Genomic DNA, 72089 nt, shown 5'->3' on the forward strand with positions numbered 1-72089 from the left:
CAGACAGACAGACAATGAGGTTTCTAGGTAAGAGTAAGAAATGAATCCACGTGTCGTGGAGAGACGAGAGAGCCAAGAGGTCACCTCGGGAGACGGGGCGGCACGTCAACCTTAGTCACGTGACGGAAGGAGTGTGGGCGTGCCGTGCGTGTGTGTCGTGTACTGTGTGTGTGTACTGTGCGTGTGTACTGTGTGTGTGTGGTGTGCGTGTGTGTACCGTGCGTGTGTGTGTACTATGCGTGTGTACTGTGTGTGTGTGTGTACTGCGTGTGTGTGTACCGTGCGTGTCGTGTGTGTGTACCGTGTATGTGTACTGTGTGTGTGTGTACTGTGTGTGTGTGTACCGTGTGTGTGTGTACCGTGTGTGTGTACTGTGCGTGTGTGTGTACTGTGCGTGTGTGTGTGTGTGTACCGTGCGTGTGTGTGTGTACCGTGCGTGCGTGTGTACTGTGAGTGTGTGTGTGCGTGTGTGTGTACTGTGCGTGTGTGTGTACTGTGCATGTGTGTGTACTGTGCGTGTGTGTGTGTACCATGCGTGTGTGTGTGTGTCGTGCGTGTGTGTACTGTGCATGTGTGTGTACTGTGCGTGTGTGTGTGCGTGCCGTGCGTGTGTACTGTGCGTGTGTGTGTGTACTGTGCGTGTGTGTCGTGCGTGTGCATCGTGTGTGTGTACTGTGTGTGTGTACTGTGTGTGTGCTGTGTGTGTGTGTGTACTGTGTGTACTGTGTGTGTACTGTGTGTGTGTACTGTGTGTGTGTGTAACGTGTGTGGCGGTAGTCTAGCAGTTAGTACGCTGCTCTACGAACATAACGACCCGAGTTTGATTCCCGCTCACAGCCAACACCCAGTGACGATTATTTGAACCGGTTCTGGGCCTCCCCTAGGTCGACTGAGCCTCAAGTGAGTACCTGCTGCGGTGTGTAAACATCGCTACTGGGGAGACAAAGGCGGTCGGGCACGGTGCTGGCCACCCACCCCCTCGTGTACCGTTCCGGCCTTCATAGGTGGCGCTGCTACTTGCTAACAGCACTTGCCCCAACAGTCTGTTAAGGCTACACGGGGGATCTTTGTCTTTGTATCACCACCCAGGAGTCACGGAGCTTTTGAGGCTCCGAGCCACGTGGGGATCCACAACAGCGTGAGGCGGTGCCACTCACAGGTGAGACTCGGGGATATGTGATTTCTAATCGATAGCCATCCGTCACGCGACTTCCTCCTTCCAGCGAGCCTTTGACGCTTCACGTGGCCTCAAAGTGTACACAGTGTGTACGTATACACAATAATGTCCACGTTGTTGTTGCTGAGTTCACGCACTCAAGGGAGGGGGCAATGGAAAATGAATCTAAATCAACTTAAACTCCATCCCCCATGACCTCATCGGCATGAAGTGCCAGCGGGAGGTGTACCTCGATAGTGACGTCATGTCACCAAGGTATTCACACTCCCCCAATCCCGTCCACGGCGCTCTTGAACGTGACGTCACCTCCGCTTGGGTCACTGCCGATATCAATCCAGTGGCAATCCTTATTTGGGCAAAGCTACGCCCAGTGACTGGCGGTTCATTAACAATGTATTTGTTGAAGCCGTCGAGAGTTTATTGCGACGGGTTCAGCAGCCACGCCCCTTCCCTCGACATATGGGCTGGGCTCATTAACATAATTTATTCAGTTACAGAGCCGCTCATTGTGGGAGGGGCGTGTCTCTTACCCCGGAAGTGACGTCATGTTACCTGCTGCCGCGTGACGTCGCTAGGTAACAGGAGGCTGCCGATCCGCGCTTGCACTGAAATCCGAGGTGAGAAATTCTCATGGTGGTGGTTGTTGTGATTGTTTACCAAGGTAGAGCCTCTCTCTCTCGTAGGGATGTCAGTTGAGTAGCAGCGAGCATGGGAATCGATGTCCAGGTTGGAACTTTACAACGCGGGGCCTAGCCACGCGGGGCCTTGCCTCCTGCCCTCGCCTGATTGCATTCACTTTAATTATCTCGCTTAAGTTTAATTTGTCTTCACCCGGCTCGCCACTTTGTAACTTTGTTTTATTGTAAATATTCACGCAGTTTTATTTTTTTCACCAGGCCAAGCCCGCTTGAGCTGCTATACCGCTCTTGTTATCAGAAGCGACCTGCCCACAACAACACAAGGTGAGGCTTTGTGAACGTGTGTGAATGTTTTGACTTAAAACTTTGGTGACTGCAGGAATTAATATTCTTGGTTCTTTCGGTAAAGTCACGTAGATAGAAAATAAAATAAAAATAAAATTTTAAATTAAATAAAAAATAAAAAATTAAAAATAAAGCAAAAAACCCACGACGTTTCGACCGCAACGCAAGTAGTCTTTATCTTATTGAATTTAATGTTATTTTTATTTTCTATCTAAGTGACTTTACCGAAAGAACCAACAATACGTGTGTCAATGTCTATCGGTCAAAGACGCTAAGCGCGTGCCGCTGTTGACTCTGAATGTGTGGAGGGGAACACCTTCACCACGGGGAGAGAGAGACAGAGACACGGATAGCCTCGGCTATGTTGATGATCCTCGATTCATTACTTGGTGGAGTGAGGAAGAATTAATGTTGAGCAGATGAAGGTGGCCAGGCATGGTTCTGGTCACACCACCACCTGTTTACTCATGGCAGTGTGTGACAGTGTCAAGTTTGTGTTTGCAGTAAAGTCTATTAACTCTATTGCACACGGAGGTTATATCAAAACAATAGTTTATTTTTGTTTTCCTCTGGAATGCTTTGTAAGAATGGAAACAGGAGGTGAACACAGCACACACATGCAGCTGAAGTCAGAACTCTTCATCCCAGCATTCAAGGACATCTGAGCCTGGATTCACACCTCTAAGTTGTGATTGAACATTAATTTATGCATAACACAAATAGTATTGCTATGTCAGCTGAATTTAGCTCTCATAAATATTCCTTTTGTAGTCAGACAGCCGAAATTGTGTGCTTAGAGTTTTGGGTTAACATTCATCTTGAAGATATGAAGGCTTCCAGGCATATTAATGACATTTGCCCTCTCACTGTGTGCCATCACAGCCCGTGGAGAGAAACCCTTCAGGTGCACTCTGTGCGTGAAGGCATTTGCACGTTCATCAAATCTGATGAATTTGAGAAACTTTTCATTACATCATGAATATATTAATAAATATAGACGTGTAAGTCACGTGTGCATTCCTCTGTGCCTGACGTGTAGATGGTGTGGATATTATTTTTTTCTGTCTGCAGCTGACGCTTCCTCTGCAGAATTGGTCTGATGGAGCAAAGGCAGTCAGCACAGCAGCTCGGTACGACAAGTCAACAATGCGACCAGCGTGCATACAGCACGGACCGGACTGGAAATTTGACACGGCACCAGAGAAGTCACACAGGAGAGAAACCCTTCAAATGTACTGTGTGTGGGAAGGCATTTTCATGGTCATCTGCTCTTAAAAAACACCAGAGAACACACACGGGAAAGAAACCCTTCAGGTGCACGATGTGCGGGATGGCGTTTACACAGTCATATCATCTCGTAATACACCAGAGAACACACACGGGAGAGAAACCCTTCAAGTGCAGTGTGTGTGGGAAGGCATTTTCAGATTTATCTACTCTTAAAAAACACCAGAGAACACACACAGGAGAGAAACCCTTCAAGTGCAGTGTGTGCGTGAAGGCATTTGCACAGTCATCTGATCTTGTAAAACACCAGAGAACACACACGGGAGAGAAACCCTTCAGGTGCACGATGTGCGGAATGGCGTTTACACAATCATGTAGTCTTGTAACACACCAGAGAACACACACGGGAGAGAAACCCTTCAGGTGCACGATGTGCGGGATGGCGTTTACACAGTCATGTAGTCTTGTAACACACCAGAGAACACACACGGGAGAGAAACCCTTCAAGTGCAGTGTGTGTGGGAAGGCATTTTCAGTTTTATCTACTCTTAAAAAACACCAGAGAACACACACAGGAGAGAAACCCTTCAAGTGCAGTGTGTGCGTGAAGGCATTTGCACAGTCATCTGATCTTGTAAAACACCAGAGAACACACACGGGAGAGAAACCCTTCAGGTGCACGATGTGCAGGATGGCGTTTACACAGTCATGTAATCTTCTAACACACCAGAGAACACACACGGGAGAGAAACCCTTCAAGTGCAGTGTGTGTGGGAAGGCATTTTCAGATGTATCTACTCTTAAAAAACACCAGAGAACACACACAGGAGAGAAACCCTTCAAGTGCAGTGTGTGTGGGAAGGCGTTTGCACGTTCATCTGCTCTTAAAAAACACCAGAGAACACACACGGGAGAGAAACCCTTCAGGTGCACGATGTGCGGGATGGCGTTTACACAGTCATGTAGTCTTGTAACACACCAGAGAACACACACGGGAGAGAAACCCTTCAAGTGCAGTGTGTGTGGGAAGGCATTTTCAGTTTTATCTACTCTTAAAAAACACCAGAGAACACACACAGGAGAGAAACCCTTCAAGTGCAGTGTGTGCGTGAAGGCATTTGCACAGTCATCTGATCTTGTAAAACACCAGAGAACACACACGGGAGAGAAACCCTTCAGGTGCACGATGTGCAGGATGGCGTTTACACAGTCATGTAATCTTCTAACACACCAGAGAACACACACGGGAGAGAAACCCTTCAAGTGCAGTGTGTGTGGGAAGGCATTTTCAGATTTATCTACTCTTAAAAAACACCAGAGAACACACACAGGAGAGAAACCCTTCAAGTGCAGTGTGTGTGGGAAGGCGTTTGCACGTTCATCTGCTCTTAAAAAACACCAGAGAACACACACGGGAGAGAAACCCTTCAAGTGCAGTGTGTGTGGGAAGGGATTTCCAAATTTATCTAATCTTCAAAGACACCAGAGTACACACACGGGAGAGAAACCCTTCAAGTGCAGTGTGTGTGGGAAGGGATTTCCAAATGTATCTAATCTTCAAAGACACCAGAGAACACACACGGGAGAGAAACCTTTCAAGTGCAGTGTGTGTGGGAAGGCATTTTCAGATTCATATAATCTTCAAGGACACCAGAAAACACACACGGGAGAGAAACCCTTCAAGTGCATCGTGTGTGGGAAGGCATTTTCACAGTCATCTGCTCTTAAAACACACCAGAGAACACGCACGGGAGAGAAACCCTGCAGGTGCACTGTGTGTGGGAAGACATTTTCAGATTCATCTGCTCTTAAAACACACCAGAGTACACACACGGGAGAGAAACCCTTTAAGTGCAGTGTGTGCGGGAAGGCATTTGCACATTCATCAAATCTTCAAGTACACCAGAGAACACAGAAGCATCAGAAGATCCACAAGGAGTGCAGTCTGAAATCAGCTTGTGAAAGTCAAAGTTCCGCAATGAGCCCATCCCTCATGAAACATGAACCAGAAGAAAATCCCAGCTTGGACACTTTTAAAGGTATCGAGGTGAAATGTGAAGAGGTGATGGTGAAATGTGAAGAAGTGATGGTGAAGAGGGAAGAAGTGATGGTGAAGAGCGAAGAAGTGAAGGTAAAATGTGAAGATGAAGATTCAAATCCAAAATCGGACCTTCACATCGATGGAGGCAACGTAAAGCAGGAGGAGAATTCTGACTGTGAGGCAGAGCGAGGCAACTCCCAGCAGTTTGTGGAAGTGGAGGTGTGGGTGGACTTCCTCCCAGACAATACAAAGTCAAGTGGAGACCCGGTAGATGTGTAAGCTTGAGATGATGTCGCTCCAATAGATGCACCTTTGTCACAGGCCTTTAATGACAAGAACGTGAAGTTGGACACTCAGTTGCTAGGTTCAACCTGCAGAGTAAGAGCGCCCAGTCTTTGTAGACCTGTGGGTTGGGTAGATCTTTAACCAGGAGCGAGAGACAATAAGCCCCCAAGCATTCACTATGTTATCATATTTGCATTTACACGGTGCTTGCTAAATCGCCTCAGCAACTCGGAGTTTTGTGTTGTACCTCGTCTGAAACACTCGAAGAGCATCCCCAAGTAGCAGCTGCCCCTGTGTGGCACAAGGTGGTGGCCCTGCACCAGCCTGCATGTGGACAAGAGCCTGTCAGTAGGGGGCAACGATTGATGCGTCATCTCAGTTGTGTAGTTTGTAGGCAATCTTGATTTGAAGCTTTCGTGACTGCAGGAATCCACACTCTTGGGTTATTTCGGTAAAGTCACCACGTGGGTAGAAACATAACAGATCACGGCGTTTAAATCACAACACAAGCAATCGTCATCAGGTGGGACAACCACAGCAAGAGAAACTGCTGAAGTAGTAGGCGCCTTCTCCAGCAGTTTCTTATTGCTGCTGTGCTTGTCCCACATGATGACGATTGCTTGTGTTGCCATCGAAACGCCCTCATCTATTATTTGTAGCGTAATGTTTAGAATTTGCTACATTTTGACCCAGACGCCAGCATTCAACGGCCTACTCGTTTTGAATGATGCAACAATAGTACGTTGTACATACACTGTTAAGCAGACGGTGCGTGTTTGTAAAATAACTTCTTGTTAATACGATGTAACGTGATGCAGTCAATTTCGCTGCAGTAATTCGATGTTAATATGCCCGTCAATGATTTAGAATGAATACTTGTCTGACTGTGCTTGTACATGTATCATTTTGTCTGAGGGGCAAACATTGAATAAGTGATGTTAGGACAAAGTGTGTGTGTGTTTTGAAAGCAACCTGTACAGAGAACTCAGGTGAGACCCGTTGTTCTTGTGATACAGGTCAAAGGGTACTTTTGTGTTTCAGGAAGCATCTGGAACAACTCAATTGTCTTTGAAATAGGGAGCACGCTCGGATCATTCATCAGTTACAAGGCATACCACTTGAAAGTTACACGTATAGGAGGTGGTACATTCTCTACAACACGAATTGTAGTTTTGTCTTACGTGTTGACGTAGATTTTGTCTAACTGGGACTAGAAATGCACCTTGCTGATTCACGTCTGGATGTTCGTACCTATCGGTTGAAGCAAACCCCACTGCTGTTGTTGAGACGCTGTGCACCAATAAGGGTCCAACACATTGACGGCCTTCAGGCCAGGAAAGTCACAACATTTACGGCACACGAAGGACGCATTCACGCAAGTACCCCATGCTCCGTTTTGTTGTTTTAAAATGAAACATCTTTGAATTGTGTTGTGTTTTGACTTAGATTATTTTATTTCTTCATTAAAAGCTTGTATCAATTTACATCTGGAAGACTTCATTGAAAAGGACATTTCGTGTGAATTTTCTCTCGTCATTAAGTAGATGGCCTTGCCGAGGGTTCGGTTCAATGCGGACACAAACAGTGTACACACACACAGTGTACACACTATGTACACACACACAGTGTATACACAGTGTACACACACTGAACACATACAGTGTACACACACAATGTACACACCGTGTACACAGACAGTGTACACAGAGTGTACACACACAGTGTACACACACTGTATACACATAGTGTACACACACAGTGTATACACAGTGTACACACAGTATACACAGGGTACAAATAGAGTGTATACACACACTACACACACAGTGTACACACACTGTACACACAGTGTACACACGTACAGTGTACACACATAGTGTACACACACGGTACACAGTGTACACACACAGTGTACACACACACAGTGACACAGTGACACACACAGTGTACACACACACAGTGACACAGTGACACACACACAGTGACACAGTGACATAACAACAATCGCCATTCGCCACTAAGTGGCGGTGACGTCACCACGACGCTTATGCCAGGCACAGTGACACACACACAGTGACACACACAGCGACACACAGTGACACAGTGTACACACGCAGTGTACACACAGTGACACACACACACAGTGACACAGTGGCACACACACAGTGACACACAGTGACACACACAGTGTATACACATAGTGTACACACACACAGTGTACACACACAGTGTACACACACAGTGTATACACAGTGTACACACACAGTGTACACACACACACAGGGTATACACAGTGTACACACACACAGTGACACAGTGACACACACACAGTGACACACAGTGACACACACAGTGTATACACATAGTGTACACACACACAGTGTACACACACAGTGTACACACACAGTGTACACACACAGTGTATACACAGTGTACACACACAGTGTCTGTACACAGTGTACACACACACAGTGTACACACACACACAGTGTATACACAGTGTACACACAGTGTACACACACAGGGTACACACACAGTGTACACACACACAGTGTATACACATAGTGTACACACACACAGTGTACACACACACAGTGACACACACAGTGTGCATACACGCAGTGTACACACACAGTGTACACACACACAGTGACACACAGTGACACACACAGTGTATACACATAGTGTACACACACAAAGTGTACACATACATACAGTGTATACACAGTGTATACACACAGTGTACACACACAGTATACACGCACACAGTGTACACACACACATTGTACACACACACAATAATGTCCACGTTGTTGCTGAGCTCACATACTCAAGGGAGGGAGCAATGGAAAATGAATCTAAATCAACTTAAACTCCAACTCTGTGACGTCACCACTCTTAATTACCTCATCGGCGTGAAACGCCAGGGTGAGGTGTACCTCGCTAGTGACGTCATGTCACCAAGGTATTCACCCCTCCCCTGTCCACCGCGCTCTTGAGCGTGACGTCCCCTCCGCATGGGTCACTGCCGATATCGTTCCAGTGGCAATCCTTATTTGGGCAAAGCTACGCCCAGTGACTGGCGGCTCATTAACATAATGTGTCCGTTAAAGCCGTCGCGGGTTTATTGCGATGGGTTCAGCACCTACTATATATCGCATGTCACATTAACATAATTTAATCATACTCTAATTTTTTTATTTACGGAGCAGCTCATTGTGGGAGGAGCGTGTCTCGTACCCCGGATGTGACGTCATGTCACCTGCTGCCGCGTGACGTCACGAGGTAACAGGAAGCTATCGCTTCCTGCACTGAAATCCGAGGTGAGAAATTCTCATTGCGATTGTGGTTGTTGTGGTGGTGGTTGTGGTTGTTGTTGTTTACCAACGTAGAGCCTCCCTCTCTCTCTCAGGGATGTCAGTTGAGTAGCAGCGAGCATGGGAATCGATGTCCAGGTTGGAACTTTACAACGCGGGGCCTAGCCACGTGGGGCCTTGCCTCCCCTCACCTGATTGCATTCACTTTAATTATCTCGCTTAAGTTTAATTTGTCTTCACCCGGCTAGCCACTTTGTAACTTTGTTTTATTGTAAATATTCGCGCAGTTTTAATTTTCTTTTGTTACCAGGCCAAGCCCGCTTGAGCTGCTATACCGCTCTAGTTTTCAGAAACGACCTGCCCACAACAACAACACAAGGTGAGGCTTTCGATTTAAAGCTTTCGTGACTGCAGGGATTCATCTTCATGGTTCTTTCGGTAAAGTCACCACGTAGAATGGAAACAAAGTAATGCAAATAAAAATGAAACGTAATAAAATAAATTCTCATGACGTTTCGGCCACAACACAAGTAGCCTTCGTCAGGTGAAGGAACAGAACTGTTGGGACGACAGCGCTTCAATGAACGCTGCTAAGATTCATAGCGTCTTTTAAGCTAGGTGGGAGAAGTGAAGCGCCTTGACAAAGGAGTTTGCATATCAAACAGGGTAATTTAGCATTGAAATAGCTGAGGGATTAGCTTGTGACTGGTCACAGAAATAGCTATGTTAAAGTCAAAGTTTGCATATCAACAGAGGCATTTAGTATATGGACGCTAAAGGGCTGCAACTACCCAACTATCATAATAAATGTACTCAATATATTCTTTAATAAGCTGAGCTATTAACACAAAGCAACTGGGTATACACTACACTATATAATGAATACCATATAGTAAACCAATAAAAAACTAAAATATAAACTATCTCAATGTTATCAATAAACTCTATATACTCTCCAATCAGCTCAGCCACCAACAATAAGTTGTTATATATCACAATGCCATATGGCGAAAAAATGGGTGGAATCTTACCCTCAACTTTAGCACCACGGATAGCTACGAGCCCCGTTCAGACGGACGAGTCCATCCATGCTCTGAACGGAGGAGGGGGGAGAGAAACAGCCACGATGCGCTGTTATACTCCATGTTATAAACCAAACCATTAACCGTGGTGTGCCAGCGAAAGAGCTGTGGTCTGAAGGTCACCGTAAAATACAATTAAGAACCGAAATGGTTTAAAACATCTTTCCAATGGTTACTAAGCCAGAATCCATCTTCTCTGTTGAAATTATCTCTGTGCTTGTGTATGTGGATGGCCTCATGAACGAATCTCTCATGGTAGCTGGTTGGCTTGCAAAGAACCTCCGTCTTGGAGAAGTCAATGTCATGTGAGCCCACTGAATTATTACAGTGATCTGCCACGGCAGAGGAGTTCGTCCTACCGTGTTTCAAGTCTGCTTTATGTTCGCGGATGCGGTCCGAGATATGTCGTTTGGTTTCTCCAATGTAGCTGCTACCACAGAGGCACTTTAGTTTGTAAACACCCGGGTACTGTATGTCTGGAACAGCATCTTTTACAGATGGAACCAGATCACGGATTTTATGTACTGTGTTGAATCGAACCTGGATCTTGTGTTTATTCAGGATTTTGGAGATCTTTTTAGTAATCTCCTGCAATGTAGGGTAAGGTGATGGTTTTGAGTGGCTCCTCAAGAGGATCCTTCTTCATGACTGGAGTGATGGCTTTGCGGATTGTGTAGTTGGAGTAACCATTAGCCCTGAGAGCCTGGTGTACGTGCTTGAGTTTACTGGCAATGTGCTCCTGGTTGGAAATGCATTGGGCTCTATGGTATAGAGTCTTGATGAGGGAGTTCTTCTGGGATGGATGGTGGTGGGAATCCGGTTTCAAGTAAGCATCTGTATGGGTAGCTTTCCTGTAGACAGAGTGGCTCATTGAACCATCAGGTCTCCTTTTAATTAAGACATCCAAAATGGTAGCTTGCCATCTTTTTCGACCTCCATGGTAAATCTGATGGCTGGGTGTATGGAATTGATGTGGTCGCGGAATTGGTCTAGAGCAGGCTGGCCATGTGGCCAGATGACAAAAGTGTCATCCACGTACCTCTTCCATAAGGTCGGGCGTAAAGTGGCAGTCTGGATGGCGCCAGCTTCACATTTTTCCATGAATACGTTGGCTACAACCGGAGACAGGGGGGAGCCCATTGGGGTGCCCTCAGTCTGTTTGTAGAAAGTTCCATTCCAGGTGAAGTATGTGTTGGTTAAGCAATGTCTCACCAGGGGGGTACATCAGTATGCAGTCCTTGATGAACCAAGTCTTCAATGATTGCGATGGTGTCAGGTACCGGAACTTTGGTGAACAAGGACACCACATCAAAACTGACAAGCAGGTCGTCTGGGGACAGGGAAATGCCTTTGATTGTCGATACCAGGTGAGTAGAATTTAGTACCGCAGAGGTGGTTTTTCCATTGAAAGGTCGCAGTATATCAGCAAGAAAACGTGCCAGTTTATAGGTGGGGGAGTTGATAGTAGAGACGATGGGACGAAGGGTGTATCTACTTTGTGTATCTTTGGAAGGCCATATAATCTTGGTGGTCTGGCAGCAGAGGGTTTCAACGAGAACTGTTTGGTCTGATCAATTAATGCTGTTGAATCAGAGATGATTTTGTTCGTTTTGGTAACCAGGCTGTTGGTGGGATCTCTTTTTATTTTTGTATAGCTGCCATCGTTGAGTAGTTCTTGAATTTTGTTGTTATATTCTGTTTTGTCCATGATGACAGTGACATTGCCCTTGTCGGCTGAGAGGATGACAATATCATCTCTCTTTTTTAATTGAGATTATTCAAAGCGTTCATCTTTGCTGATGTTGCTTGGTGGCATCTTAGCGTTTTTGAGGGTTGCAGCGATTTCAGATCTTGCTACGTCTGCAGAGATGTGACTCAAGCCCTTGAGTGCAACGTCGACATGGGCAATGATATCATTAACTGGGATGTGTCTCGGTGTGACAGCAAAGTTTAGACCTTTAGCTAAAACGGATTTCAGGCCATCAGAAATGGAACTGTTACTGCGATTAATATGACTTTGTTAACGTCTATCTTTTCGGTGTGTGGATCCGATTTTTTGTTGGAGAGGTGATTGAATTTGGAAATCAAATTTTCCCTATATTTTGTCGACAGTGGCAGCTGAAGAGGCAGTCATATTGTCTACATGTTCCCAATCCGATGTAGACATTGTTGCTGTCAATGTTAAGTGTGATTTGTTGAGTGTCTTGTCTAACTGATCAAGTTCGGTGCGTGTAAGTCTGATTTTTTCTGAGATAAGAGCGAAGCTAGTTCTAGCTGGAATTCGTTTTGCATTGACAGAAGTTGCAGCAGCAGAGGTTAGTGTAAATGCGGTTGGTATTACCTTAGAGTCGCGGCATCTCTTCAGAAAGGTGAGAGACTCGATTAGTTGAGCTTTGTTGTCCCGGAGTTTGTTGAATAATCTTAAGGTTGTGTGGAATCCCTCCCCGTAGAGGCGGTTAAATTTCGATTTAAAGCTTTCGTGACTGCAAGGATTTATCTTCTTTGGTTCTTTCGGTAAAGTCACGTAGAATGAGAATAAAAGAATAAAATAAAATAAGACAATAAAATTCTCACGACATTTCGGCCACAATACAAGTAGCCTTCTTCAGGTGAAGGAACAAAACTGTCGGGACGACAGAGCTTCATTGAACGCTGCTAAGATTCGTAGCGTCTTTTTAAGCTGGTTGAGATAAGTGAGGCACCTTGACCAAGGGGTTTACATATCAAACAGGAGAATTTATCATTGAAACAGCTGAGGGATTAGCTTGTGACTGGTCAAAGAAATAGCTATGTTAAAGTCAAAGCCTACACATCCACAGAGGCACCTAGTACAAATCAAACAGGAGAATTTAGCATTGAAAAAGCTGAGGGATTAGCTTGTGACTGGTCACAGAAATAGCTATGTTAAAGTCTACGCAACAAAAGGATTAACTCCGTTTATATTGCACACACACAGTGACCCATCTCCCTCTCCCTACACACAACAAATGACGGACTTTTGTCATCTGGCCACATGACCAGCCTGCTCTAGACCAATTCCTCGACCACATCAATTCCATACACCCAGCCATCAGATTTACCATGGAGGTCGAAAAAGATGGCAAGCTACCCTTTTTGGATGTCTTAATTAAAAGGAGACCTGATGGTTCAATGAGCCACTCTGTCTACAGGAAAGCTACCCATACAGATGCTTACTTGAAACCGGATTCCCACCACCACCCATCCCAGAAGAACTCCCTCATCAAGACTCTAAACCATAGAGCCCAATGCATTTCCTACCAGAAACACATTGCCAGTGAACTCAAGCACGTACACCAGGCTCTCAGGGCTAATGGTTACTCCGACTACACAATCAGCAAAGCCGTCACTCCAGTCATGAAGAAGGATCCTCTTGAGGAGCCACTCAAAACCTTCACCTTACCCTACATTGCAGGGGTCACTAAAAATATCTCCAAAATCCTGAATAAACACAAGATCCAGGTCTGATTCAACACAGTACATAAAATCCGTGATCTGGTTCCATCTGTAAAAGATGCTGTTCCAGACATACAGTACCCGGGTGTTTACAAACTGAAGTGCCTCTGTGGTAGCAGCTACATTGGAGAAACCAAACGACATATCTCGGACCGCATCCGCGAACATAAAGCAGACTTGAAACACGGTAGGACGAACTCCTCTGCCCTGGCAAATCACTGTTATAATTCAGTGGGCTCAGATGACATTGACTTCTCCAAGACGGAGGTTCTTTGCAAGCCAACCGGCTACCATGAGAGACTCGTTCATGAGGCCATCCACATATACAAGCAAAGAGACAATTTCAACCGAGAAGATGGATTCTGGCTTAGTAACCATTGGAAAGATGTTTTAAACCATTTCGGCTCTTAATTAATTGTATTTTACGGTGACCTTCAGACCGCAGCTCTTTCGCTGGCACACCACGGTTAATGGTATGGTTTATAACATGGAGTATAACAGCGCATCGTGGCTGTTTCTCTCCCCCCTCCTCCGTTCCGAGCATGGATGGACTCGTCCGTCTAAACGGGGCTCGTCGCTGTCCGTGGTGCTGACGTTGAGGGGAAGAAACCGCCACCCAATTTTTCGCCATATGGCATTGTGATATATAACGACTTATTGTTGGTGGCTCAGCTGATTGGAGAGTATATAGAGTTTATTGATAACATTGAGGTAGTTTATATTTTAGTTTTTTATTGGTTTACTATATAGTATTCATTATATAGTGTAGTGTATACCCAGTTGATTTGTGTTAATAGCTCAGCTTATTGAAGAATATATTGAGTACATTTATTATATTGATGTAATTTAGACTTAGTTTTTTTTCATATTGGTTTCCTGTATGATAGTTGGGTAGTTGCAGCCCTTTAGCATCCATATACTTCATGCCTCTGTTGATATGTAAACTTTGACTTTAACATAGCTGTTTCTGTGACCAGTCACAAGCTAATCCCTCAGCTATTTCAAGGCGCTTCACTTCTCTCACCTAGCTTAAAAGACGCACCGAATCTTAGCAGCGTTCATTGAAGCGCTGTTGTCCCGACAGTTCTGTTCCTTCACGTGAAGAAGGCTACTTGTGTTGTGGCCGAAACCTCATGAGAATTTTATTTTATTTTATTATGTTTTATTTTTATTACTTTGTTTCCATTATATGTGACTTTACCGAAAGAACCAAGAAGAAGGTGAGGCTTGTCAACAGCGTGGTGGTGTTCACTCTAGACGCGTGGCGGTGTTCACTCTAGACGCGTGGCGGTGTTCACTCTAGACGCGTGGCGGTGTTCACTCTAGACGCGTGGCAGTGTTCACTCTAGACACGTGGCGGTGTTCACTCTAGACGCATGGCGGTGTTCACTCGACGTGTGGCGGTGTTCACTCTAGACATGTGGCGGTGTTCACTCTAGACGTGTGGCGGTGTTCACTCTAGACATGTGGCGGTGTTCATTCTCTACATGTAGAGGGGAAACCGGGGGATCGGGAAGGAAATCCACACGAGGAGAGAGAGAGACATGCAGCCTCGACTGTGTTGATTGATCCTCAATTAACTACTTGGTGGAGTGAGTAAGCATTAATACTGAGCAGGTGAAGGTGGCCAGGCGTGGGTGTGGACACACCACCACCTGTGAACCATGCCAGTGTGTGACAGTGGTGGAGCTAGTGGGGGTGGGGGGGCATTCATGTTCTTGGCTCTTTCAGTGGAGTCGCGTTGGGGGGAAGCAATAAAATAACAGAATATATGTTTGTTGTTTTGTTGTTTCCCTTCGGCGTGGCTTTGCCGAGGGAGCTAAGAATTTGAATGCACATTACAATTCCTTATAGGGGAAACACATACTAATTTACGGATTACTAACATAGCATATAATCACTAACACACATTACAACTAATTACTAATCTACAACTCATTACTAATCATAACCATTGACTGATTACTAATCGATTATATAATTACAATACCCCCCCCCTCCGCCTCTAATCACTGCACCTGATATGAGTTAAATGATGACGTCACCCTGCTGCTCTATATAAAACCGGGAGCAAGCGAGGGCTTTACCATTCTGGCGAATTGCCCGATGCTGGATGTATTTACCAGCAAAACGTCGTACTCAAACTGTAAATGTTGTGGATTCACTCTTCAACACACCGGTGGGCTAAAGTAGTGAATTATTTGTCTTTTGTCAACGTGACACTTTTTGCTGATTGGCCATGTCGGGTGGTGGAGGGTTATGACACATTTATAAATAACGCGATCTAACCCGAAAACCTTTATTATGAATATTGGTCGCGAAAGCCTACGTGTTAAACTGTGCCATAACAGCCCGTGTGATGAATTTGGGACACTTTTCCACTATATCATGAATATATTAATAAGTATAGACGTGTAAGTCACCGGTTACTGTGTATATATGCTTTCCTCTGTGCATCGATACTGACGTGTAGATGGTGTGGATATTATTTTTTCTGTCTGCAGCTGATGCTTCCTCTGATGCTTCCTCTGCAGAATTGGTCTGATGAAGCAAAGGCGCTCGGCGCAGCTCAGTACTACAAGGCAACATTGCGACCGGTGTGCATACAGCACGGATCGTACTGGAAATTTGACACGGCACAAGAGAACTCACACAGGAGAGAAACCCTTCAAGTGCAATGTGTGTGGGAAGGCGTTTGCACATTCATCTGCCCTTGTAACACACCAGAGAACACACACGGGAGAGAAACCCTTCAAGTGCAGTGTTTGTGGGAAAGCATTTTTACAGTCATCTGCTCTTGTAATACACCAGAGAACACACACGGGAGATAAACCCTTCAGGTGCACTCTGTGCAGGAAGGCGTTTGCACAGTCACCACATCTTAAAGTACACCAGAAAACACACAAGTATCAGAAGATCCACAAGGAGTGGAGTCTGAAATCGGCTTGTGAAAGTCAAAGTGCCGCCATGAGCCCATCCCTCATGAAACAAGAACCGGAAGAAAATCCCAGCTTGGACACTATTAAAGGTATTGAGGTGAAATGTGAAGGAGTGATGGTGAAGAGCGAAGAAGTGAAGGTAAAATGTGAAGATGAAGATTCAACTCCAAAATGGAACCTTCACATCGATGGAGGCAACATGAAGCAGGAGGAGAATTCTAACTGTGAGGCAGAGCGAGGCAACTTCCAGCAGTTGGTGGAAATGTTGGTGGACTTACTCCGAGACAATACAGAGTCAAGTGGATACCCGGTAGATGTGTAAACCAGAGACGATGTCGCTACAATAGATGCACCTTTGTGTCTTATCACTCGCTCTAGAAGTGTCTTATCACTCGCTCTAGAAGTGTCTTATCACTCACTCTAGAAGTGTTTTATCACTCGCTCTAGAAGTGTCTGATCGCTCACTCTAAGTATCTTATTACTCACTCTAGAAGTGTCGTATCACTCTAGAAGTGTCTTATCACTCTAGAAGTGTCTTATCACTCACTCTAGAAGTGTCTTATCACTCACTCTAGAAGTGTCTTATCACTCACTCTAGAAGTGTCTTATCACTCACTCTAGAAGTGTCTTATCACTCACTCTAGAAGTGTCTTATCACTCACTCTAGAAGTGTCTTATCACTCACTCTAGAAGTGTCTTATCACTCACTCTCGAAGTGTCTTATCACTCACTCTAGAAGTGTCTTATCACTCACTCTAGAAGTGTCTTATCACTCACTCTAGAAGTGTCTTATCACTCACTCTAGAAGTGTCTTATCACTCACTCTAGAAGTGTCTTATCACTGACTCTAGAAGTGTCTTATCACTCACTCTAGAAGTGTCTTATCACTCACTCTAGAAGTGTCTTATCACTCACTCTAGAAGTGTCTTATCACTCACTCTAGAAGTGTCTTATCTCTCACTCTAGAAGTGTCTTATCACTCTAGAAGTGTCTTATCACTCACTCTAGAAGTGTCTTATCTCTCACTCTAGAAGTGTCTTATCACTCACTCTAGAAGTGTCTTATCACTCACTCTAGAAGTGTCTTATCACTCACTCTAGAAGTGTTTTATCACTCGCTCTAGAAGTGTCTGATCGCTCACTCTAAGTATCTTATTACTCACTCTAGAAGTGTCGTATCACTCTAGAAGTGTCTTATCACTCTAGAAGTGTCTTATCACTCACTCTAGAAGTGTCTTATCACTCACTCTAGAAGTGTCTTATCACTCACTCTAGAAGTGTCTTATCACTCACTCTAGAAGTGTCTTATCACTCACTCTAGAAGTGTCTTATCACTCACTCTAGAAGTGTCTTATCACTCACTCTAGAAGTGTCTTATCACTCACTCTCGAAGTGTCTTATCACTCACTCTAGAAGTGTCTTATCACTCACTCTAGAAGTGTCTTATCACTCACTCTAGAAGTGTCTTATCACTCACTCTAGAAGTGTCTTATCACTCACTCTAGAAGTGTCTTATCACTGACTCTAGAAGTGTCTTATCACTCACTCTAGAAGTGTCTTATCACTCACTCTAGAAGTGTCTTATCACTCACTCTAGAAGTGTCTTATCACTCACTCTAGAAGTGTCTTATCTCTCACTCTAGAAGTGTCTTATCACTCTAGAAGTGTCTTATCACTCACTCTAGAAGTGTCTTATCTCTCACTCTAGAAGTGTCTTATCACTCACTCTAGAAGTGTCTTATCACTCACTCTAGAAGTGTCTTATCACTCACTCTAGAAGTGTCTTATCACTCACTCTAGAAGTGTCTTATCACTCACTTTAGAAGTGTCTTAGCACTCACTTTAGAAGTGTCTTATCACTCACTCTAGAAGTGTCTTATCACTCTAGAAGTGTCTTATCACTCACTCTAGAAGTGTCTTATCACTCACTCTAGAAGTGTCTTATCACTCTAGAAGTGTCTTATCACTCACTCTAGAAGTGTCTTATCACTCTAGAAGTGTCTTATCACTCACTCTAGAAGTGTCTTAGCACTCACTTTAGAAGTGTCTTATCACTCACTCTAGAAGTGTCTTATCACTCACTCTAGAAGTGTCTTATCACTCACTCTAGAAGTGTCTTATCACTAACTCTAGAAGTGTCTTATCACTCACTCTAGAAGTGTCTTATCACTCACTCTAGAAGTGTCTTATCACTCACTCTAGAAGTGTGTTAGCACTCACTTTAGAAGTGTCTTATCACTCACTCTAGAAGTGTCTTATCACTCACTCTAGAAGTGTCTTATCACTCACTCTAGAAGTGTCTTATCACTCACTCTAGAAGTTTCTTATCACTCACTCTAGAAGTGTCTTATCACTAACTCTAGAAGTGTCTTATCACTCACTCTAGAAGTGTCTTATCACTCACTCTAGAAGTGTCTTATCACTCACTCTAGAAGTGTCTTATCACTCACTCTAGAAGTGTCTTATCACTCACTCTAGAAGTGTCTTATCACTCACTCTAGAAGTGTCTTATCACTCACTCTAGAAGTGTCTTATCACTCACTCTCGAAGTGTCTTATCACTCACTCTAGAAGTGTCTTATCACTCACTCTAGAAGTGTCTTATCACTCACTCTAGAAGTGTCTTATCACTCACTCTAGAAGTGTCTTATCACTCACTCTAGAAGTGTCTTATCACTCACTCTAGAAGTGTCTTATCACTCACTCTAGAAGTGTCTTATCACTCACTCTAGAAGTGTCTTAGCACTCACATTAGAAGTGTGTTATCACTCACTCTAGAAGTGTCTTATCACTCACTCTAGAAGTGTCTTATCACTCACTCTAGAAGTGTCTTATCACTCACTCTAGAAGTGTCTTATCACTCACTCTAGAAGTGTCTTATCACTCTAGAAGTGTCTTATCACTCACTCTAGAAGTGTCTTAGCACTCACTTTAGAAGTGTCTTATCACTCACTCTAGAAGTGTCTTATCACTCACTCTAGAAGTGTCTTATCACTCACTCTAGAAGTGTCTTATCACTCACTCTAGAAGTGTCTTATCACTAACTCTAGAAGTGTCTTATCACTCACTCTAGAAGTGTCTTATCACTCACTCTAGAAGTGTCTTATCACTCACTCTAGAAGTGTCTTAGCACTCACTTTAGAAGTGTCTTATCACTCACTCTAGAAGTGTCTTATCACTCACTCTAGAAGTGTCTTATCACTCACTCTAGAAGTGTCTTATCACTCACTCTAGAAGTGTCTTATCACTAACTCTAGAAGTGTCTTATCACTCACTCTAGAAGTGTCTTATCACTCACTCTAGAAGTGTCTTATCACTCACTCTAGAAGTGTCTTATCACTCACTCTAGAAGTGTCTTATCACTCACTCTAGAAGTGTCTTATCACTCACTCTAGAAGTGTCTTATCACTCACTCTAGAAGTGTCTTATCACTCACTCTAGAAGTGTCTTATCACTCACTCTAGAAGTGTCTTATCACTCACTCTAGAAATGTCTAAATACGATGGTTAGCAATTATAAAAAAAGAATTCGTCAAAAAGTGGTCTTAAAATAAAAAATGTAACATGCGACATTTCAAGCAATGGCCTTTATTCAAAGAGCATGGGTCACAGAGGGGATAATACAAGTTGAATACCGCATTCTACATGATGGGGCCTTGATTAGAATTATATTTTTTTATGTTTTCTGATGACCAGTTTTTAATTGGTATATGAATAGTTAGCAAATCGGTGCTATTGGGAAACAGAAAACCTTTCAACAATCAAAAAGTACAAAATTTAATAACAAGTAAAATACCGTAAAAATATGTTCAGTTAAATGACAGTAATCTTTCATTTAAGTGCAACTTAATGCCTCAGAAAATCAAAGTGCCATGGGTCAAATTTCAACTGAAACATTCGAAGAACATATTCTTAGTTCTTTCGGTAAAGTCACGTTAAAGGGAAACAACAAAATAATAAATTATATATAAAACAAAAAAATTCGTCTCCCCCCTCCTCTTTTCAGAATATAGATGGACTAGTCCTAAATAAACTGCCAAATCGCTGCGCGTGGCGCTAACGTTTTTTATTATAAATAAATAAATGCACCGTTAAAAAATAAATTTATGCAAACCAACAGACCTGAAGACGACCGTTTGTGTTATGGTCGAAACGTCGTGAGAATTTGTTTTATTGTTTTATATATAATTTATTATTTTGTTGTTTCCCTTTAACGTGACTTTACCGAAAGAACTAAGAATATGAATTACTGCAGTCACGAAAGCTTTAAATCAAAATTTTATTCGAAGAACATCTCCAGATAAAAAAAGAAAGTATTTATTTAAACATCCCATCGGTCATACAGAGGGCATTTGGCTCAAACCCAGGCAAACTCTGGGTCGGTTTCGACATTGAGTCTCGCATCAGCCAGAATCAGCCTTGTTGGAACCAAAGAGGGTCAACTATCAGATGTTTAGAGTCTAGGACTTTCTCTTAGACATGGGTTCCTTGGTCGACGAAAAAAAGAGTATACAGGGTGCGAAAAAAAAAATTCTCCCGATTTGAAATCGCTATATCTCTGCAACCACGAAACTGGCCCCATGAAAGAAAATCTTACCGCTTGAAAGGGCGGGGCATAAAGGTTCAAATGATTACCGCTAGACGCTTCTCCGAGTGCACAAACAGCCCCTAGCCTCAGTCATTTGCAAGACACACTGCCTCCAGTGTTGGATAGGTCGCACGGGACCCCAAGACTTGGCGCTACACTCTTGGCCCCAAAGATCCCCAGACATCACACCCTGCGACTTTTTCTTGTGGGGATACGTCAAAGACCGTCTTTTTGTGCCACCATTAGCGACTAATATGGATGACCCTTAACAGAATCACGGCAGCGGTGACTTCAGTGGAAGAAGACACTTTGAGAGGCATTTGGGACGAATTCAACTATCGTCTCGATGTTGTCCCTACAGCAGGTGGAGGGCACATAGAGCATTTATAAAATGGTTAGTAAAACTTGATAACTCATTAAACCGTTTGTAATTTCAAAGGAGTATATTTCATGATGGCAACATGTTACAATTACAATGTTGCCATCGTGAAATATACTGCTTTCAAATTGGGTCCATCGTTTTGAAACACCCTGTATAATACACTACGCAAAAGAATCATCACATCAGTGTACAATCGGTGCATTTTACCGCGGTCATGATGAAGTCAAAATTCTACACCTGGACTTACTTCCACTCAACAGCTCACGCGTGATGTCATTTCCCTTCGGGCGAAATTACGTCTTTGCTCGCTCGCGTTTCGTGACGTCATCATTGGGCCCTTTAGCAAAGGCGGGAAAGTTTCGTCGGGCAGGGCGTTAACGTCGTCGGCGTCGTTATCAGCGTTATAATTACACCACATCGCCTCTTGTCGCGGTTTGGTGTCTTGACAAGTTCATGCTCGTTATTGATACCAGCATGGTCGACTTTCAAGTGTTACGCTGCTGCTGCGCGTGCGGAACTTTCCAAGTTCATCAGGCGAGTGATGCGTGCGCCTGCTTGCGGACGAACCACTTTTAATTAAACCATCAACACATTTGATGTGATATGAATATGGGCCGTTGCCCGAAACGTCGCCTGGCATATATTTTTTCTGTTAAGGCTGCAGTGATATTGATGAATGCATTGAGTTTTAGTTTCTGTTGTCCTTGTGCACCGCTGCCAACGTAGAAGCAGTATCGCCAAATTACTTGTTTACATGCCGTATTGTCGTATATGTAATTGAAAGGCTTGCATGGGCCACCACGCCTGGCTAGGATAAAACCTTCCTGTCCATGGTTGATAGGTTAATCCAATGATGATGATGGCAATGGCTGCAAAGCCATCCGGCTCAACTTGCGTACCGGGAACGAACCCCACTGAGCTGCAATACGGCTCACCCGCAAGGTGGGCCCCCATGTGGTCGTTGATGGCTTTTTTAATAATTGTCATGTCTCGTTGTCATCCAATGTTTTTTTATGACTGGCAAATAAGTAACTCGCGTCATAATTTGGCGATACAGCATTCGTTGGCAGTGGTGCGCAACTAGCACAGTGCATAAGAACATCCTATGTGCTATGAAGCACATACAGTCCTAGAGACGTGGCCTCGCTGCACCTCCGGCCACGCCCCCACTTCGGTCTCTCGAGACGGAACCAGAGCCAGCATCACATGTCCTCCGGGGCCTCCGTTTCCGGGCCCCCTTTAATCCCCTGAGTTGGCACATGCCCTCTCCCTCTCTGCGACGGGACCCTGCTCCGTAGGGGCCTGCTTCTCCGCCACGTCTTCGTCGGCTCCCTCGAGAGGTACGTGCACACACCATTACCATTTGTAGTTGCAGTCGGCATATACGCCGTAGAGACGCCATTTAGGTCTCTATATCACCCCCCCCCCCCGCCCCCTTATGAAACTCAGCCGTCTTGGCTGACCGACATAAAACCAATGTAATGTGTGGGCCGCCAACCTAGAATGCAACAAGGGAACAATACAACATATTCTTGGTTCTTTCAGTAAAGTCACGTAGAAGGGAAACAAAAATATAATATAAAATATATTTTTATTATTTCGGTAAAGTCACGTAGAAGGGAAACAAAAATATGACGAAAATATATTTTTATTGTTTCCCTTCTACGTGACTTTACCGAAAGAACCAAGAATATGAATCCCTGCAGTCACGAAAGCTTTAAATAAAAAAAAACAACAAATAATCCCGACCGAGGAAGAACCAATAATTTGAACCAAGGAGAGAAGAAGGGATGGAGGAAGAGAGAAAAACAACTTGGATGCAATTATTGACAATGGACGAGCCACCCCGCACATAAAACACCGCACTCGAGCACAAGACGAGCCCGAGTCAGCCATTGACCCATCTGGCTCGAGTCGCGGTCGCGGACCATGGGTGTAGGTGCACATCGACGCCGGAGGATGGTCATTTAAATCGAACCGTCTTTGCCTGAGTCCTTGATGCCGGCCCGTCAAGCGAGGAGGGTGCGGGTCCACCGACGGCTACGGAAGCAGCCAGAAGAAGGCTCGACGAGCCCAGCACCTCCTGAGCCGAAGAACCCTCATGTGGTAGGAGGTCGGGCGATGGTGGCTCCGGATTTCCCCGTTCCCCCCGGGCCGGTCTGACCGGTGACGTCGGCCCCTTTAGGCGCTTGGACCCTGCGGGCGGAACAATAAAACTGTCCTGAGGGAGGACGTCAGCCGACGTGCGCCCCAGCTCATCGGCCTGACCAGACACCCGGCCCTCAGGAAGTGGCGATAAAAGACTAACGTCAGGCGGAAAAAAACGTTTTAGCCACGACAGGTACACAAACCAGTCGCGGCGACCACACTGAATCCGCACGCACTGCGGACTCCGCACCTCCACCACTTCGACCGGCCCTGCCATGTAATTCGGGGAGGTACCCAACGGGACGTGGGGGTAGTGGAGCCACGCCTTGTCTCCTGGCGTCCATAGGGTAATGGACTGGCGAGGCTTGACGAGCCGTTCGTTGGCCGCCTGTCGCAAGGCCGAGTTCCCCCAGATGCCTCTCTAGCTTCATCTAATCGCTGTAGGGTAAGGCGTAAGGGGTTCCATTTTTTTGTTCCATTTGGTATAGCCCTGTGAACCATTCGGCTCTTGAATCGGGTGCAACCGCAACAAACAAAAAACAAAAACATGAACAATAAAACATCTTAAAGTGATTATGTCACTGTGCAAACAGAAAATCCAGGAAAAAAAACCATCAAAATATTCCTGAAATAGCACCGTACACCAACGCTGTGTGCAAAAATCCCAGTGGGATGCAAGTCAAACAACAACAACAATAACAACCACAAGACAACTAAGATTAAGGCCATCAGTCTAACTCCGTACTACAATAAACAAAAACTTGGCCAAACCAAAAAAACGTTTTCGAAATCACCAAAATAAAAGCCATAAATGCAATGTAACAGTGATCATAGGGACTGTGACCGAATTTTTTACAATAAACTACATTAATATGTAACATCAAACCCGAGAGCCATATTTTAGGTCACTGAATAGCAGTGGCAGCTAGGGGTGTACAACTCCTCTAGAGCAGTTTTGAGTGAAGATCTCATAGGTAGTGATTCAAGTTGCAGTTTATTGGCAATAGCATTCCAGACCCTGGGGGCATCAATAGCAAAGGCCCTTCCTCCGGTTTTTGTACTGCAATAGGGAACGTGAAGCTGGTAAATGAGCGAAGACCTGAGGTCAAATTTGTTCTTTGAAACAGAGAGGAGATCCAGTAGGTAGTCTACAGATTTTTTGTAAGTACATCGTGAATAAATAAGATCTGGTGCACAAGTCGTCGAACATTAAGAGATGTTAAGTTTGACCCAATGTAGAGATCACAGTGGTGAGTCCTATATGGGCAGTTCAATGCAAATCTTAAGGCCGAGTGATAGATGGAATCAAGCTTCTTCAGTACAGTACTTGGGGCTGATTTATACACGATGTCACAGTAGTCAAGTAGAGGCAGTATGGTAGCTTTTATCATTTCCAAACGGAACATTGGGGGGAAGCAGTGCTTGTGCTGATACAGAAAACCAATTTTTATTTGTCTTTTTACCAATATAATCAATGTGATCTTCAAAATTCAGTTTTGAATCCAGGATGACCCCAAGATACTTATAGATCTTGACTTGCTCTATTTGATAATTATTTAAGGAATGTAATTGGGGAAAAATAACTTCCTGCTTTAGTCCCGGTGAGAAGCATAGCACCTTGGTTTTGGAGGAATTCAGGACTAGTTTAAGAGCAACTCGCTGATGTTGTAGTTTGTTGAAATCACCCTGGAGCTTAGCAATCACGTCATCTGGAGAGCGGCCAGCAGTAATCAGTATCGTGTCATCAGCAAAAGATTTATCCTGGAATGATCCAGGTCAGTGCCCAAGTCATTGACATAAAGAGAGAACAAGAGGGGGCCGAGGATGGAACCCTGTGGAACCCATTTTGTTATCTTAACACTGTTTGACCTCCAACGATCTGTGAATACAGTTTGGGTGCGAGAAAAGAGGTAATTTTTTAACCATTGTACTGTGTTTTCGGAAAAACCGAGGCAACTTAGTTTACTAAGCAGGGTGTTGTGGTTTACTGTATCAAAAGCTTTGGGCAGGGTCAAGAAAAAGACAGGCACAGAACTGCTTATGATCAAGGCTACTGTAAATTTGATTCAGAGAGTCTAATGCAGCAGATGGGGTGCTGTATTTTTTTCGGAACCCAGATTGTTTTAGATGTAGTAGATTGTTGGTGGACAGGAAACTGCTAATTTGGTAGTTCAATAATTTTTCAACAAATTTCATCAATGGGGACAAAATTGAGATCAGTCGGTAGTTATTGGGATCATCTTTAGGGCCCCCTTTGTGAAGTGGACGGACATAGGAATGTTTCCATTCTAGAGGAACTGATGCTTCTTTGATGGACAGATTGAAAACATGGGCTATAGGTTTGTATATTAGGTGACCAACAGTTAGTAGAGCAAGGACGGGAAAACTATCTCCTCCGGTAGAGGAGGACCCTTTGAGGTAGGACAGTTGTTTCAGAACATTACTTTCGTGGATTGGCTGGAAACTAAATTTGTTTAATGTTTGGACAGGGGTGTAGGAATTTGCATGAGCAGGGGTGACTCCCAATACATTATCAAAAAGATTACCAGCTTCAGAAAAATGAAGGTTAAAATTCATAATAAAGGTTTTTGAGTTAGATCGCGTTATTTATAAATGTGTCGTAACCCTCCACCACTCGACACGGCCAATCAGCAAAAAAAGTGTCACGTTGACAAAAGACAAATAATTCACTACTTTAGCCCACCGGTGTGTTGAAGAGTGAATCCACAACATTTACAGTTTGAGTACGATGTTTCGCTGGTAAATACATCCAGCATCATCGGGCAATTCGCCAGAATGGTAAAGCCCTCGCTTGCTCCCGGTTTTAAATAGAGCAGCAGGGTGACGTCATCATTTAACTCATATCAGGTGCAGTGATTAGAGGCGGAGGGGGGTATTGTAATTATATAATCGATTAGTAATCAGTCAATGGTTATGATTAGTAATGAGTTGTAGATTAGTAATTAGTTGTAATGTGTTAGTGATTATATGCTATTTTAGTAATCCGTTAATTAGTATGTGTTTCCCCATAAGGAATTGTAATGTGCATTCATATTCTTAGCTCCCTCGGCAAAGCCACGCTGAAGGGAAACAAGAAAACAACAAATATATATTTTATTATTTTATTGCTTCCCCCAACGCGACTCCACCGAAAGAGCCAAGAACATGAATTACTGCAGTCACGAAAGCTTTAAATTAAAATGTAATGTGTATTATTTAATAATACGCTTCCAGGCCGCACTAAACCTGTAGCTGTCAGAGCGATTAAAGTTATTTTTATTCCTCTCAATTTCAATGGATTCTCTAATTAGTCTTTGCCAGTAATAATTAGTTTTACACAATACTGCAACATTATCAAAATCAATTGAGTGTCCTTGTTGACAAGCATGTTCTGCCACTGCCGACAGTTGTGTTTGAGATAATTTAATATTTCTCTGATGTTCTTTTAGTCTTACACTGATGTTACGTCCCGTCTGTCCAATATAGCATCTGCCACATAAACAATCCGATATACACCTTCTGTAATGCGTCTTTAGTGCAAGATACTAGTTTTTGAATTTTGTGTACTGTACCAAATCTTACTGTAATGTTTTGCTTTTGCAAAACACGGGCTAATTTGTCAGTTACTCTTGAGATATATGGAATTTTTATTGTTTTAACAATCTGATCGCTTTCAGCAGTATTGCTTTGTGATCGTGATTTGGCATTCAGTGCTGTTAATTTGAGCATTATTGTAGCCATTCTGTCGTGTTTGATCTCTCTCACTAGACTCTCACCATCTGACACTGTTTTAGCCCGATGTATGAGCGTCTTGATAAGAGAGGATTTCTGAGCTGGATGATGATGTGAATCTGCATTCAGATAGGCATCAGTGTGCGTTTGCTTTCTGTAAACGCTGTGTGTTATTTTACCGTTTAGGCCATGTCCAAGCAAAATATCTAGGAATGGGAGTGTGTTATTCACCTCCATTTCCATGGTGAACTGGTTGGCCGGGTTTTGTGCATTGAGATGATTTAGAAAATCATTAAGTGTATCTTTACCAAGTGGCCAGACAACCAAAGTGTCATCCACATATCTAAACCAAAAGGATGGTTTTAATGTGCTCGAGGCAAGTGCTCTTATTTCAAAGTTTTCCATGTACAAATTTGCTATAGCAGGCGATAAAGGAGAGCCCATTGCTGCTCCTTCCTTTTGTTTAAATAAATCCCCTCTCCATAAGAAGTAAGTGTTATTTAAACAATGGTCAGCAAGTTTCGGAATATCTTTTGGTAAACTGGTATTCTTTACTAGTGTATCAAGCAATTTAAGCTAATTGATATGTGGCAGAGCCAATTGTACTGACTATGGGTCGTAATGGGATGCCGATTTTATGAAGACCACTGCAATAATTGCAAATTCATTAATCCCTAAAAATGAGCAATACCAAATTAATCCAAGGGCCTCAAAACCACCTAGACTCTATGGGCTACCAAAGATTCATAAAATCGGCATCCCATTACGACCCATAGTACAATTGGCTCTGCCACATATCAATTAGCAAAATATATAACCAAACAAATACAGCCCTACATCGGTAGGACATCTTCATTCATAAAAAAAATTCAGAACATCTTGTGAATGTGATTAGATATATTAAACTTACTCCTGATGATATTCTGGTAAGTTTTGATGTGATTTCTCTATTCACTAAGGTTCCAGTGAGCGAATCGCTTAAATTACTTGATACACTAGTAAAGAATACCGGTTTACCAAAAGATATTCCGAAACTTGCTGACCATTGTTTGAATAACACTTACTTCTTATGGAGAGGGGATTTCTTTAAACAAAAGGAAGGGGCAGCAATGGGCTCTCCTTTATTCCCTGCTATAGCAAATTTGTACATGAACACTTTGAAATAAGAGCACTTGCCTCGAGCACATTAAAACCATCCTTTTGGTTTAGATATGTGGATGACACTTTGGTTGTCTGGCCACATGGTAAAGATACACTTAATGATTTTCTAAATCATCTCAATGCACAAAACCTGGCCAACCAGTTCACCATGGAAATGGAGGTGAATAACACACTCCCATTCCTAGATATTTTGCTTGGACATGGCCTAAATGGTAAAATAACACACAGCGTTTACAGAAAGCAAACGCACACTGATGCCTATCTGAATGCAGATTCACATCATCATCCAGCTCAGAAATCCTCTCTTATCAAGACGCTCATACATCGGGCTAAAACAGTGTCAGATGGTGAGAGTCTAGTGAGAGAGATCAAACACGACAGAATGGCTACAATAATGCTCAAATTAACAGCACTGAATGCCAAATCACGATCGCAAAGCAATACTGCTGAAAGCGATCAGATTGTTAAAACAATAAAAATTCCATATATCTCAAGAGTAACTGACAAATTAGCCCGTGTTTTGCAAAAGCAAAACATTACAGTAAGATTTGGTACAGTACACAAAATTCAAAAACTAGTATCTTGCACTAAAGACGCATTACCTGAATTATCAACAGAAGGTGTATATTGGATTAATTGTTTATGTGGCAGATGCTATATTGGACAGACGGGGCGTAACATCAGTGTAAGACTAAAAGAACATCAGAGAAATATTAAATTATCTCAAACACAACTGTCGGCAGTGGCAGAACATGCTTGTCAACAAGGACACTCAATTGATTTTGATAATGTTGCAGTGTTGTGTAAAACTAATTATTACTGGCAAAGACTAATTAAAGAATCCATTGAAATTGAGAGGAATAAAAATAACCTTAATCGCTCTGACAGCTACAGGCTTAGTGCGGCCTGGAAGCGTATTATTAAATAATACACATTACATTTTAATTTAAAGCTTTCGTGACTGCAGTAATTCATGTTCTTGGCTCTTTTGGTGGAGTCGCGTTGGGGGGAAGCAATAAAATAATAAAATATATATTTGTTGTTTTCCTGTTTACCTTCAGCGTGGCTTTGCCGAGGGAGCTAAGAATATGAATGCACATTACAATTCCTTATGGGGAAACACATACTAATTAACGGATTACTAAAATAGCATATAATCACTAACACACATTACAACTAATTACTAATCTACAACTCATTACTAATCATAACCATTGACTGATTACTAATCGATTATATAATTACAATACCCTCCGCCTCTGATCACTGCACCTGATATGAGTTAAATGATGACGTCACCCTGCTGCTCTATTTAAAACCGGGAGCAAGCGAGGGCTTTACCATTCTGGCGAATTACCCGATGATGCTGGATGTATTTACCAGCGAAACGTCGTACTCAAACTGTAAATGTTGTGGATTCACTCTTCAACACACCGGTGGGCTAATTATTTTTTTGTCTTTATTTGTCTTTTGTCAACGTGACACTTTTTTGCTGATTGGCCGTGTCGGGTGGTGGAGGGTTACGACACATTTATAAATAACGCGATCTAACCCAAAAACCTTTATTATGGATATTGGTCGCGAAAGCCTACGTGTTAAACCAAAGTTAAAATTGTCAACTATTTTTTTGGGAACTGAAAAATATTCCTCATTTTGGTTAAGCTCAACGGGCAGATTATCTGTTTTGGATGCCTTTTCGATACATTTGAATGTTTTCCAAAAAATCCTGGCATTTCCATGTGATTCCAGGAGAATGGAGGAAAAGTAGGCATTTTTTCCATGCCGTACTTTTTTGATGCATCTATTCCTTAAAATCCTGTATTCTAGCAAGTCATTTACCAAATTACTTTTCTGAGCACATGCCCAAGCCTTGTCCCTAGTTTTCATGAGCTTTGTAATCAAAGGATAATATCATGGTGGGCGGTTGCCTTGAGTTTTAAATCTAACCAATGGAGCATGTTTGTTAAGAATTTGCAGAAACGTGTACAGTTGTCCCTCACTATAACGCGGTTCACCTTTCGCGGCCTCGCTGTTTCGCAGATTTTTTTAGTGAAATTTCGCATGCTTTTTTTTCCTGCGTACAGTATGAACGCGCATTGTGTTCGGCGTCCTGATTGGCTAAGGGAGAACCGCACATCTGTTCTGCGTCCTGATTAGCTAAGGGAGTACAAAATGCGTTCGGCTAGCCAGATTTACAAAAATGTTTGGGCTTGAAAACAGGTTTTGATCTTTGGTTTCATTTACTAATATTGTACTTATTTTTTTAAATCTGCGAAAGTTTGAACTTTGAGAGTGTTTAAATAAGAGAGAAATGTGAGAAAATGTTAATGCCTGTCTGAGAAAAGTGTTTAAAAGTGTGTGGTTAGGGGTTTTACGGCCTTAAAAGATGTATAATAATTGTAAAAAATAAAGCTGATTACTTCGCGGATTTCGTCTATTGCGGGTTATTTTTAGAACGTATCCCCCGCGATAAACGAGGGACCACTGTACCTGAAAGTCTCCCAAGCCGTAGTCAGGTTGGGGATATCACAGACCTTGTCAATATCCGAGTAAAGCACATTAGTAAATGCCTGAGTGCTGAAGTGCCTCAAAGAGTGCTTCTCAACAATTTTAGCAGGGGCTTTGGGTCTGGCTGATGATCTCACCCCAAAAATGAAGGAGCGATCACTAAGGTTATTACCCAGAACACCAGTCAGTGCGAAATTGTGAGGGGCATTTGTCAATAGGATGTCAAGCAGAGTTGACTGTCCCGGATTTTTTAGGTTGGGTCTTGTGGGGACATTTATTAATTGAAACAGGTTAAATTCATCTGTAAAATTTGTGGCCATGGCTGGCGAGTTTAGCCAAATCCAATTTAGATCACCCACTAAAACTATTTCACCTTTAGGCAGGCCCCCAAAAAGCTCTCTCAGTGCCGATGCAGCTTCAACATCCTTCCCACTAGGCGGTCTATAGCAGCACACTACCAATATCTGTTGATTATTTGGGAGAGTTATTCTGAGAGCCAAACCTTCAAAGCAACATTTTTTAAACAAGGAGTGAGCTGGTGAACATGCAATAGTATTACGAACATAGATGCCAATTCCACCTCCTTTAGATACTCAGTAAAGCCGAAAAAGGTTGTAGTTCAATCGTAATCTGCTAGTCATTGATGGTAGGAGTGAGAAATGTTTCTGTTAGGCAAAAAATGTCCAGGTAAAGATCTGCCACTTCTAGTTTTAGTTGACTTAATTCAATCACAAGCCCTCTGATGTTGACATGTAGAACACCAACACCTTTCCTGCCAGAAAAATCTACAGAATTATACGAGTTCTTTATATTTGGGCCAGGATGAAGCTCAATACCACCCAGAAATAAGAAAAGTAGAATTAATAGTTTGCACAAGTATTTTCCGTGAAAGGATGAAGAGCGGTGAACCTTGGACGAATAGCAGCAGCTCGCAGATGGTGTTATTTTTAAGAGCAGAATGAAGTTTGAAAGGAGTGCTGGTGAAGTAATGGGACAAAGATAGGGTTTAAAAGGATACAATGATGGAGTGTAGAAGTGTCTATGAGCTGTTTCATTTGCAGGTGTAGTGGCAAATCGAGCAACAAGTATGGACGCAAAGTAACGAGGGTAGCCGTTTGTAGAGTTGAGTGTGGCACTAGATATGGCCGGGAGGGACAGCAGTATGATATACAGCAGGAGAATTGCCATCTTTAAAATATCCGGGGTATACATAGATTAACACACAAGCAGAATAGAAAAATATATATATAATTATAGGCCGAGCGCGAGAAAAACGTCTTGCCGCACTCGTCACACATGCCCGGCTTCTCACCCATGTGCTAGGGTCCGATATCCTAGTACACTTCTCCAGCGGTTTTAACTGCACATCAATCGGTGGGTCACGCTCCCTTCCATACATCAAAAAGAACGTGGAAAACCCAGTAGAAGCATGCGGGGCGGAACTGTATGCTGCGAGCACACCTGGAAAGTGTACCAGTCGGATTGTGTTTCATTGACACGTTGGCATAACATCGAAGTCAGGGTTCTGCGTAACCTCTCTACCATACCATCCGTCTGGGGGTGATAAGGCGACGTACCCACCTTTTTGGTACCCAAATGCTCGCAAACCTCCTTCAACAGCTTCGACGAACATTTTTTTGCCTTGGTCTGTCAAGAGACATTCAGGGGCGCCTTTGTCTAATACGTAGCCATGAAGGAACACGTCTGTGATGGTCTCCGCCGACTGGTTTGGTAACGGCCAGGCCATTGGCCAACGCGACAAATACTCCACCTTTGAAGATGGGTCCTCGCTGGGACCACGTGTTTCGTGTTTTTTTTAAACGTATATTAAGTTCGCCAAAAGGAGTGCCCGGATCTCAGCACGATTCGTATTGCGTAATTGTGGCAATCCGTATTCTTCTAATGTGCCTCATTATATCCGCTTCTGAGTCTCTTAAACATCTGCCACCAGCAGATCCCACGGACTCGTGGGAATCCCCCCCCCCCCCCCCCCCCGTGTCGTGCTGCTCAACCCTCGCCTGTCCGAGCGACAAATGCGACCACCATTACATTATAATTGATAACCGGAGTAAAATGCATGGAGATGAAATTTCAGCAAAGTCAATGAATCATACACAATGCCAACTATGGCCCAACATATTTTATACTTGATTGAAATTTAATTACGTGGACAGTCTATGGAGATGTGTATAGAATTTTTTTGTATTTCCCCCTCGCCGTGCATGCTGCATTGTGCGTAACGCACACTTGGTGGAGGGGGGGAGATGATGAATCGTGATGGACGATTGATTTTCAATATTTCTTAAGTTATTGCCAGGGCAGTCACGGAGTGAAAACTCAGCGGAGATTACTTCGCAGGCCTCCCCGGGCCCGCGCGGTAACTTAAAAAAGGGGGGCGTCTCACATCGTTTACCTGTGCGGCAGGCTGCGCGAAGCCGCCGAGCAGCAGGTCAGACCGGCACGCGCGTCCGCCGCCTCCGAGGGCAGGAACGACCGGTACTCGTAGGTGTCGAGCGCGATGACGGATGCCGGATCGCTATCGGAGCCCGCCTTGCTGCAGGCGGCCGCCTCGAGCTCGTCACGCACCAGCATCACGTCGTTCTTGCGCGGGCTTGGCCGCGCGCTGGACTCGTCGGCCGCGCGGCAGTTGTAGATGCGCAACTCCTTGTTCTCCCGCTTGCAGTGCAGCACGATCATCGCCATGGCCACATTCAGGACGCACGACACTGCGCCCAGCGCCACGATCACGATGAACGATGTCTTGAAGGCGCCGCCCCCGCCGGTGCCGCTGCTGCCACCGACATCGTCGCCGGAGCTGCCCAGGAGCCGGCCCTCGGGGTGCGCGTCTGTGACGAGCACGCGCACCGTGGCCGTGGCGGTGATGGCCGGCTCGCCCCCGTCGCGCACGGCGATGGCAAGCTCGTGCCGCGCGTGCTCGTGGGGCAACGCCCGCGCCGTGCGCACGACCCCATCGGAGGCGTCGATCCGGAAGAGGCCACAGTCGTTGCCACGTACGATGGCGTAGCTCAGTCGGGCGTTTTCGTTTCCGTCGTCGTCGGACGCGCGCACCTGCGTGACGAGCGTGCCGGCGCGGGCGCCCGGCGCCACGTACACGTCGGCCGTGCCGTTGGCGTCGAGCGGCGGCGCGATGACCACCGGCGCGTTGTCGTTCACGTCGCCGATGACGAGCGCCACGGCCGCCTCGCCGCGCAGAGGCGGCGCGCCGTTGTCGCGCGCCTGCACGCGGAACTCTAGCCGGCGCGTGCGCTCGTGGTCGAAGGCACGGAGGGCGTAGAGGGCGCCGCTCGCCGGTTCGATGGACACGTAGGCGAACACCAACATGCCGTCGATCTGCGAGTCCACGATGGAATAGTCGACCTGCGCGTTCTGCTGCGCGTCCGAGTCGCTGGCGCTCACCGAGCCCACGTAGGCGCCGGGGATGTTGTTCTCGGGCACGTGCAGCTCGTAGGCGGAGCGGGAGAAGTGCGGCGCGTTGTCGTTCTCGTCCGTGACGCGCACCGCGAACGTCTTGACCGACACGAGCGGCGGCACGCCGTTGTCCCGCGCCACCGCCGTCAGGTTGTACTCGGCGGCCGCCTCGCGGTCCAGCTGCGTCGCCGTCACCAGCGCGTAGACCTCGCCCCCGTCCGAGGCGTGCAGGGCGAAGGGCAGCGTCGCGCCGGACCCCACGGCCGACGCGCTCTCGAGCGTGCAACTCACGCGCCCGTTGGGGCCAGAGTCGCGGTCCTTCACGCGGACGAAGGCCACGAAGGCACCGGGCGGCACCCCCTCGGACACGCCGACGACGGCCGCGTCGTCCGTGACGCTGCCGCCGCCCTGGCCGAGGACGAGCACCTGCACGTCGGGCGCGTTGTCGTTCACGTCGAGGATGCGCACGAGCACCTCGCTGTATGCGGGGATGGAGTTGAGCCCCCGGTCGCGCGCCTGCACGTAGATCTCGTAGACGTTGGCCTCCTCGTAGTCGAGGGCGCCCTCGAGCGTGACGCGGCCCGAGCGCGAGTCCACCGCGAAGAGGTCGCTCACGCGCGGTGCCTCGTGCGCCCACAGCGTGTACACCACCTCCCCGTTGGCGCCCTCGTCAGGGTCCGACGCGTTGAGCTGCACGACGGGCGTGCCCACGGGCGCGTTCTCGGGCACGCGCGCCCGGTACACGGGCCGGTCGAACGCGGGCGCGTTGTCGTTGGAGTCGAGGACGCGCACGGTCAGCAGGGTGGTGCCGGTCAGCGGCGGGTGGCCCCCGTCGAGCGCGGTGAGTACGTACGTGTGCACGGCCTGGCGCTCGCGGTCCAGTGTGCGGCGCACCACCAGCACGGGGGCGAAGGCGCCGCCGCCGCCCGCCGGGTGCACGTCGAGGGCGAAGGCGCCGTCGTCGGGCTCCATCGCGTAGCGCCGCAGCGCATTGGCACCCGCGTCCGGATCGTGGGCGCCATCCAGCGTGAACCGCGTGCCGGCCGCGGCGCTCTCGGTGATCTCGAGGAGGGCGCTCTCGGCCGGGAAGCGCGGCGCGTGGTCGTTGACGTCCAGCACGTCGACGCGGACGCTCGCCAGCTCCGTGGGCCGGTCCAGGACGGCCCCGAGCAGTAGGGCGCAGCCCGAGTCGCCGGTCGCCCGATGGCACACGGCCTCGCGGTCGAGGCGCCCGCGCACCCGCACCTCGCCGCTGTCGGCGCTCACGACGAGGTAGTCGGAGGCGTTGGTGCCCTGCAGCACTCGGAATCCACGGGTGTGCAGTTGCGCGGCGGTGAGGCCCAGGTCGCGGGCCAGGTTCCCCACGAGCGTCCCCGGCGGCTCCTCTTCGCGGACCGAGTAGCGCAGGGCCGACGAGAGGACGGAGGCCTGGGCGGCGGTGGCGGTGACGGCGCAGCGCAGGCAGCACAGGCAAAGGAGGGCAACGCGGAGAGGATCCATTTTGCTGGGGCAGGGCGAGCCGGGGCATGACGCGCGGTGAAGATCGACCGCCGAGCTGCGTGCGTGGACAGCGCTGGCTGAGGAATCAGAATTGCAGGGAGATAAAGGGGGAGGGTCGAGCAGGAATAAGGCATGATTAATAAAAATGACATGGGGATACAGGTTCTGGGAGAAAAAAAACTGTGAATTGTGGTTTTTAATTAAGACATTTTCAGTTGTGTAAATGAAATTTTGACGTGAAAATGTAAAAATTAATAATGCATAATCAATAGCTATTAACAGTGTCTGAAACATTGCGTGCCATTCACACGATTCGAAGCTCGCAAACCGCAGGTGCAATCTGCGACCGCGTTTGTGCGACACCTCGCTGCAGCCGCCGCCGCGAGAGCCCCCTCCAATCAGGGATGCATTGTTTATCCCAACTTGCACCGCAGGGCTCATCGGAGGTGAGCACGGCCAAATCTCCTGTGCATTATCCATGGAGCCGCTCTCCGTTCACTTCCGCGGGCTCTCGACGATGTGAAGTCAAACGGTGGAACATTGGTGGTGGGCGCGCGGTCACGTGTGGTCATGCCACGTACGGATCGCCGTAATACGCCAACGTTTTACACTACGGGCTAATGCGGAGCATCGTAAAATGTTGCCACCCCCCCCGAATAGCGTCGTGGTTGTTCCAAGCAGTGACAAGTGTGAGGGATATTTAGGCAAACGTATGCGCGTTGCAAAGGCCGTTGTTTTCTTGCCATCATGCCCTACTCATGAGTATGTCAGACTCCCCTCCAGCTTGTCATGGCCAAAGCCATTGTTACACTTAAGCAGCGTGACCAACAACAAAAAAACATGTTCATGAAGCCATCCATAGACATAACTTCAACCGGGAAGATGGATACAAACTGAGCAATCATTGTAAGGATGTTATTATCCAAGTAAAGTCTTAACTGACAGTTATGTTTCCATCCTACCTGCCTGTTTCAGCTGTTATTTCCGACTCTCCGAGTACATCACCAGGCTAAATGTCTGTGAGGCAGCCCAGGCACAGGATCCCCTCCACCTCCGGTGGCTGGGGACCTTCTCACAATGACACGCTAATCTCTCACATTTACATACAAATTCCTTCTCTAGCTCTGCCCACTTACCTTTGGGTTGAGCCCACCAAAATCCGATATAAACTCTTGTTGCAGCAGCAGCTCTTTCTCTTATGTCAGCAGTTCTCCTGCTGTATCTGTTCCTCTGTTCCACCTGATGACGGTCGCTTGTGTTGCGATCGAAACGTCATGTGGTTTAATTGATTGTATTTTCTACACACTACGTGATGACTTTACCAAAAAAAACAAAGAGTATGGATCCCTGCAGTCACGAAAACTTCAAATCTAGATAAAAAAAACCATCAGCCAAAATTTGCATTCATTGCTAGAGCGGAGGAATGGAAATGGTGGAATGGAGTGGTCGTGCATTGCACGTAGCACGAGCGCTCTTCGGTATACACTCTCACACTCGGGAGGGGGGGGGGGGTTACATCGGCCAGAGACACGGTGGCCGACACAACATTCATCGTAGGAAAATCTGTTTCGTAAACGGGCTCGTGTATCAGATAATGTGTCTGGCATCACTACGTCAGCTGAATAGGGGGCATAAAAAACAAACAGTGGCTAAAGAGGGGCTGATAAAAGCCATATTGAGCTACGTACTTATTAGTGCACCCCTTGCAGCAACAATCTAGTTAATTGCTCTAATATAGATGTAATGTCAGGGTTACGTCTACTGACATGACAAAGTGACACCTTCTGGCATTGCAAGGGTTTCACGGGTACAGCCACAGAGGTAACAGCCAATCGGGGAAGGAGGCGTATCTGAGGCAAAGGTAACAGGAGGGGTTAGCCGAGATGCTCCGGGAACCTGCTCGAAGGTTCCACGAGAGGGCGTGGCCGGAGGCGGGGCTTAGCCACTCCTGGGGGTATATAAGGGGGAGCGGACCCGGAGCTCGGGGCTCGTGTGGGGTCCTGGGTCCTTGCTGCGTCGCTGTTCACCGACATCGCTCTCCGTCGTCCGACCACGTGGAAGATCTCCTGCGTGGGTTCCATCGCCGTCGTCGTCACACCGCCAGCCAGCGGCGGTGACGAGTGAAGGGCGAGGGGACCACGCCGAGTGATCGGCTGTGCGTGTGGCCAGTAGAGGTGTTACTGCCTCGTGTTACATTCAGTGAGAGGAAGAACCGGTGTTGTGCCCAGTGTGAGAAATAAATAAGAAGTACCCTCTATACGACGTGTCGTGGAAGTCGCTCATTACATATATATCAGTCTGCAGGTAATTGACAATTACTGATATTTACATCAGGCTGTAGCCATGGCAGCTATTTGTACTGCATTAAACACCATAGCTAGTACACCTAGCATTACCCAACACTTAAACCGTGATATTTAAAACACAGTACAACGTCGCGTATCTGCTCATTTGGAACTTAAGGTATATATGCGGATGAGGTGAAAGAATCAGATATGCGAACATCTATTTAAAGTCACACTTACACCGTGCACAACGTACCGCTGCTGAGTGCGGGCGGTGAATTGTGTTCGGGAGGAAGATATACGCCAGTTGGATATGCAACGTTGTACTGAACTGAAAACGTTTAGAAAGTGGCAATACGATGTGACAGTGGTCATAACGCTGCCAATGGACAGACTGCAGCCCGTTGGAACACTATTAAATTAGTCATTATCCACAGGCTCGCTGACAGGTGTTGTTGGGTTTTGCAAGATATTCTGTAAATGCGAGATCAATGGGAGAAATATTAGATCCCAACACCGACCCGTGCATTTCTGTGCGCGTGATGAAGATAACGGACGGTCCACCCCTCTTTGTTTTTTATTCGAAATCGCATCTTCATACGGGGCGCAGCGCTCTGTAGGTGTCTGCAATAAAGCGCTCTCGTTCGGTCCAAGAAATAATAACCAGAAACAAGGAGGGGAGGATGGGTCTGGCGCAATTATTAAACTGCGAGGACATAAAATGAACCGTGAAACTAACAGTATCTTACCCACCACCTGGACGCTAATTAAACACAGTGCACGCTGGAAATAGAAGTAATTAGGTTATGCCACCAAGAGGCGGCATGATGCTGTTCTGGAGTGCATCTTAAGTTGACCCAACAACATCTATAAGATCAGAAGTAACAAATAATCACAAAAGCATGTGCCCGAAAAGCGCACGAGGCGTATGGATGGGCTGAGGCACATTACAGCGCGAGGTTTCCCTTGCCGTAAGTTAAATGGTTGTGTGAACGCGTGTTAGTGGGAATAGCGCTGTGCCAAGTCCCCATGGGGGGCATCACGTGCAGTGTGCTACAACCACGCGCGCGCTACAGAATGCCGAATAAAAATACTCGGGCGCGCTAATCCGGCCGCGAGATTGCTGGCTTGGCTCACTGAGCAGCAGGCAGCGGCTTCGTACTTTTACCAAAGCCCATGGAGGTTGGCCTCCGTCGGGTATTTTTTTTTGGCAGGAGTAGCAAAGGACCAAAAAAAAGTGTGAAATTATCCCAACTGGAAATCAGACCAAAGCAATCAATTTTCATGATAGATGTAATCCTGGCCTTATCAATAATAGAGCACCACAGATTTTTATGATGTCTCGGACTCCCTTTCGCATTTCATCTCAGGGTTCCTTTCCATTTCGTTCCTCGTGTCTCATTCATTCCTGGCATTTAAGATGTGAATAGAAAGTAAACGAAACGCCCCAGGACCACACGCAATATTGGCATGCTTAGCTGAATTCTCAAAGGCGTTGATAAGGCATCTGTGTTTTGTTGAAGCGTGTGGTCAGAATTCAAATGAAGACCTATGGAAAACCCACGCCCCCCCCCAACTTCTCCTCTCCCCCCTCCGCTCCTCAGTCCCCAATGACTTTAATAAGGCGTCTTATTGTCGCAAGACGGAGTGTCCTTTTTATTATTACACGCTTTTATTTAACTCAATCTGTCTGTTGTTGTTGTCGTATCCTCAAATCTTGTAACTCAATTTGACTCACTTCCCAATGTGGTATCGACTGAAAACTTCGTATACTTGTCTTACTGATGACAATACTATTTTATATAATAAAAAGTAAAAAAACATATTTTTAAATAATCTTTTAACACGCTTTCTATTAACTCACTCTGTTGTTGTTGTCAAATGCTCAAATCTTGTAACTAAATGTTAACCCACTTCCCAATGTGGTATCGACTGCAAAATTGGTATACGTATGTCATACTGATGACAATACTATATTCTATCATTAAAAAGAAAAAAATATATATTTTAAAACATTATTTTTTATGTTATGTTTCGCTTGGGTCTAATTGTCCACGCTCAACTGACGTTGGCTGTAAATGACCATGGCCTCTGACGTTATGGCGAGCTTCGGAGCCACTTCCTGGAGTTGTGGAGTTCTGCCATTACTAGTAGGGTATGTGGTGCCACCGCAGCGGAGCAACTCGGCCGGCGCTACCCTCTGCTCGCACCCCCCCACGAACGACCGCATGCACGCCCCACTAAACACTCGCATACACGCCCGTAGGGTCTCGAGGGGAGGGGGGGCCCGTGTGCGATGGGTTTTTACCCGAGGACCCCCTTAGGGATGTTTCACGATTTCCCCGGACCCGGAGATTGGCAAACACACACATGGACTTACACACAGACGTCGACCCACACACATAGAGACACATGGACTTAGACGCACACACACAGATATGGTTAAACCCAAGATGGATTGTTAGCAGGCCAGCCTAAATGTTTCTAGCCGGTAAAGATGTTGCATTAGGGGGATACAAGTTTCGCAAGCGTAGAGAAGGGAGGGAATGATCGTGGGCGAGAAAACGTGGAGCTTTGTGCAGAGCGAGAGACCAGGTAGCTTACACACAGTGTTACGCAGCCGATGAAAAGATAATGCCGCTCGACTGATTCGGAGTGAGACCTCTGGTGTTATACCGGAGCCGGTCATGAGCACATTGGTCAGGTATGGGAAACTCTGCACTCTCTCCACAATTGGGCCATCAGCAATTGTGAGTTGTGGGGGTGGATTTTCCGATGGTACAAAATACCCAGGCAGGTGCTTAGTTTTGGTGGGGCTGATGGTAAGGCCCCACGTCTTAGTGGCAAGCTCCAGGTTCAGCAGCAGCGCGTCCAACTCCTCTTCTGGGTGAGCATTAATTACCAGATCATCAGCATACATAACGTGGTTGAGCAATAGGGAGCCATCCCTTGACCGCACCCGGGCATCAATCAGCCTCCCATTGTATCTGTACCCAGATGGAAATTCCTCCAGTACAGCTATTGAAGGCTTCACGAACTACGTGGTCAAAATAGATGTTAAATACTGTGGGAGCCAGAGGACATCCCTGTCGCACCCCAAGGTGTACAGGGAATGGCTCTGACTCCCGGCCACGTAGTTTTACCCGGGCCCGCTCACCATCATGAAGGTCCTTAATGATCGTGAGCAGAGAGTCAGGGATTCCGAAAGCACGAAAAACAACCCTGAGCCCAGGCCTACTGATGGTATCATAGGCGTTGAGCAGGTCAATAAAGCACACACACATGGACTAACACGCACATATGGACCTACAGGCACACAAAGAAATGGACTTACACTCACTAACATGGAAACCACGCACACACAGCGACTAACACACGAACATGGACAGACACATACAGACACATCAACTCACACACACACCGACTCACACATAGACTCACACATACATAAGACTCTCACACACACAGACATACGAACTTACACACACAGACATATCGACGCACATACACACATGGACTGTCACACATAGACACATTGGCATACACACATCGACTGACACACACACATGGATGTACACACACACACACGTACGTACAGACACACACGCATGGACTCACACACACACATTGAGCAAAAAACACACACAGAAAGAAATGTACTTACACTGACTGACATGGAACGATGCACACACAGCGACTAACATACACACACACCGGCTGACACAAACACATCGACTCTGACACACAGACTCACACACACACATTGACCCACACACACGCACATGGACTTAGACGCAGGCATTATTATTGTGAAAAGTAACTTAATTAAAAAACTTTAAATTAGTTTATCACACTTGCTTGCATGTCGCCAAGTATGCTTAACATTTCGAACAGACACACACATTCACAAATTTACCTTTCACAATTAAGATACATAACGTCAGCATGTACTGCTGTCTTCATAGCAGGTACCACCGCCACAGTATGTACTGCTGTTATCATAGCAGGTACCACCACAGTATGTAATGCTGTCATCATAGCTGGTAAAACCACCACAGTATGTACTGCTGTCATCATAGCAGGTACCACAGTATGTACTGCTGTCATCATAGCAGGTACCACAGTATGTACTGCTGTCATCATAGCAGGTACCACAGTATGTACTGTTGTCATCATAGCAGGCAGCAGCATCAGCAGCAGCATCATCATCAGTAGCAGCAGTAGCAGCATCAACATCAGTAACAGCAGCATCATCATCAGTAGCATCAACATCATTAGTAGCATCAACACCATCATCAGTAGCATCATCATCATCGTCAGTAGCATCAACATCATCATCAGTAGCATCAACATCATCATCAGTAGCATCAACATCATCATCAGTAGCATCAACATCATCATCAGTAGCATCAACATCATCATCAGTAACATCAACATCATCATCAGTAGCATCAACATCATCATCAGTAGCATCATCATCAGTAGCATCAGCATCATCATCAGTAGCATCATCATCAGTAGCATCAACATCATCAGTAGCATCAACATCATCATCAGTAGCATCAACATCATCATCAGTAGCATCAACATCATCACCAGTAGCATCAACATCATCATCAGTAGCATCAACATCATTATCAGTAGCATCAACATCATCATCAGTAGCAGCATCAACATCAGTAACAGCAGCATCATCAGTAGCATCAACATCATCAGTAGCATCAACATCATCATCAGTAGCATCAACATCATCAGTAGCATCAACATCATCAGTAGCATCAACACCATCATCAGTAGCATCAACATCATCATCAGTAGCATCAACATCATCATCAGTAGCATCAACATCATCATCAGTAGCATCAACATCATCATCAGTAGCATCATCATCAGTAGCATCAACATCATCATCAGTAGCATCAACATCATCATCAGTAGCATCAACATCATCATCAGTAGCATCAACATCATCATCAGTAGCATCAACATCATCATCAGTAGCATCAACATCATCATCAGTAGCATCAACATCATCGCTCTCACTCCGCACCTCAACTCGCTGCTTCTCTGCTCCTCACCACCACCACCAAACTCCCCCACCCGTGGGCACGTGACTGCCCCTCCCCCACCCCACCCGTGGGCACGTGACTGCCCCTCCCCCACCCCACCCGTGGGCACGTGACTGCCCCTCCCCCACCCCACCCGTGGGCACGTAACATGACAAAGTGACATCATGGGTACAGCCACAGAGGTAACAGCCAATCAGGGGAAGGGGGCGTATCTGAGGCAAAGGCAACAGGAGGGGCTAGCCAAGATGCTCCGGGAACCTGCTCGAAGGTTCCACCAGAGGGCGTGGCCGGAGGCGGGGCTTAGCCACTGAGTGAGGGGGTGGTGGAAGGCGCGCGCCAAATTAACCCCTAGGCGGTGTCTGCCAGCCGCCAGCTGTCAGTCAGAGAGGGCGCTGGTGGGGGGTGGGGGGGGTCACCCGGTCGGGGGGGGCCCGCGAGACGCAAACGCGCAGGGGGTGGAGGGGGGGGGACGTAGCGCCCCACCCGCTCGCGGGGATGAGGGGGGGGATGAGGGGGGGATGAGGGGGGGGGGATGAGGGGGGGGATGAGGGAGGGGGGATGAGGGGGGGATGAGGGGGGGGGAATGAGGGGGGGATGAGGGGGGGAAATGAGGGGGGGGATGAGGGGGGGGAATGAGGGGGGGGATGAGAGGGGGGGATGAGGGGGGGGGATGAGGGGGGGGGAAATCAGCCCCCACAGGTACATTTAATAAAATCGTGTTTTTGATAAAGTTTTTTTTTAATTACTTATTATTACACGCTTTTTATGAACTCACTCTGTCTGTTGTATCCTCAAATATTATAACTCAATTTTTACCCACTTCCCAATGTGGTATCGACTGCAAACTCGGTATACTTATGTCATACTGATGGCAATACGATATTATATCATTAACAATAAAATATATATTTTTTAACATTATTTTTTTACGTGTTATGGTTCCGCTTGGGTTTGATTGTCCACGCTCCACTGACGTTGGCTGCAAATCACCATGGCCCCTTACGTCGTGGCAAGCTTCTGGGCCACTTCCTGGAGTTCTTCCATCACTAGCACGGTACGTTTCATTAAAGCGTGTTGTAAAAAAGTTATTTTAAATATTACTTTTCATGTTCATATCCGACAATGCCGAGTGGCTAAAACATCTGTACGAGATAAAGTTGGCTGTGAAGACCGTGCTGTACTGAGTAGTAACACAGGGAGGCATGTGTTGGGCCACATACACACACATTGATTACATAATGAACACGTTTCGGAATAACCTTATATCAAAGTTGCTAGAGATGACATGCTCGACTGCCATTAATAAATACAGTGCCACAGTGAAACGCAGCCAAGTGTTTGACATACTTTAGTGCAAGATTCACCGCCATTAAATGTACACGCAATGTAATCAGACATTGCTCATACATTGTTCATACCTTGTTCAATCTTTGCGTAAATATTTACCGCCTCCGTCCCAGGACGACGGACAAACAAGCCGGTTGTAAAAGCATTTAGGAATTAAATTAATGTAGCAAATTAAATTGTTGACAAAACCTCACCACCGGTTTGAGTCGACCTGGGGTGGGGGGGGGTGAATCCCAGCACCGATCTCGCGGACACACGAACAGGAAGTGTTTTGTTGCGGTTACACCACCCGAGTGAAGAGCCGCATGGCCCACAGTGTCATTATCACCAAATACATTAAACAGGTCCCTGCAGGGTGGGCTGGTAGGACAAGTCTCTGCGCTGTCTATTGCTGATTTTACACCCAACAGCACGAGATTTCACTTCGTTAAAGTATTGAAAGGGGACGGACGGACACATTAATCTATTGCAGGCTGGTACACTCAGTTTACAACTTCGTTCCTACCAGTAACAGAATCTTACCCCGTTCGTTCTCGACGGAGACGCGTGCACTTGGGAGACGAACTCCGCTCGCTGGCTCCTTGGGGATGGCTTTGAAGGGGTCGTCGCGCAGGTCAAAGGCGAACGTCCTCGATGTTTCACTCAAACACGTCCACGTTGGGAGGGCGACTTAACGGGGGGGGGGGGGGGCGAAAAGCAGCATCGTCTACACAGCGAGCCCCCGGGGAAGTCGTCACGGTGCGTAGTGAATGATGGCGAGTTTCTCTCTCTCCCTCTGGCTCTCTCTCTCTCCTAGCCCCTCTCTTGAGCATTAGCATACAGATTAAAATTAAGTAGCATACCAAAATTAGCATAGGACAACCGTTGACCAATCGCTGCGCACCATCGCCGGAGACGCTCCCAGGTTTGCCTCTCGACCAATCGGATCCCTGGCCCTCCCCCCTCCCCACTTTGGCACGCGGCGACCAATCAGATCGCGGGAGGACGCTACCATTTTTAATGCCCTACACGCTGAACAGCGCGCGCCCATGTGTGTGTGAGTGTTTAGTTTTGTTTTAATTATTTTAATCATTAAAGTTCGCGAGTGTCAAGGTAAGCTACGTTGACTTTTTTTTTTAAAGCATTTTCTCAAGAGAACCGTTGTTGCTGCTGCTGCGGCTGTTGTTGTGAAAGGCCCGGTACACCCTGAGGCCTTGCCTAGACTACTAGGACAGCCTTGATTTGACGTGGGTCCACACTCTTTGCTTCTTTCGGTAGAAAATAAAATCAATTTAATTTATGATTTAATTTTATTTTATACCTACATTTTATTAAAAAAAAGAATTCATTTTTATTACAATTTATTTTATACTTGCGTATTTTTTTTCTAAATGAATGAGTATTTTTTTATAATTTAAATTTATTTATTTTAAATTACATTTATTTTATTGTATACCTACGTTTAATTTAATTAAAATTTATTTTATACCTACGTTAAATTAAATTGAATTTTAAAATAAATTTATTTTGTTTAAATTACATTTATTTTATTTAATACCTACGTTTAATTTAATTTTTAAATTAATTACATTTATTTAAATTAATTTTATTTTATACCTACGTTAAATGAAATGTTTTAATAACTAAAATTTATTTTATTTAAATTAAATATATTTTATTTCATACCTACACATGTACAGTCATTTTAACTGCTCTGACTGCTACAAGCTAAGTGCGGCCTGGAAGCGTATTATTAAGTAATACATTTTACAATTACAATTATAGAGGAACCCCATACTAATGAACTGACTATGTATCTATACAATTAAAAGACCGCACGCAGATATCGCAAAAGCGGACCCCGTTGTCAATGATATAATTTAGCAACTGCTGTACGTACATCATTAAAATGACACCGATTGCAATACGTCACCAAAGACACAATTTTAATTTGACCCCCGGGTCTGATCGCGTTAACTGTGCAGGTGGCGGGTCGAGAGGTTACTTGCACGTGTGTGCAGCTTGTTGAATATTGACGTGCGATGACTTGTGGAGAGGAAGAATGATGATGATGGCGATGCAAGTCTTGAAGTCTGACGTTGTTCTCCGAGTCGTGTAGCCGACCGCGTGCGACTTTGGGGATTGCGCAATGTCATTTCAGTTTCCTCTGTGGAACTTTTTATTTTGTTGATCCTAACGATGTAACTAACGTAGGGCGGGCTTGGGAGCGGCGTTGACGATGTGTTTTGGCGTTACACCAACCAGCACCTTTGCATTCAGAAGTTGGAGGTGCTTTGATTGTTACAGCGAGAGGTGGAATCGTCACCGCCATCGTCATGGGTTTAAGTGGGCACGGAGCCCGTCAAGGGAATGGGTAGGTAGAGGAATGGGTTGGAGAGTATACACAACTTGCAGTTCTAGTAATCTCAACAATTTATGGGCATGCGCATCATTAACAGTATCCTGATTGATGAGCAAAACAAAATCGCAATTTAATCATCAATCTGTTGTCATAAATGAGTATTTTTTGTTATAAAAAATCATTGTACCCCCATTCATGATGACAATTCCAATATGGTCATTATGATGCTCAGAATTACACTTGTATTCTCAGAATCATGAACATTTATTAAAACAGCAGTGTGCTCAAAATGCTCATTTACCAATTTCAACATGTACCCAATCAATTCCAAGATTCTAATCAAAGTAAGTCCTATGTATCGTGGTGTTTTCATGCTTATACATTATTGCGCCCCCCCCCCCAAAAAAAATATACAAAAGTCTATTTTTATAATGTTTGCACGGTGTACAGTCTGGAAATTACTGACATGGCAAATTTCAAGCTTGGTGCGTGTCGGGAAGTACGCTAAACATTTTGAACAGACGCACACATTGACAACTTTGCCTTTGATATATATGGAGATTGGTAATAAATTGTTAATTTAACTACTTTCATGTTGACGGATTGGAAATAGGAATAGCACTGGCTCACCACGGGGCTTATCGCGTGGTATCTGGGCACTTTATTTGAAACGTAAACCCCACAGTTTGTGAGTACAATTCCTCGCAAGTTGCATCCACAGACACAGACAGACTGACAATGACGCTTCTAGGTAAGAGTAAGAAATGAATCTACGTGTAGAGGAGAGACGAGAGAGCCAAGAGGTCACCTCGGGAGACGGGGCGGCGCGTCAACCTTAGTCACGTGACTGAAGGAGTGTGGGCGTGCCGTGCGTACGTGTGTGTACTGTGTGTGTGTGTACCGTGTGTGTGTACTGTGCGTGTGTGTGTACTGTGTGTGTGTACCGTGTGTGTACTGTGTGTGTGTAACGTGTGTGTATGTGTGCTGTGCGTGTGTGTACCGTGCATGTGTGTGTGTACCGTGCGTGTGTGTGCGTGCCGTGCGTGTGTGTGTGTGTACCGTGTGTGTGCGTGTGTACCGTGCGTGTGTGTACCGTGTGTGTGTGTGTATCGTGCGTGTGTGTGTGTAACGTGTGTTTGTGTGTATCGTGCGTGTGTCTGTGCGTGCCGTGTGTGTGTACTGTGTGTGTGTGTGTACCGTGTGTGTGTACCGTGTGTGTGTACTGTGCGTGTGTGTGTGTGTACCGTGCGTGTGTGTGTGTACTGTGCGTGTGTGTGTACTGTGCGTGTGTGTGTGCGTGCCGTGTGTGTGTACTGTGCGTGTGTGTGTACTGTGCATGTGTGTCGTGCGTGTGTGTGCACCGTGTGTGTGTACTGTGTGTGTGTACTGTGTGTGTGTGTGTACTGTGTGTGTGTACTGTGTGTGTGTACTGTGTGTGTGTGTACTGTGTGTGTGTACTGTGTGTGTGTACACTGTGTGTGTGTGTGTAACGTGTGTGGCGGTAGTCTAGCGGTTAGTACGCTGCTCTACGAACATAACGACCCGAGTTTGATTCCCGCTCACAGCCAACACCCAGTGACGATTATTTAAACCGGTTCAGGGCCTCCCCTAGGTCGACTCAGCCTCAAGTGAGTACCCGGTGTGGTGTGCAAACATCATTACTGGGGAGACAAAGGCGGTCGGGCGCGGTGCTGGCCACCCACTCCCTTCGCGTGCCGCGCCGGCCTTCATAGGTGGTGCTGCTACTTGCTAACCGCACTTGCCCCAACAGTCTGTTAAGGCTACACGGGGGATCTTTGTCTTTGTATCACCACCCAGGAGTTACGGAGCTTTTGAGGCTCCGAGCCACGTGGGGATCCACGACAGCGTGAGGCGGTGCCACTCACAGGTGAGACTCGGGGATATGTGATTTCTAATCGATAGCCATCCATCAGTTAACCCATCGCAACTGCTGAGTCTGTCACGCGACTTCCTCCTTCCAGAGAGCCTTTGACGCTTCACGTGGCCTCAAAGTGTACATAGTGTGTACGTATACACAATAATGTCCACGTTGTTGCTGAGTTCACGCACTCAAGGGAGGGGGCAATGGAAAATGAATCTAAATCAACTTAAACTCCATCCCCATGACCTCATCGGCATGAAGTGGCAGCTAGTGACGTCATGTCACCAAGGTATTCAGCCCTCCCCCGTCCACAGCGCTCTTGAGCGTGACGTCACCTCCGCTTGGGTCACTGCCGATATCAATCCAGTGCCAATCCTTATTTGGGCAAAGCTACGCCCAGTGACTGGCGGTTCATTAACATAATGTATTCGTTGAAGCCGTTGAGAGTTCATTGCGACGAGTTCAGCAGCCACGCCCCATCCCTCGACATATGGGCCGGGCTCATTAACATAATTTATTCAGTTACAGAGCCGCTTATTATGGGAGGGGCGTATCTCTTACCCCGGAAGTTACGTCATGTTACCTGCTTACACGCGTGAGGTCGCGAGGTAACAGGAGGCTGCCGATCCGTGCTTGCACTGAAATCCGAGGTGAGAAATTCTCATGGTTGTGGTGGTGGTTGTGGTTGTTGTTGTTTACCAAGGTAGAGCCTCTCTCTCCCGTAGGGATGTCAGTTGAGTAGCAGCGAGCATGGGAATCGATGTCCAGGTTGGAACTTTAAAACGCGGGGCCTAGCCACGCGGGGCCTTGCCTCCTGCCCTCGCCTGATTGCATTCACTTTAATTATCTCACTTAAGTTTAATTTGTCTTCACCCGGCTCGCCACTTTGTAACTTTGTTTTATTGTCAATATTCACGCAGTTTTTATTTTCTTTTTCACCAGGCCAAGCCCGCTTGAGCTGCTATACCGCTCTTGTTATCAGAAGCGACCTGCCCACAACAACACAAGGTGAGGCTTTGTCAACGTGTGTGAATGTTTTGACTTAAAACTTTGGTGACTGCAGGAATTAATATTCTTGGTTCTTTCGGTAAAGTCACGTAGATAGAAAATTAAATGAAAATAACAATAAAAATAAATGTAAATAAAGCAAAAAAACTCACGTCGTTTTGATCGCAACACAAGTAGTCTTTATTTAATGTAATTGTATTATCAGTTATTGTTATTTTCTATCTACGTAACTTTACTGAAAGAAACAAGAATACGTGTGTCAATGTCTATCGGTCAAAGACGCTATACGGAGAGACGCGCAAACTCCAAATATACAGCAGGCGTCAGGGTCGGAATCGAACCCACGACTTCCTGTATACCAGGTGAGGTAGTTAACATCACACCACGGAGAGAGACACGCAAACTCCAGTTAGCCTCGGCTATGTTCATTGATCCTCGATTAATTACTTGGTGCAGTGAGGAAGCATTCATGCCAAGCAGATGAAGGTGGCCAGGCGTGATTCTAGACACGTCACCGCCTGTTTACCCAGTGACAGTGTACAGTTTGTGTTTGCAGTAAAGTCTATTAACTCTGTTGAACACGGAGGTTATATCATAACAATAGTTTACTTTTGTTTTCCTCTGGAACTCTTTATAAGAATGGAAACAGGAAGTTAACACAGTACGCACATGCAGCTGAAATCGGAACTGTTCATCCCAGCATTTAAGGACATCTGAGCCTGGATTCACACCTCTAAGTTGCGATTGAACATTAATTTATGCATAACACAAATAGTATTGTTTTCAACACCCTTTGCTATGTCAGCTGAATTTAGCTGCAGTCACGAAAGCTTTAAATCAAAATGTATATTCATATTCTTGGTTCTTTCGGTAAAGTCACGTTGAAAGGAAACAATAAAATAATATAATATATATAAAACAATAAAATGCATATTTTATTATATATTTGTTATTATAAAAATGTATTACAAAATATATAATAAAATAATAAAACAAAATAATACAATATATTTTATTGTTTCCCTTCAACGTGGTGACTTCACCGAAAGAACCAAGAATATGAATCGCCGCAGTCACGAAAGCTTTAAATCAAAACTTTCTCGATCTCCGTAAAGCAACGCGAGAAACATTGTCACCAAACCGCCGGCAACAACGTCGCCAATCCTTTACTTTGTGCACGCGTCACGATGACACGTGCACACGCGTTGTGTACACGTCACGATGCCACGTGCACACGTCACGACGCCACGTGCACACGTCACGACGCCACGTGCACACGTCACGATGCCACGTGCACACGCGTTGTGTACACATCATGATGCCACGTGTACGCGTCACGATGCCACGTGCACACGTCACGATGCCACGTGCACACGTCACGATGCCACGTGCACACGCGTTGTGTACACGTCACGATGCCACGTGCGCGCGCGTTGTGTACACGGAACCGCCCCCATTACCCGCCGGGTAGGTGGCTACGAGTTTGCCGGAATGCTCGACGACCCTCGCCGCTCGTTCCCCGAGCTCCTTGGCCCGCCACCCAGTGGCATGGGCTCCGTGGCGAGACCTTTGACGCCCGCTTGTGCTGTGGCCGAAACGTGATTTTTTATTGTTTTTTTTTTTTACCCGCGTGACTTTACCGAATAGAACCAAAGAGCGTGGATCCTCGCGGTCAACGAAAGCGTCCAATCTAGAATTGATAGCCTCTACGGGGAGGGTTTTCACCTATCTGTTAGAGCTTTTAACAGACAACGGGACAAGAAGTCACCTGATGAAGGCCGCTTGTGTTGTGGCCGAAACGTGGTGATTTTTTATTGTTTCATTTTTTTTACCCGCGTGACTTTACCGAATAGAACCAAAGAGTGTGTGGATCCTCGCGGTCACTAAATCTTCAAATCTAGAATTTTTTTGCTCGTCTGCTTCGGCACCGTCGCCGCGGTACGTCGGGACTCGCGAGCGCGCCACGCCGCCTCACGGTTTGTTATTTAGGGTCGCGTTCCTTAATATTTGTTGTTTGAGTGAGCCTCGAGATTTATTGTTTTCCCCCAATCGTTGACGCGGTTTCAACACCATTCTCGAATTTGCGCGGCGCTCTGGTTTTGTGCGCGCGGGCGCGTCGAAGGATTATCGACTTATTTCCACGTCAGCTAAAGTTTCCACAGCCGCGTAATTTGCAACGTTCCGCGCGTACGAGCTTGTCGCCCCGGTCGCACGTTTGCCGCCGCGCGATTCGTCCGAAACGCTAAAATAAACAACCGCCGGATGAACCGATAGCGCGTACATCACTCACTCTTCCTCACTCACACTCCCCTCTCTCACTCTCTCTCACTCACTCGTCCTCACTCGCTCACTCATCCACCAACATCCAACATCGGGGCCGGATTCGGGCGTGGGGGGGGGGCTTCAGGGGCTGCAGCCCAGGGGCCTCGTCCAGCTGAAGCGCCTCCAGAGACGAAGTGAAAAGTGATTTCAGTTGCGCATGCTGAATTTTATTCGTCGTTAGCCTTGTAAAAAAAAAAATACATTTTATTTTTCCTTAACTTTGTTTTCCTTATTCTTAGCTCTTTTGGTAAAGTCACGTTGAAGGGAAACAATAAAATAATAAAATATATATAAAGTCACGTTGAAGGGAAACAATAAAATAATAAAATATATATAAAACAATAAAAATATTGTTTTATATATATTTTATTGTTTCCCTTCAACGTGACTTTACCGAAAGAGCTTAGAATATGAATTACTGCAGTCACGAAAGCTTTAAATCAAAATGTTTAAACGTGTATGCAGTCGGCTGCGTTTCGGGCAATGACTCTTTTAATTGTGCGTAAAAATAAAAGACGCGAGCGATGGGAGTTGGGGCACGAAGGGAAACGCCAGCGGTGTTGACAATCTCTCTGCTGCTCGTGTTGAGGGAAGTTCGTCTGGCTGCTTTGACATTTACTGATGACATCCGGCTGCATCAGAGGCTCAAATGGCATACACTGTCCGTGACAACAACAAAAATCCATTTCAACTTACATGTAATTATATAAATATACGCCCTTGCAGGTTTGCACTAATTTTATGAAGAGACGTATATACACACACACACACACGTACGTGTGTGGGGTGAAACGTTCCCCGAGGGAATACAGGAATGCCTTCAGATGCGTCAGCTGTGATTTCACTCCATTCCGGTGTTCCACATTAAAGAGAGAGAGACGTCCCTGTAGGATCGTGGTGTGTGGCTGTGGACCAATCTTAGCACGCACACTCGACAACAAAATAACACAATAAAATTCTCACGACGTTTCGGCCACAACGCAAGCGGCCGTCTCTTTTTGTTTTTGACGACAAAGCTCCATTGAAGCTCCATTGAAGCTCTGTCGTCCCGACAGGTCTGTACCTTTCACCTGAAGATGGCCGCTTGCGTTGTGGCCGAAACGTCCTGAGAATTTTATTGTGTTATTTTATTATTTTATTCTCATTCTACGTGGTGGTGACTTTACCGAAAGAACCAAAGAAGATGAATCCTTGCAGTCACGAAAGCTTTAAATCGAAATTTAAACTCGACGTTTTAATTTAGGCAGGAATTCTGGAAAGGCTGCAACAACCGGGGGAGAGTAAACCACCCCAGGTGGCTGTGGTTGCAGGCCGGTTTGATCGCCTACGCTCAACGTTACGAGAGAGAGATATAAAAAAACAGCGTTGAACATTAATTCACCCGATTCCAATCGCACGCACGAGAACCCAATCAAATGACTGGCGGTGTGTTTATGAACATGATTTGGAATTTAAATGCAGCGGGTGTGTGTGTGGGACTCACACGAAGAAGAACGGAAATATTAAGGATATTATGTTTTTCAAACGAACGGTTGTTTGGGTTGCGTTGTGTTCATTAAAGTTACTTGTAATTCAAATACAGGTGTGTTGTTGGTGGTTGTGATGCCAGACGATAACATTGTGAGGAGCAATGCCTGAATCTTTACCCTTGGGGTTCCTCTAGAAATGGCAAAAAGCCACTGAGAGTGGCCACGTGGAGGAGAGGCTTCTACTCTGTACAGAGCTGGACCGGTACCACCATGGATCTCTGTGGCATTCAGGAGATCCAGTGGACTGGCTCTGACTCCAGCCATCATGAGGGGTGCAGAGTCCTCCACTCGGGGCAGGAGAATGCCAAACAACAAGGAGTGGCTCTTATTCTGAAAAAAAGAATGAAGGCGGTGTGGGAAGGTGGCGGCGAGGTGTGGGAAGCTGTAAGCCCCAGGCTACTTTGGGCTTGCCTCCCCATCAACAGGAGGCAGGGAATGGTGGTGGTGGTGGTTGCTTACGCCCCCACCGAAGATGAACATCAGTGGAGGGATGCAGGCAAGCCCGTGGATTCAGATTCCTTCTATGACCTGTAACAGGTGTTAGCTAAAAGTAGCCCCTCGGGATAGAGTCATCTTGTTGGGTGACTTTAATGCCCGAGTTGGTGATGATGCTGGCACCTGGTCTGGAGCGATTGGAAGGCATGGGCCAGATCAACTCAATAACAACAGTAGGAGGCTGTTAGACTTCTGTGCAGCCTATGGGCTTGTCATTGCCAACACGCTGTTCTGGCATCTGTGCATCCAGACAGCATCATGGATTCACGCCGGGTCCAAGCAAGAACATCCGCTGGACTATATAGCAGTGGCCCAGAGAATGCAGGCCCATGTCCTTGACACCAGAACCTACAGTGCTGCTGACCTCACTGACCATTAGCTTTTCATATGTAAGATCTGTGGGCTGGGTAAATCTGTGAGCAGGAGCGAGGTACAATTAAGCTCCCAAGCATTCACTACGTTATAAACAACATATTTGCACTCATAAGTCGCTTGCCTAATTGCCTCAGCAACTCGGTGTTTCGTATCGAATCTCATCTCAAACAATCTAAGGGCGCCCCCTAGTGGCAGCTGCCCCTGTGTGGCACAAGGTGGCCCTCCACCGGCCTGCACGTGGCATGATTCTGTCGGTAGGGGGCGATCATTGACGCGTCATCTACGTTGTGGAGTTTCCGGATAATGTTTTGGAATTAACCACAATTTTGACCGTGACACCAACATGCAATGACCTGTGCGTTGTGAGTGACACAATACTCTGTTTGACATCCGCCGTGAAGCAGAACAGCGCATATTGTGGTGAATGTTACTGGGGTAGCCAGATATGCCTGTCGGATTTGAACTTTGAACCTCTGCAACAAATAGAGAATGCGCTACCATATTCCTGGTTCTTTCGGTAAAGTCACGTAGATAGAAAACAAAATGAACAAAATAAAAGATTAAGAAAATAAAAAATGTAATACAAATAACAAATAAAAATACATTTAAAAAAATAAATTGATGATAAGATGCCATGGGTCGACTGACTGAGATGACTGGCCAATGCAACGCCTTTGCCCTCCACTACACACACACACTGTGTGTGTACACGTACACACAGTGTGTGTACGTACACACACAGTGTGTACACACACACACTGTATACACAATAATGTCCACGTTGTTGCTGAGTTCACGCTCCCGAGGGAGGGGGCAACGGAAATTGATCAACTTAACCTCCATCCCCGCTCTGTGACGTCACCACTCAGCATGACCTCATCGGCATGAAGTGCCAGCGGGAGGTGTACCTCGCTAGTGACGTCATGTCACAAAGGTATTCACACTCTCCCAACCCCGTCCACAGCGCTTTTGAGCGTGATGTCACCTCCGCAATCCTTATTTGGCAAAGCTACACCCAGTGAATGGCGGTTCATTAACATAATGTATCCGTTAAAGCCGTCGGGTTCAGCAGCCACGCCCCATCCCTCGACATATGGCCAGTTAACATTAACATAATTTATTCAGTTAGAGCCGCTCATGGGAGGGGCGTGTCTCTTACCCTGGAAGTGACGTCATGTTACCTGCTTACCCGCGTGACATCCAGAGGTAACAGGAGGCTGGTGGTAGTGATGGTGGTTGTTGTTGTTTACCAAGGTAGAGCCTCTCTCTCGTAGGGATGTCAGTTGAGTAGCAGCGAGCATGGGAATCGATGTCCAGGTTGGAACTTTACAACGCGGGGCCTAGCCACGCGGGGCCTTGCCTCCTGCCCTCGCCTGATTGCGTTCACTTTAATTATCTCGCTTAAGTTTAATTTGTCTTCACCCGGCTCGCCACTTTGTAACTTTGTTTTATTGTCAATATTCACGCAGTTTTTATTTTCGTTCTTTTGTTAGCAGGCCAAGCCCGCTTGAGCTGCTATACCGCTCTTGTTATCAGAAGCGACCTGCCCACAACAACACAAGGTGAGGCTTTGTCAACGTGTGTGAATGTTTTGACTTAAAACTTTGGTGACTGCAGGAATTAATATTCTTGGTTCTTTCGGTAAAGTCACGTAGATAGAAAATAAAATAAAATAACAGATAATAAATTAAATGAAAAATAAAAAATGGAAATTAAAGCAAAAAAACCACGACGTTTCGATAGCAACACAAGTGGTCTTTATCTTATTAAATTTAATCTGTTTTTATTTTCTATCTACGTGACTTTGCTGAAAGAACCAACAATACGTGCGTCAATGTATCTATCGGTCAAAGACGCTAAGCGCGTGCCGCTGTTGACTCTGAATATGTGGAGGGGAACACCTTCACCACGGGGAGAGAGAGACAGAGACACGGATAGCCTCGGCTGTGTTGATTGATCCTCGATTCATTACTTGGTGGAGTGAGGAAGAATTAATGCTGAGCAGATGAAGGTGGCCATGCATGGTTCTGGTCACACCACCACCTGTTTACTCATGCCAGTGTGTGACAGTGTCAAGTTTGTGTTTGCAGCAAAGTCTATTAACTCTATTGCACACGGAGGTTATATCAAAACAATAGTTTACTTTTGTTTTCCTCTGGAACTCTTTATAAGAATGAAAACAGGAGGTGAACACAGCACACACATGCAGCTGAAGTCGGATCTGTTCATCCCAGCATTCAAGGACATTTGAGCCTGGATTCACACCTCTAAGTTGCGATTGAACATTAATTTATGCATTTCTGCATAACATAAATAGCATTGTTTTCAACACCCTTTGCTATGTCAGCTGAATTTAGCTTTAATAAATATTACTTTTGTAGTCAGACAGCCGAAATTGTGTGCTTAGAGTTTTGAGTTAACATTCATCTTGAAGATATGAAGGCTTCCAGGCATATTAATGACATTTTCCCTCTCATTGTGTGACATAACAGCCCGTGGAGAGAAACCCTTCAGGTGCAGTGTGTGCGTGAAGGCGTTTGCACGTTCATCAAATCTGATGAATTTGGGAAACTTTTTCACTACGTCATGAATATATTAATAAGTATAGACGTGTAAGTCACGTGTGCATTCCTCTGTGCCTGACGTGTAGATGGTGTGGATATTATTTTTTTCTGTCTGCAGCTGACGCTTCCTCTGCAGAATTGGTCTGATGGAGCAAAGGCACTCAGCGCAGCTCGGTACGACAAGTCAACAATGCGACCAGCGTGCATACAGCACGGATCGCACTGGAAATCTGACACGGCACCAGAGAACTCACACGGGAGAGAAACCCTTCAAATGTACTGTGTGTAACAAGGCATTTGCATGGCCATCAGTTTTTTAGAACCACACACAGGAGAGAAACCCTTCAGGTGCACGATGTGCGGGATGGCGTTTACACAGTCATGTAATCTTGTAACACACCAGAGAACACGCACGGGAGAGAAACCCTTCAAATGCACTGTGTGTGGGAAGACATTTTCAGATTCATTTGCTCTTAAAACACACCAGAGAACACACACAGGAGAGAAACCCTTCAAGTGCAGTGTGTGTGGAAAGGCATTTTCAGATTCATCTCATCTTAAAAGACACCAGAGAACACACACAGGAGAGAAACCCTTCAAATGCACTGTGTGTGGGAAGGCATTTCCAGATTCATTAAAAAACACCAGAGAACACACACGGGAGAGAAACCCTTCAAGTGCAGTGTTTGTGGGAAGACATTTTCAGATTCATCTAATCTTAAGTCACACCAGAGAACACACACGGGAGAGAAACCCTTCAGGTGCAGTGTTTGTGGGAAGACATTTTCAGATTCATCTACTCTTAAAACACACCATAGAACACACACAGGAGAAAAACCCTTCAAATGCAGTGTGTGTGGAAAGGCATTTTCAGATTCATCTACTCTTAAAAAACACCAGAGAACACACACGGGAGAGAAACCCTTCAAGTGCAGTGTGTGTGGGAAGGCATTTTCAGAGTCATTTGCTCTTAAAACACACCAGAGAACACACACAGGAGAGAAACCCTTCAAGTGCACTGTGTGTGGAAAGGCATTTTCAGATTCATCTACTCTTAAAAAACACCAGAGAACACACACGGGAGAGAAACCCTTCAAGTGCAGTGTTTGTTCGAAGACATTTTCAGAGTCATCTACTCTTAAAAAACACCAGAGAACACACACGGGAGAGAAACCCTTCAAGTGCAGTGTTTGTTCGAAGACATTTTCAGAGTCATCTGCTCTTAAAACACACCAGAGAACACACACGGGAGAGAAACCCTTCAGGTGCAGTGTGTGTGGGAAGACATTTTCAGATTCATCTACTCTTAAAAAACACCAGAGAACACACACGGGAGAGAAACCCTTCAGGTGCAGTGTGTGGGAAGGCATTTTCACAGTCATCTGCTCTTAAAACACACCAGAGAACACACACGGGAGAGAAACCCTTCAAGTGCGGTGTGTGTGGGAAGACATTTTCAGATTCATCTGCTCTTAAAACACACCAGAGTACACACACGGGAGAGAAACCCTTCAAGTGCAGTGTGTGCGGGAAGGCATTTGCACATTCATCATCCCTCATGATGAATGTGCATGATACAAGAACCGGAGGAAAATCCCAGCTTGGACACTTTTAAAGGTATCAGGGTGAAATGTGAAGAGGTGATGGTGAAATGTGAAGAGGTGATGGTGAAGAGCGAAGACGTGATGGTAAAATGTGAAGGTGAAGATTCAACTCCAAAATGGGACCTTCACATCGTGAAGCAGGAGGAGAATTCTGACTGTGAGGCAGAATGAGGCAACTCCCAGCAGTTTGTGAAAGTGGAGGTGTGGGTGGACTTCCTCTGAGACAATACAAAGTCAAGTGGAGACCCGGTAGATGTGTAAGCTTGAGATGATGTCGCTCCAATAGATGCACCTTTGTCACAGGCCTTTAATGACAAGAACGTGAAGTTGGACACTCAGTTCCTAGTTCAACCTGCAGAGTAAGGGCGGCCAGCCTTTGTGGGCCTGTGGGTTGGGTAGATCTTTAACCAGGAGCGAGAGACAATACGCCCCCCAGCATTCACTATGTTATAATTGCATTTACACGGTGCTTGCTTTATCGCCTCGGCAACTCGGAGTTTTGTGTCGTACCTCGTCTGAAACACTCGAAGAGCATCCCCAAATATCAGCTGCCCCTGTGTGGCACAGGGTGGTGGCCCTGCACCAGTCTGCATGTGGACAAGAGCCTGTCAGTTGGGGGTGATGATTGATGCGTCATCCCAGTTGTGTAGTTTGTAGGCAATCTTGATTCGAAGCTTTTGTGACTGCAGGAATCCACACTCTTGAGTTATTTCGGTAAAGTCACCACGTGGGTAGAAACATAACATCACGGCGTTTAGATCACAACACAAGCAATCGTCATCAGGTGGGACAACCACAGCAAGAAGAAGACGCTGAAGTAGTAGGCGCCTACTTCAGCAGTTTTGTCTTCTTGCTGCTGTGGTTGTCCCACCTGATGACGATTGCTTGAGTTGCGATCTAAACTCCGTGATCTATTATTTGTAGCTAATGTTTAGAATTTGCTACATTTTGACCCAGATGCCAGCATGCAATGGCCTACTCGTTTTGAATGACACTACAATAGTACGTTGTACATACACTTAAGCAGGCGGTGCGTATTTTTAAAATAGCTTCTTGTTAATACGATGTAAGCTGATGCAGTATATTTCACTGCAGTAAATCAATTTTGTTAATATGCCTGTCAATAATTACGAATGAATACTTGTCTGTGCGTATTTTAAATGTTATTCTTTTATAAGGTGATGTTGATATCGAAAACTGACACGTAACTGGCATGCCATAAATAAGAAATTAACTCTGCTTATTCGAATCAATGTATTCATATGTTGATAAACTGTTTCAAGCAGATTGTGTTTCTAACGGCGACTACAGGGACCACGTGATTGTTTAAAAATGTCTTTGATTATAACTATAATTGCCTACAATTCGTCATGTGTAGCTTATTTAGACTATAATTTATTCACTACCAAAAATGTATTTACTTGAAAACATAGAGCTGATATTTGTAAGCAGTCTTTTTAATTTCTACGTTTGAAAAAATTATTTGCACAAATTGAACATGTTCAGATACAAGGTGAATTCACAAGGCTTTGTAAAAAATCCAACATTTCAGAATTTTGCCTTAAGGGAGAATATTTTTTAAAATGTTGGTAAAAATAAAGATTCAGAAATATATATTGTGCCGTGTCTACAATTTTACTGTAAAGTGGAATTGGTGTAAAAAAATTGATGGTTCAATGAGCCACTCTGTCTACGGGAAAGCTACCCATACGGATGCTTACCTGAAACTGGATTCCCACCACCATCCATCCCAGAAGAATTCCCTCGTCAAGACTCTGCACCATAGAGCCCAATAGATATCCGACCAGGAACACATAGCCAGTGAACTCAAGCACGTACACCATGCTCTTAAGGCTAATGGTTACTCCGACTACAATCCACAAAGCTATCACTCCAACCATGAAGAAGGACCCTCTTGAGGAGCCTTTCAAAACCATCACTTTGCCCTACATTGCGGGGATCACAAAAAAGATCTCCAAAATCTTGAATAAACACAAGATCCAGGTCCGATTCAACACATTACATAAAATCCGTGATCTGGCTCCGTCTGTAATAGATGTGATTCCGGACATACAGTACCCTGGTGTCTATAAACTAAGTTGCCTCTGTGGTAGTAGTTACATTGGAGAAACCATACGACATGTCTCGGACCTCATTCGTGAACAGAATGCAGACCTAAAACACGGTAGGACCAACACCTCGGCCGTGGCAGATCACTGTTATAATTCAGTAGGCTCACATGACATTGACTTCTCCAAGACGGAGGTTCTTTGCAATCCATCTGGCTACCATGAAAGATTCGTTCATGAGGCTATCCACATATACACAGACAATTTCAGCCGAGAGGAAGGAATTCTGGCTTAGCAATCATTGGAAGGATTTGATAAACCATTTCAGGTCTTAAATGATTGTTCACACTTATGGTGGCTTTCCGACCGCATTCCATTATTTTCGTCTCCCCCCTCTATCCCGAACATAGATGGGCTCGTCCATCTGAATGACTGTCAAATCGCTCTCCGTGGTGCTAACGTTAAAAAAACCCGCCACTTTTTTCAAAATTTCTTGCTGTGGTTTTCACACCTGATGATGATTGCTCGTGTTGCAGTCGAAACGTCGTGAGAATTTTGTTTTATATTTGTATTATTTTATTGTTTCCCTTCTACGTGGTGGTGACTTTACCGAAAGAACCAAGAATATTAATTCCTCGCAGTCACGAAAGCTTTAAATAAAAATTTATTTTTACTTTGTTAACATCTTTCACTTTCGCACGCCGCTAATTTTTTTGCGACAAGAGGTTTCATTACCACAGGTTACACGTGCAGTGGGCCCAAGACGAGGCGAGACGGTTCGCTGGAGGCAACACGTTTATTCAACAAGGGAACCACAACACAGAGGGGTGACGACCCCTCACAGCCGATAACCTCAGGAGGCAGTCCCTCCACACTACGGTGCCCTTACTCTGGTTCTAGCGCTAACCCTACACTGGTTATGTCTGAACCCGACCCTAGCCAGAGTCACTGGGCTCTTCGCTTCAGGGTCTTCAGGGTCTTCAGGGTAGCGCTCAGAGACTTCTTCAGAGCTTCAGGTGGACGAGGACCGCCAAACCCGTTCAGGGGTCCGGCTTTTTTCCCCATTCCAGGGTCTCTCTGCCCCTGGCCAAGCCTTCTGGAACTCTCTAGGGGGCCCTGGAACATCCCCCAGCCCCCCCTCCCCCCCAGCTGGGGTCTGGGGGCCCTGTTCGTCCCACCTGGTCTGTACACCACCCCCTGTTGACGCATGTCCGCTATTACAGGTCAGCTCCCGTGGTAATACGCATACAGCCCAACAATGGCGCTACATCATCCACCCCCCCCTCTTGTAGCATCCAGGCGTCTGCTACGATCACAGGAATCCCTAGACGCATACACGAATATGCTCAAGGTGCCATGTCATACGTTAGAGCGTATGGATGTCCCCGACTTATTTATTACCTTTACATGTAATCCGACTTGGCCTGAGATAAAACAAAAATAATAACAACTTTCATTCGGCCAGACACCCAGCCGTCGATACGACTTCACAGCCAGGGTGTTCAGACAAAAGCAAGTTAAATTCATCGAGAGCATTCACTGAGAGTCGTGTTTTTTGGAGAAACAAGATGCTGGATGTACTCAACTGAGTGGCAGAAGCGAGGACTTCCACATCATAGGGGTTTCCCCATTTTTTCTGGCAACAAAACTGAAACCTTTAGCGTCCTCTGCTCGAGCATCAATTGGGTCGAGGCTCTCAAGAAAGCCGTCCCTTGGTGTGGACCAATCGGTTTCAAGGACAATGCCACATATTATCATAGTGCGTGTGTTTTGTTTGCATTTTGACTGCAGGTATTGTGGTTAATGCAGTAACATGAATCCTTGTAAAAAGGTTTCAGTTTTGTTGCCAGAAAAAGGGGAAAAAACCCCTATTATTATATTTTGGTACCGCCAAAGGTGGTCTAATGATGTAGATGACTTCCCCACGCTCATATTTTAATCTGGCTGAAAGAATAAAATCATCCAATCCAAATCGATGTTATATCTGCCGAGTTTCCAAATCCAGAGGAAGACCCAAAATCTGTTTGCAGTAGTGACCGCAAATATGATTCATGGACCATGCGGAAACCTTAATGTCAATGCAGCAGCATGTATGAAGGACATAGCAGCAAGAAATATCCGAGACAATTTATTAAAGACACACAAACTGGAGATGATGGATATCCTCGCTATAGAAGGTGAGCTCCAGCAGACGGTGGATACACAGCAAGACTGAAGATTAGAGGCAACACGGAAATCGAAATGGACAACAGGTGGGTTGTTCCCTATTCTCTGCTTCTTTCTAAAATGTTTCAGGCATAGATGTGTTGACCACGCTCCACCTCCTCCAGTCAGTGTGTGTATCATGGTGTGTGTGTGTCAGTGTGTGTGTCAGTGTGTGTGTGTGAGTGTGTGTGTGTCAGTGTGTGTGTCAGTGTGTGTGTCAGTGTGTGTAGGTGCTCGCTAACAGCACTTGCCCCTACAGTCTGTTAAGGCTATACGGGGGATCTTTGTTTTTTGCTTTGTCAGTGTGTGTGTGTCAGTGTGTGTCTGAGTGTGTGTGTGTTAGTGTATGTGTCAGTGTGTGTGTGTCAGTGTGTCAGTGTGTGTCTGAGTGACTGATTGTCTGAGTGAGTGACTGAGTGACTGTCTGAGTGAGTGATTGAGTGTCTGAGTACGTGTCTGAGTGACTGAGTGTCTGAGTGAGTGACTGAGTGAGTGTCTGAGTGAGTGACTGAGTGAGTGACTGTCTGAGTGTCTGAGTAAGTGTCTGAGTGAGTGACTGAGTGAGTGACTGAGTGAGTGTCTAAGTAAGTGTCTGAGTGAGTGAGTGAGTGTCTGAGTGAGTGTCTGAGTGAGTGACTGAGTGAGTGACTGAGTGAGTGTCTGAGTGAGTGACTGAGTGAGTGAGTGACTGAGTGAGCCACTCCCAACGCCCTCACCCGCTGCCCGGTAGTCTCCTCACCCTCCTCCTCTCCACCCTACAACTCACCACCCAGCCCCTCCTCATCACCCTACACCTCACCACCCAGCCCCTCCTCACCACCCTACACCTCACCACCCAGCCCCTCCTCACCACCCTACACCTCACCACCCAGCCCCTCCTCACCACCCTACATCTCACCACCCAGCCCCTCCTCACCACCCTACACCTCACCACCCAGCCCCTCCTCACCACCCTACACCTCATCTCCTCCTCCTCACCCTGCATCTCCCCTCCAGCTGGGGTATCTCAGCCATGATGTCGTCTATCTGCTTGAGAATCCGGCACTCCTCCACCCTCTTGAGACTCGCCACCCTCTCCTCCTCCTCCTCCGCCTCCTCCTCCTCCTCCTCCACCTCGTCGCCCAACTTGTAGTCGCCATCATCGACTGCACTGCGTGATCTCCGTAGTCCCCTCCTCGTCCTCTTCTTCTTCCTCCTCCTCGTCTTCCTCTCCTCCTCCTCCTCGTTCTCCTCCTCCTCGTTGTCCGCCACCTCCCCATCGTCTCGTGCTCTGTCGACGCTCGGCTGCAGGCGGCTGGCGCGAAACTTCAGCAGCAGCCTGCGGACGCCCCCCGTAGACTCCACCACCTCCTCCTCCTCGCCCCTCCGCTCCTTCACCTCGTCACCCTCCACCACCTCCTCGTCCTCGCCCCTCCGCTCCTTCACCTCGTCACCCTCCACCACCTCCTCCTCTTCCCTCCGCTCCTTCACCTCGTCACCCTCCACCACCACCTCCCCCTCCTCCTCCTCCTCCTTGCCCCTCCGCTCCTTCACCTCGTCAACCTCCACCACCTCCCCCTCCTCCTCCTCGCCCCTCCGCTCCTTCGCCTCGTCACCCTCCACCACCTCCTCCGGCGATGAAGACGATGACGACGATGCGTCCGAGAACGACCAACAGCTGGACGACGATGACGACGCTCTCTGCTGCCGGTATTGTTGCTGAATTTGTCTCCGTCGCTGCCGCTGCTTCTCCAGAGCGCAACCCCGGCGCCTCCCGGTGGGCGGTGGTGGCGGCTCAGCCAGCGGCCGCGGCATCAGCGAGCAGAAGTGGAACGTCGCCCCACGCGGGGCCGTCTCCTCCGTCTCCTCCGCCGCCAGCGGCGGCGGAGGAGGCGGAGGAGACGGAGGAGCGCGGCAGGTAGAGGAGCCCGGGCAGGGATCGGGATTCGGTCCCGCCGGGCAATCCGCCGCCGCCGCCTCCCGCCGCTTGCTTAGCGGCGACCGCCCGGCCAAAACCTCCTCCTCCTCTTCCTCCTCCGCCTTCATCGCCGCCTCGGCCTCCTCTTCCCCTCCTCCTCCTCTCGCTCCTCCTCCTCCTCCGCCCCTCCTGCTGCTCCCCCTCCTGCCCATGCCCTGCCACCAAAAGTCGAAGTGTCTCTTCCGCACCGCACGCGGTCCAACCGCGGCCTCCCTGCGTCTCTCCGCCTCCTCCGCATCCGCCTCCGCCGCGCCCGCCGCCTCGTCGGCGCCGAGCGCCGGCCCCGACTCTCCGCCGCCGTCTCCACGCTCCGGGGCGACCTTCGGGCCGATTCCCGGCGGCGGCGTCGGCCGGGCGCCGCCGCCGCTGCCGCGGGAGCTCTCCTGGGGGGGCGCCGTCGCCGGAGTCTCCCGGCGACACCGCCCCCCCCCCTCGAGAGCCCGGAACGTCACGGGGCGACGAAGACGACGGCCGCGGCGGGGAGGCCCCGGCGCGAGCCCCGGCCCCCCGGCGTTGTCATCGCCGCCGCCGCCGGCGTTGAGCGGGCGAGCGACCTTGGAGGGCGCCGCGTGGGACTCGGCTCCTTCTCCTCCGGCGTCCGCGGAGCAAGCCCTCGAGGAGGGGGCGGCCGTGGCCGTGGTCGTGGTCGGGGTCGGGGCCCGGGTTGGGGGAGGCCGTCTGGGAGGCCGCTGGTGAGGGGGGAGGGCCGGAGGAGAGGGAGGAGACGCGGGATCAGATTCCAGCATTCAGCACGCAAACGTCCCGGTAGTGGTATTGGTGGTAGCGGTGGTGGTAGTGATTGTAGTGATGTTGGTAATGGTGGTGGTAGTGATGGTAGTGTATAGTAGTAGTGGTGGTGGTAGTGATGGCAGTGTATGGTAGTGGTGGTAATGGTGGTGATGGTGCTAGTGGTGGTGGTAGTAGTGGTGGTGTAATGGTGATGGTAGTGTATAGTAGTAGTGGTGGTAGTGATGGCAGTGTATGGTAGTGGTGGTAATGGTGGTGGTAATGGTGGTGGTAGTGTTGGTAGTGTATGGTAGTGGTGGTAATGGTGGAAGTGGTGGTGGTGGTGATGATGCTAGTGGTGGTGGTAGTGTTGGTGGTAGTAGTGGTGGTAATGGTGGTGGTGTCCGGCAAAACAACCCCCTACCTCCTTGTGGTGCCGGACGGGCAACGCTGTACAATAAAATAGAAAAACTAGTTTATAGTTTAAGAAGAGAGATGAGTTAGATCTGTCACGTGGGTTATTAAAAAAAAAGGTTATTCGTTTCATCAGGTCATGTGCACAGATTACAATAACATTTGGAGGGGAAAAAAACATGCTGGCCGTTATGTGACTTCACCAAAAAAGCCAAAGAGTACGTTATGGTCACATTCACTGCATTGTCTTGGTGAATGCGAGGCATCGCGTGGTCATAACCCACCGGGATATTTTCCCCTTACGCGTCAAGAGATTGACATTCTCATGGAAATCATTTCAGGTATTCACTGAAAGTGTCAGAGATGAATGTTCAGGATAAAACTGAACATTCGTGCTAAAGATTGGTGCCATATTGTACGATTATAATTGTGCAAAATGCAACCAGAACACAATTAGCACGATTAGCTACGTACCGCTACAGTCTACATTATAGACTGTCAGTACACTCACTCAGCTTAATAACCAGGCTACAGTCTACATTATAGACTGCCAGTACACTCACCATACTTAATAACCATTACTACAGTCTACATTATAGACTGTCAGTACACTCACTCAGCTTAATAACCATTACTACAGTCTACATTATAGACTGTCAGTACACTCACCATACTTAATAACCATTACTACAGTCTACATTATAGACTGTCAGTACACTCACTCAGCTTAATAACCATTACTACAGTCTACATTATAGACTGTCAGTACACTCACCATACTTAATAACCATTACTACAGTCTACATTATAGACTGTCAGTACACTCACTCAGCTTAATAACCATTACTACAGTCTACATTATAGACTGTCAGTACACTCACCATACTTAATAACCATTACCACAGTCTACATTATAGACTGTCAGTACACTCACCATACTTAATAACCAGGCTACAGTCTACATTATAGACTGTCAGTACACTCACCATACTTAATAACCAGGCTACAGTCTACATTATAGACTGTCAGTACACTCACCATACTTAATAACCATTACTACAGTCTACATTATAGACTGTCAGTACACTCACCATACTTAATAACCAGGCTACAGTCTACATTATAGACTGCCAGTAAACTCACCATACTTAATAACCATTACTACAGTCTACATTATAGACTGTCTGTACACTCGCCATACTAAATAATCATTACTACAGTCTACATTATAGACTGTCAGTACACTCACCATACTTAACCATTACTACAGTCTACATTATAGACTGTCAGTACACTCACCATACTTAATAACCATTACTACAGTCTACATTATAGACTGTCAGTACACTCACTCAGCTTAATAACCAGGCTACAGTCTACATTATAGACTGTCAGTACACTCACCATACTTAATAACCAGGCTACAGTCTACATTATAGACTGTCAGTACACTCACTATACTTAATAACCATTACTACAGTCTACATTATAGACTGTCAGTACACTCACCATACTTAATAACCAGGCTACAGTCTACATTATAGACTGTCAGTACACTCACCATACTTAATAACCAGGCTACAGTCTACATTATAGACTGTCAGTACACTCACCATACTTAATAACCATTACTACAGTCTACATTATAGACTGTCAGTACACTCACCATACTTAACCATTACTACAGTCTACATTATAGACTGTCAGTACACTCACCATACTTAATAACCATTACTACAGTCTACATTATAGACTGTCAGTACACTCACCATACTTAATAACCATTACTACAGTCTACATTATAGACTGTCAGTACACTCACCATACTTAATAACCATTACTACAGTCTACATTATAGACTGTCAGTACACTCACCATACTTAATAACCAGGCTACAGTCTACATTATAGACTGTCAGTACACTCACCATACTTAATAACCATTACTACAGTCTACATTATAGACTGTCAGTACACTCACCATACTTAACCATTACTACAGTCTACATTATAGACTGTCAGTACACTCACCATACTTAATAACCATTACTACAGTCTACATTATAGACTGTCAGTACACTCACCATACTTAATAACCATTACTACAGTCTACATTATAGACTGCCAGTACACTCACCATACTTAACCATTACTACAGTCTACATTATAGACTGTCAGTACACTCACCATACTTAATAACCAGGCTACAGTCTACATTATAGACTGTCAGTACACTCACCATACTTAATAACCATTACTACAGTCTACATTATAGACTGTCAGTACACTCACCATACTTAACCATTACTACAGTCTACATTATAGACTGTCAGTACACTCACCATACTTAATAACCATTACTACAGTCTACATTATAGACTGTCAGTACACTCACCATACTTAACCATTACTACAGTCTACATTATAGACTGTCAGTACACTCACCATACTTAATAACCATTACTACAGTCTACATTATAGACTGTCAGTACACTCACTCAGCTTAATAACCAGGCTACAGTCTACATTATAGACTGTCAGTACACTCACCATACTTAATAACCAGGCTACAGTCTACATTATAGACTGTCAGTACACTCACCATACTTAATAACCATTACTACAGTCTACATTATAGACTGTCAGTACACTCACCATACTTAACCATTACTACAGTCTACATTATAGACTGTCAGTACACTCACCATACTTAATAACCATTACTACAGTCTACATTATAGACTGTCAGTACACTCACCATACTTAATAACCATTACTACAGTCTACATTATAGACTGTCAGTACACTCACTCAGCTTAATAACCATTACTACAGTCTACATTATAGACTGTCAGTACACTCACCACACTTAATAACCAGGCTACAGTCTACATTATAGACTGTCAGTACACTCGCCATACTAAATAATCATTACTACAGTCTACATTATAGACTGTCAGTACACTCACCATACTTAACCATTACTACAATCTACATTATAGACTGTCAGTACACTCACCATACTTAATAACCATTACTACAGTCTACATTATAGACTGTCAGTACACTCACCATACTTAATAACCATTACTACAGTCTACATTATAGACTGTCAGTACACTCACCATACTTAATAACCATTACTACAGTCTACATTATAGACTGTCAGTACACTCACCGTACTTAATAACCATTACTACAGTCTACATTATAGACTGTCAGTACACTCACCATACTTAATAACCAGGCTACAGTCTACATTATAGACTGTCAGTACACTCAGCATACTTAATAACCATTACTACAGTCTACATTATAGACTGTCAGTACACTCACCCAGCTTAATAACCATTACTACAGTCTACATTATAGACTGTCAGTACACTCACCATACTTAATAACCAGGCTACATTATTATTCACAAATTGAATCGTTTGTATTTTGTCAATGGCCATAGACTCAACACTGCCCCATAGACTCAGCACTGCCCCATAGACTCAGCACTGCCCCATAGACTCAGCACTGCCCCATAGACTCAGCACTGCCCCATAGACTCAGCACTGTCCCATAGACTCAGCACTGCCCCATAGACTCAGCACTGTCCATAGACTCAGCACTGTCTCATAGACTCAGCCCTGCCCCATAGACTCAACACTGCCCCATAGACTCAGCACTGCCCCATAGACTCAGCACTGTCCCATAGACTCAGCACTGCCCCATAGACTCAGCACTGCCCATAGACTCAGCACTGTCCCATAGACTCAGCACTGCCCCATAGACTCAGCACTGCCCCATAAACTCAACACTGCCCCATAGACTCAGCACTGCCCCATAGACTCAGCACTGCCCCATAGACTCAGCACTGCCCCATAGACTCAGCACTGTCCCATAGACTCAACACTGCACCATAGACTCAACACTGCACCATAGACTCAGCACTGTCCCATAGACTCAGCACCGCCCCATAGACTCAGCACTGTCTCATAGACACAACACTGCCCCATAGACTCAGCACTGCCCCATAGACTCAGCACTGTCCCATAGACTCAGCACTGTCCCATAGACTCAACACTACACCATAGACTCAGCACTGCCCCATAGACTCAGCACTGCCCCATAGACTCAGCACTGCCCCATAGACTCAACACTGCCCCATAGACTCAGCACTGCCCCATAAACTCAACACTGCCCCATAGACTCAGCACTGTCCCATAGACTCAGCACTGCACCATAGACTCAACACTGCCCCATAGACTCAGCACTGCCCCAAAAACTCAGCACTGCCCATAGACTCAACACTGCCCCATAGATTCAGCACCGCCCCATAGACCCAACACTGCCCATAAATTCAACAGTGCATATTTAAACTATCTGCGAATCACGGGCTGGACATTTGAGGCCACTTTTTACCTCACGTTTTCCCTCACGAGAGGCGATCTCGCACCCCTGGGGGGTCGTCATCGTCGTTAATTTCTGCTCCGAAATAAAAAAAAATTCAAATCCGCACCTCACGACTCTCAAAATGGCGCCTGGCCGAGGAGGAGCCTCAAAAATTTGGCGGGAAAAAAAAATCCCGCGTCACGTGGCTAGGGAGGAACCAAATCTGATTGGCTCCAAGTCGCCGCTTGGACCAATCAGAGAGCTCCAAGCGCCTCGCCTCACAGCAGCTCCGCTCCTGCACTGACAGATCACTGCAGAAGGTCTCTCGTCTGTAGTTGAATAGTGTAATAGTGTGTGTATCTGTGTGTATGTGTGTGTATGTGTGTATCTGTGTCTCTGTGTGTGTGTATCTGTGTGTGTATCTGTGTGTGTATGTATGTATGTCAATGACTTGGCCACTGAACTGGATAATTCCAGGGTAAATCTTTTTGCAGATGACACGATACTGATTACTGCTGGCCGCTCTCCGGATGACGTGATTGCTAAGCTCCAGGGTGATTTCAACAAACTACAACATCAGCTAGTTTCTCTTAAACTAGTCCTGAATACCTCCAAAACCAAGGTGCTATGCTTCTCTCCGGGACTAAAGCAGGAAGTTATTTTTCCCCAATTACATTCCTTGAATAATTATCAAATAGAGCATGTTAATATCTATAAGTATCTTGGGGTCATCCTGGATTCAAAACTTAGTTTTGAAGATCACATTGATTATATTGGTAAAAAGACACAAGTAAAAATTGGTTTTCTGTATCGACACAAGCACTGCTTCCCCCCAATGTTCCGTTTGGAATTGATAAAAGCTACCATACTGCCTCTACTTGACTACTGTGACATCGTGTATAAATCAGCCCCAAGTACTGTACTGAAGAAGCTTGATTCCATCTATCACTCGGCCTTAAGATTTACATTGAACTGCCCATATAGGACTCACCACTGTGATCTCTACATTGGGTCAAACTTAACATCTCTTAATGTTTGACAGCTTGTGCACCAGATCTTATTTATTCACGATGTACTTACAAAAAAATCTGCAGACTACCTACTGGATCTCCTCTCTGTTTCAAAGAACAAATTTGACCTCAGGTCGTCGCTCATTTACCAGCTTCACATTCCCTATTGCCGTACAAAAACCGGAGGAAGGGCCTTTGCTATTGATGCCCCCAGGGTTTGGAATGCTATTGCCAATAAACTGCAACTTGAATCACTACCTATGAGATCAAAACTGCTCTAGAGGAGTTGTACACCCCTAGCTGCCACTGCTATTCAGTGGCCTAAAATATGGCTCTAGATTTTGGTGTTATAATTTATTTATGTAGTTTATTGTTAAAAATTCGGTCACAGTCCCTATGATCACTGTTACATTGCATGTATGGCTTTTATTTTGGTGATTTCGAAAAGTTTTTTTGTTTTGGCCATGTTTTTGTTTATTGTAGTACGGAATTAGACTGATATCCTTAATCTTAGTTGTCCTGTGGTTGTTGTTGTTGT

At 46.0% G+C, this 72089-nt stretch overlaps 3 protein-coding genes across 4 annotated transcripts; 1 reads left to right on the plus strand and 2 right to left on the minus strand.

Moving 5' to 3' along the window:
* Nucleotides 1-8970: 8970 nt before the first annotated feature.
* Nucleotides 8971-19184, plus strand: LOC142908832 (uncharacterized). Of its 2 annotated transcripts, XM_076059474.1 has the most exons (4): nucleotides 8971-9036; nucleotides 9341-9409; nucleotides 11389-11479; nucleotides 16121-19184. In XM_076059474.1, the coding sequence occupies exons 3-4, from the start codon at nucleotides 11457-11459 to the stop codon at nucleotides 16845-16847; spliced, it is 750 nt and encodes a 249-aa protein (XP_075915589.1). In that variant the 5' UTR covers nucleotides 8971-9036; nucleotides 9341-9409; nucleotides 11389-11456; the 3' UTR covers nucleotides 16848-19184. The 2 variants fall into 2 exon arrangements, 1 of the variants encoding a protein (XP_075915589.1); XR_012932007.1 differs by lacking the exon at nucleotides 11389-11479 and having other exon boundaries at nucleotides 16121-19183.
* Nucleotides 19185-20094: 910 nt separating this feature from the next.
* LOC142908833 (protocadherin-17-like) lies at nucleotides 20095-43376 on the minus strand. The gene is made up of 3 exons (XM_076059475.1): nucleotides 43306-43376; nucleotides 33455-36047; nucleotides 20095-23688 (listed from the first exon to the last, which is right to left on the minus strand). The coding sequence occupies exons 2-3, from the start codon at nucleotides 35968-35970 to the stop codon at nucleotides 23592-23594; spliced, it is 2613 nt and encodes an 870-aa protein (XP_075915590.1). The 5' UTR covers nucleotides 35971-36047; nucleotides 43306-43376; the 3' UTR covers nucleotides 20095-23591.
* Nucleotides 43377-62172: 18796 nt separating this feature from the next.
* LOC142908842 (uncharacterized) lies at nucleotides 62173-70695 on the minus strand. Its single transcript, XM_076059483.1, has 3 exons — nucleotides 70572-70695; nucleotides 64599-65711; nucleotides 62173-62184 (listed from the first exon to the last, which is right to left on the minus strand). Exons 1-3 carry the CDS (start codon nucleotides 70620-70622, stop codon nucleotides 62173-62175), a joined length of 1176 nt encoding a protein of 391 aa, XP_075915598.1. The 5' UTR covers nucleotides 70623-70695.
* Nucleotides 70696-72089: the final 1394 nt, after the last annotated feature.

This window comes from Petromyzon marinus, unplaced genomic scaffold, assembly GCF_048934315.1.
Source record: "Petromyzon marinus isolate PM22_M1 ecotype Great Lakes invasive population unplaced genomic scaffold, UKy_Petmar_22M1.pri1.0 PM_G_Scaffold_103, whole genome shotgun sequence".
NCBI classification, from domain to species: domain Eukaryota; kingdom Metazoa; phylum Chordata; class Hyperoartia; order Petromyzontiformes; family Petromyzontidae; genus Petromyzon; species Petromyzon marinus.

Coding starts and splice junctions, on each gene's coding strand:
- LOC142908832 (XM_076059474.1), top strand. CDS start 11,457: ATGCCTTTGATTGTCGATACCAG. Junction 11,480..16,120: donor CCTTTGATTGTCGATACCAG/GTGAGTAGAATT, acceptor CTTCCTCTGCAG/AATTGGTCTGATGAAGCAAA.
- LOC142908833 (XM_076059475.1), bottom strand. CDS start 35,970: ATGGATCCTCTCCGCGTTGCCCTCCTTTGCCTGTGCTGCCTGCGCTGC. Junction 23,689..33,454: donor TCGCGCAGCCTGCCGCACAG/GTAAACGATGTG, acceptor TTCCGCCCGCAG/GGTCCAAGCGCCTAAAGGGG.
- LOC142908842 (XM_076059483.1), bottom strand. CDS start 70,622: ATGACGACCCCCCAGGGGTGCGAGATCGCCTCTCGTGAGGGAAAACGT. Junction 65,712..70,571: donor CTCGTGAGGGAAAACGTGAG/GTAAAAAGTGGC, acceptor CCCCCTCACCAG/CGGCCTCCCAGACGGCCTCC.